Genomic DNA, 72,089 nt, shown 5'->3' on the forward strand with positions numbered 1-72,089 from the left:
GATCACACTGCAAACCTGGCCTGAGGCAGTCATGGTTGGGCGTCTGCAAGGAGTCCCAGAGCTTGGAGCTCACTGACTGGCACATGACCCCTAATGAGGCTCCCATTTGTCTTCCCAACCCAATCTACTGCCTGGGCTGCTCAAGCTGCTTTGTCACGCGCTATCTCCTGACACATGCAAGCACGTCTTTTTATCCTGGGGACTTGTCTTATGTCCCTCGTGCCGCCGTGCCCCTCCTGTGCGGCGCGAGCTGCAACTGCTGGAGACACCCATACATAGATGACAAGCTGGACATCGTCTTGGCAGCCATAGAGAAATCCCGGGTCTCTCTGGAACAAAAGATAGATAACGTGGCAGCGAATCTCACCCTGTTATATGCTGATCACCGCAAACTAGTGGATAAAGTCCAAATTGGAGAACAATAGTGGTAAACCAAGCCACACCATCAAAGTCAGTTCCTTGTTGTTGTAGTATTCAAGTTCCAACTCAACGTGAGTATATAGTAGATATTTTTTATTCCTCAATATGCTTCAAGGAAGTAACAGCCATCATGAGTCCAGAGATACATCAGCCAACACGTGTTTCATCAACAATGACTTTTTCAAGGCTGTAGAATGTATATATACGAAACAATATGTATCCATAAACAGAATACCAAGCAAGTTACAGGGAATGAAGTTCACAAAAGTCTCCCACTAACGAGACCTCTATCAAGCATGTTGAAAAGTGTACAGTCTGTGTACACAGAAGCGTGCCACAATAGTGAATAAAAGCAGTCCCACGTGACTTGAGTTAACAGTATCTCAATTAGCTGGGCCCAATATCTATTTCTATAAAAAGTTATCACCCACAAACATATATCAGAGAAAGCAGTCACTATAGAAAGAGGACTTAAAGCGACAGTTACGATTAGATAAACAAGGAACAGCACCTTTCTAGATCATCGTGGCACTGGAGTCAAATGAGGTTTAAATAAAACAATGACTCACTAATAAATAGCAATGTTAGTGAATAAATAGTGCCATACCTAATGTGGATCTAAAAGGTATTGTGAATATAGTGTCATGCAAAAAGAGAGGGGGGAGGAAGTACTTTCACATTACACATAATAACAAAAATCATATGAACTGGAATAAGGAGAAACTATGATATGTACATTACATATTACAAAAGAGATATTAGGTGTAACATTAGCTAGGAACAGGTAAATATGCAGCATCCCCAAAGGCATATATTAATGATGTAACCGTGATGGTAAATACACACAAAAAACAAATACCTCCAAGATAACGTGAACTGAACACACTTACATATGCATTCCATACTGAAAAGAATATTGCAAATACATACAAGATATCAAACCTGAAACTAATGAAATATCTGTATCAAACGACTCTTTCAGATATAGAAGACTGGAGTTTAAGCATAGTACATATATTGATACATGTAATACACCTGCTTTAAAGAAATACATGTAAATCTTTATCCATATTAAGCACCTCCTCTACAGCTCTTAATTTCAAAATCCATTTACTCTCCATCTGTCTCAGCATTAAGGTCCTGTTCCCACCACGTGGGCAGCTAACCAACATGTCAATGCCATGTACAGTAATCCCCAAAACTTCTCTCTACCCATGCATAGAATTGTAGTGGGCTGCGAAAGGATAATCAATATTGTAGTGCCTAATGGCCCTAATATGCTCTTGAATCCTTTACTTGAAGGTCCTAATTGTACTGCCCACATAAATAAGTTTACAGATACAAACTATGCAGTATACCACATGTTTGGTATTCCTATTCATAAATTTGGAGAGCCTATAAGATCTTCTGGTATGATATTGAAAGGTCAATAGTTTGTCTTGCACATAACAACAAATACTGCAATGGCCACATTTGTGGAAACCAATCGGTGGTTCTGATAACCATGTCTTAGTCATTGTGTGTGGCATAAAACTATGGCACAGCCGGTTTCGTAGTGCACGTCCCCTGCTGTGTATAATATTTGGTCTGTCTGAAATCCCTTTTTTCATAGTATTATCTGCTAGTAAGAAGGAACAATTTTTTTGAAAAACTTTGTAAATTTGTGCACTGAGAATGCTGTAGGGGATGATTGGGGACAATTTGTTGTGTCGTCTGCATCTCCCCTTGGTAGGTGCCATGAGGAGAGCTTGTCGATCAATCTTGGGAACTCTCTTGTTAGTGTTTGTTAGGAGGGTTTTCGTGTAGCCCCGTGTCCGGAGGCGTTGTTCTAATCCATGAAGTTCATGGACAAAAGTATCATCCTGGCTGCAATTACGTCTTATCCTAATGGCTTCACCATAGGGGATAGCCTTAATTTGTAATTGAGGGTACAAACTTGTGGCATATAATATTGAGTTACACGCTTTTGGTTTCCTAAATATCTTAGAGCATATTTTGTTGTTTTCGATGTAGAGGGTGCACACGCGCCTGATCCTTAATAAGTAAACTTACAAGGGGACACGTATAGGCCGATGAACCTTTTGGATCACATAGAGTATCCTAGCCATGTGGTGACTAATGTCATCAATAATCAATAACTACTAAGAGAATCATAAGTCATTAGACAATCTAATAAACAATGCATGAATAACCAAGACTCAATATAGCGTTTAACAATTTGTTATTTCCCTATTAGTTACAATTCTAATGCATAAAGTTAATTCAAACTTTATTCACTCAGCTCAGAATTAGTTTATTAGCGACCACCAATAACCCAATCTAATCAGAACTCAAGAAAACATGTGCTCAAAAGCTTCAGCTTAAGCCAACAAAAATGAATATATCGACATTAATAGCAGAGTTCAGCAATCAGTTCATCAATCGTCACTGTCAGCGACACCCCAAAAAAACCTACCTAACCCAGATTAGCATCAGGATGTGGGACTTCATGCGAAAACAAGTTAGAAAACATGAATTTGGAAAACATCTAGCTAAGAGGAAAACTATAAAACAGCGCAGTTGGTACCTAGAAAGAAAGGCAAAAAAGTTAATCAGTCACATTGACTTAATTCCCTATCCATGGAATGGATCAGCAACAAAGTCAGTCTTCGTCTTCAGGTCATCAATAGATCAGCAACGCATCTGGCTCTCAAGAGCCCAATGACAGAATCTCGAACCACATCTTCCGACATCATCAGTGCTCCCCTTGCATCTCGAATTTTCCCTTACATCTGAAGTTTTAGCCCCTTGTCATGACTTTTTATTAGAGTTTTTCAGTCCATCCCCCTAATTCTTAATTGGTCAATAAGTTCTCTATATGTGACGATATCCAATACTTTTTATTCTACATATCTAAGAGTTCTAATATTTCGTCTTTCTCAGTTCATGGATTGGTACACTGTACGATGTCTTCATCATCCGGCTCTTCAGGTATCGAAAATGTTGCATGTTCCTCTTCAGTCAGTGCTTCTATTGTTCAGGTCCTGGGAAAGTACACACAGCCTACTTTCCACATAATTGTATTAAATTAACTTCATCATCTCCTGTCCGTCGGTACATTGCATAAAATTCTAGCTAAGCACACAGTTCACGGGCAGTTTATATGCACCAGTAACTTCTACATCGTTTGTTTATTAATTCTGCTTCTGCATGAGGCCTGGCAAGTAGGCCACGACTTCCGCTAAGTTAGCTTCTACGATATAATGCAAAACATAGGTTATACATCTCATTATGACACATTACTACATTATTATTACACATTTCTATTATTTCACGCATTTTTACTAATTTGTGTATAAATTCGTATATAAGTGGCTACCACTCCCAGTGGGCACATTTTCAAACGTGCACATTATTTTCTCTACAATTAATTTCTCTACGAACGTTTTGTTAATCAAAACTCATAAACATTCATTAATAATTTCTAATTAGCATATCTGTTTCAACAGTCCCTCCTCTAATGACTAAATATGTCATCACACCTTTCTTTACCATCATTTTCATAATTCTGTTTCAGCTGTATTTTGTCACCTTCTCAAATCTTCCCTATAAATACTTTCCCTGTTTCGTTCTTCCCTCCTCTGATTATTTTTAGATCTTTTCAATCTTATCTTTTGACATAATTTACATGAAACACATAATCCTAATATGCAATCTATCAAAATTAATATTTCCTGTATAACTTTGAATAATACCCCATTCCAAATTTGACTAAGACAATTTCCCACTGAAGCAAATCCCTTGCCAACCTTTTCCCAAACACCTGGTTCGCTCAATTCTTTTAAATCTTTACTTGAGTTAGTCAGATTAGTGAGTAAGTCTCTGATCTCCCTATCATTGTTCGGAATATACTGTACGAACAACAATGCCTAGCATTGATCATCCTACAGACTCTGCCGTCTTTCGCTAAAAGAATGTCTAAAGCAAGCCTATTTTGAAGTGTCATAGCTCTGTCCGTAGCTAATTCAGTATCTATCAGGAGTATTGCCCCTGTAAAATTTGTCAGCATGTTATCCACAATAGTAGACAACTTTCGTATCTTGATCGAATTCAGAATGACTCCCACTGAAGGATTCACTGCACCAAAAGATATCTCCCTCAATTGCAGTAGAGGTTTCCCTCCTCTGTCGCTTATGATGTAATTCAGTCAATTTCAGAAACTTCTTTAAGTCATCTATCTGGTAAATTTTAGGGAAAACTATCCTCAAATAACATGTCCCATACCATCCTCTTGGGAGATGGTAATAAGCATTGAGTCCACAAATATAGTAGATCCCAGGAATAGCAGGGTCCTGACCATTCAGCATAAACGTCCACTTACTCTGAAACAAAAACACATGCCTACATTCACTCGTTCCCACAAATAAAGTGTCAGTGCGTGATTTTGGCCTATATATACAAAGTCTCCCTACATGTAGTGCATCTAATGCTAATTTCCCTTGCGTTTTAATAGCAGTGTGAGCACAATCATTTTTATAAGTCCTTTTCTCTAAACCTTTTTCTAATTTTTCTTTTAATGCTTTTCTGCTGTCATCAGTATGCCCTATGAAGCTCTTTTCTGAAGGCGTAAACAAGCATGTAAGGTTATTGCGATGCACATATGCAGTACCAAATGTTAGTGTTGGCTCAAAGAACCCCCTAACTAGTACTATATCATGTTCTCTAGCTACTTTATTCAGATATCTAATGATGGGAACAAACGAAAACACAACATCATGATTTGACTAAAAATACTGTATATGCTCTTGGTTATAGAATCTTGTTAGTAGCAAGCTACAGCTTATTCCATCAGTTAGCGGAAGACTATGGTACGTAATCCCTTCTTCTACTGACAAAGGAATTTGCATACACACAAGACAATTCCTCGCATCCATTGTCTCAACATACTCACTCAACAAACGATAGAAAACATTAGAAGAAAGCTCTCCTTGTTCATTAGTATAATCATGCAAATATTTCTCATCTAGCTTAAACCTCTCTAAAGCTGTTAGTGTAGTAGTTTCAGGAGCAGAAGTAGTGATAGCTCTTTTAATATCATGAACAGTCAGGCCCACAATCATCACTATAAACATTATTCCACACACAATTGCCAATCCAACACTCATATATCTACAGCACCTAATATTTCTATCTGGATGATTTAGCTCAGCCATGATCTGTAAAGAATCAGAAAGCAGAAGAAACTCTTATATAAAGTGCAGTAAAAATCAAAAAATCAAAAATTCTTCTCTCATAGTTCAGATTCACAACCCTTTTCCGTTGTCAAAATCGATTAGCAGCTTGTCGCATCCGGTTTTATGTCAAATCAGGTTATCAATGTCTCTTCCACTATTATTTTCAACAGTCTCTTTTAAGATTTTTTTTCAGATTAGCTCAACAATTCAGCTTCCTTGATCACCTTCAGGTTACATCAAAGTACTGACTCAGAACTTTTCTATCAAAACAAAAAGACATAAACTTGTTGTTAGAAATGGGGTCTTTGGTTGACAGTCAGGTTACCCCCTGTTCAAGCAAGGACCCTCACTCTAGTCAGGGTAAAAGAGAATCACCCTCAGCTAACCCCTGCTTACCCCCTTGGTAGCTTGGCAGAGCAGTAGGCTTAACCTCAGAGCGCTAGGTGTAAAGTATTTGTACCAACACACACAGTAACTCAATGAAAACACTACAAAATGACAACACCGGTTTAGAAAAATAGGAAATATTTATCTAAACAGAACAAGACCAAAACGACAAAAATCCGACATACACAAGTCAAGTTATGAATTTTTAAAGATTAAACTCAAAAATAGCGCTTAGAAACAAAAAATGCTTCAATGAGATGTTAACACAGCGTCGTGACGGAGTCGTTCCCAACAAGCCAACACCAGCGGCGCCGGACACGGAGTCGTGTAGACCCCCAAGTACAGTACCTTTGGTGAAGAGTGAAAACAAGCCGAGGCGCGAAGTCAGGAATCGCGGCGTCTGTGCGAAATGTTGAATCCGTGCACTTCAAGCGGCGTCGGTCACGATGTGGTGCGGCGACTTCCACGGAGTCGCGAACTTCAGCGGGGCTGCTGCGGCGTCGGGCCTGCGAAGAGCGTTGCGTTCCAGCGAAGGTCACGGCGTCAGGTGCAGGCGGCGTTACCGGATTCAGCAGCGGCGTCGGTCCGAAGTCGATTTCCTTGGATGTCCACCAGCTTTCCTTTCAAGGGCCCAGGGACTGGGTAGGGCACCACTTGTCAGAGCAGGAGTCTCTCCAGAGACTCCCGGTGCTGGCAGAGAGAAGTCTTTGCTGTCCCTGAGACTTCAAACAACAGGAGGCAAGCTCTAACTCAAGCCCTTGGAGATTTCTTCACAAGATGGAAGGCACACAAAGTCCAGTCTTTGCCCTCTTACTCTGGCAGAAGCAGCACTGCAGGAAAGCTCCACAAAGCACAGTCACAGGCAGGGCAGCACGTCTTCCTCAGCTATCAGCTCTTCTCCAGGCAGAGGTTCCTCTTGGTTCCAGAAGTGTTTCTAAAGTCTGTAGATTTGGGTGCCCTTCTTATACCCATTTTAGTCTTTGAAGTCACCTTTCTTCAAAGGCGACTCACACCTACTTGTGAAATCCTGCCTTGCCCAGGCAAGGCATCAGACACACAGCAGGGGGTTGGAGCTGGCATTGTCAGAGGCAGGCACAGTCCTTTCAGATGAGAGTGACCACTCCACCCCTCCCTCCTAGCAGAGATGGCTAATCAGGAAATGCAGGTTACACCCCAGCCCCCTTTGTGTCACTGTCTAGTGCGAGGTGAAAAACAACCCAACTGTCAAACTGACCCAGACGGGGAATCCACAAACAAGGCAGAGTCACAGAATGGTTTAAGCAAGAAAATGCTCCCTTTCTAAAAGTGGCATTTTCAAACGCACAATCTTAAAATCAACCTTACTAAAAGATGTATTTTTTTAATTGTGAGTTCAGGGACCCCAAACTCCACATGTCCATCTACTCTCTAGGGGAATCTACACTTTAATCATATTTAAAGGTAGCCCCCGTGTTATCCTATGAGAGAGACAGGCCTTGCAATCGTGAAAAACGAAATTGGCAGTATTTCACTGTGAGGACATATAAACCACATTACTATATGTCCTACCTTATCCATACACTGCACCCTGCCCTTGGGGCTACCTAGGGCCTACCTTAGGGGTGCCTTACATGTAAGAAAAGGCAAGGTTTAGGCTTGGCAAGTGGGTACACTTGCCAAGTCGAATTTACAGTGTAAAAATACACACACAGACACTGCAGTGGCAGGTCTGAGACATGATTACAGAGCTACTTATGTGGGTGGCACAACCAGTGCTGCAGGCCCACTAGTAGCATTTGATTTACAGGCCCTGGCACCTCTAGTGCACCTTACTAGGGACTTACTAGTAAATCAAATATGCCAATCATGGATAAACCAATTACATACAATTTACACAGAGAGCATATGCACTTTAGCACTGGTTAGCAGTGGGAAAGTGCTCAGAGTTGAAAAGCCAACAGCAACAGGTCAGAAAAAAATGGGAGGCAGGAGGCAAGAAGACTGGGGATGACCCTGCATAAGCAAAAGTCCAACACGACCCCCTACCAGCCTAAAGCCAGGGGAGAACAATCAATACCTTGATGTACTTCCCTGATTGGGGCGATAGAACAAGGACCCAGGCCCACAACAGCAGGGGCATGTTCCAGTTCTACGCCTTCCTGACTCCAGTTGGATCCCTCTGTCCATACTCTCAGGGCCCACTAAGCTAACTAATGGGGAACCCTTCTCCACATCTACAGACACCATCTGTGCAGCATCTAACTTTACTTTGCTCACAGATGTATTGCAATGGGCAGATAGTACCACCAGGGCCAACACAGTGGTGTTGCCCACTCCACCCCCGGGGTGTGACTCTCGTCCCCCCCCCAGGGGCAACTCTGTCCACCAGGACAGCAAGCCACGGTGGCCCCGGACAACTGTCAGGGATGAGAGCCCGACCTCAGGCCTCTCCAACCACTGGGACTGCGGAGAGTGGGGGGCGGTAGCCCCAGGTGCCTGGCACCCTTTGACCACTCTCTCTTCCACCAGGTCAGGGATGACAACCTGACCCTGGTCCTCCCCTCTGGGGCTCTGTATCCTACCTGCAGAAGCGGCACCCCCAGAGTCAAAAACTGTCAGGGTGCTTGTAGAAGCAGTCCTGCACAATTCTTCCACCAGTGCAGGACTGTTAACCTGCAACTGGTCCGCCAACCTGGGGTCTGTACCTTCAGGTTGGACCAGGGCCAGGGGTGAGGCTTCCCTCCCCCTGTCCTCCCTTCTGGGGTCCTGCACCCCCCAACTAGGAGTGGCCCCCTCAGAAGACAACATGGGATGGGCACTGTTAGCAGTAGCCCCTTCCTCCAGGTCAGGGGGGACACCCTGAACCTGGCCTTCCAATCCAGGGTCTGTACCCTTAGATTGCACTGGGGCCAGGGGTGAGGCTCTTTCTCCCCTGTCCCTACTCTCAGGGTTCTGCACCCCCCCCTCAGGGAGAGTACCCCTTGAAATCACACCAGGGGGGGTGATTGGGCAAACCGCCCACCCCTTCAGGTCAGGGTTTACCCCCTGCACCTGATCCTCCAGTCCAGGGTCTGTACCCACAGACTGGACCACTGCCTGGCAACCCAGGACTTCCTGGGGGGCATACCTACCCCCCACCAGGTCAGAGTTTACCCTCTGAACCTGGTCATCCAACCCAGGGTCACCACCCTGCAGTTGAACCACTGCCTGGCACACCAGGACTTCCAGGGGGGCACACTTACCCCCCTCAAGGGACACACTGTCCCCAAGGGCCACACAAGAGTCTGGCTGGCGCAGGTCTCCTGACCTCTGCCCATCTGACAGAGTCTGGATTCCCCCCAACCCAGAAATGGTCTCACCAAGGTCATTCCTGGGGGGCTCTGCTCTCAGAGCTGACCCCTGACCCTCCAGGTTCTCCACTGGGGTCCGCAACCCCCTCTCAACCCTCTGTCTGGACTTCTGCACCCCCTCACTAGGAGTGGTACTGCCAAACACCAGAACTGGTGGGACGCTGGCTACAGCCGCCCCCCCAAGTTCTCCTGACACTGTGGGGTCTCCCTCAACAGATGGCCCTATGGTACAGGCTAGGCTCCCCTCCTGGTGTTCCCTCGTGGAACCCTCCAGGACCTGGGACCGGATCTTGGGCACCTTGGGCCTCAACCCATCCCCATTCCCTCTCCTCTGAGACTGGACATGGGGTCCCTCACCCATCCCACTACACTGGGACCTACCTGGGACACTACAATCCTTCCCTACCTCACCTGGTTGGGAACTACCTAGACCACTCCTCTCAGGAGCACCCCCAAATGCCTTTTCAGACTCTCTGGTACTCACCCAGAAGTCTGCCTCCATTGCAAGCTCCCTGGGGTCAGAGAACTCACACTCCACCTGGTGTTGGCATAGCTCTGAAAAATAAGGACTAGACATATGCTCTCCAGCAATTACATCACTCAGCCCCTTACATGAATTAACCAAAGTACCCTTCACCCAACCATCCAGTGACTCTGCTTTGGAAAAGCACCCCACATCACCCTCCTGAGACTGGTGAGACAGTACCTGACTGTCCCTGACACTCAACCCACACTCTTCTGGGATGTCTTCACACTCCATAACCAGGACTTCTACCTGGGGGAACCCCTCTCCCTGTCACTCTCACCTAGAGTCATTAGAGTGTCCCTCCCACCAGTAGGAATATGACTCCCCATGCCAGTTCCCCAATCCACCTCAGGGACCCTGTGCATCACTGGAGCTACCTCATACCCCTGAACCTCCTGGTGTGTGTTAACTTCCTCCTTCAAGTAGGGCACCACATCTCTGGGCATGTGCACTTCTTCAGCAGCACTAGATAAAAAATTGTTGCTGCCACCATTCCAGCTGGATTCAGCCCTCATGACTTACAGCTCCTTCATTTTGAGCTCATAAGCCCAAATCCTCTTTTTGATCTCTAAGTCCCTCCTCCTTTCTTCCAAATCCTTCTCCCTTTGCATCCTCAACTCCTTGAACCTGCGAGCCCTCTCTGCCTGTCTGTCCTGTAACTCTTCAGGAGTCAGACCCTTGGATGACACCCTGCTACCCCTCCTGGGGACCCTCCCCCCAGGCGTAACAGGTACCTCCACTACACCACTGTGTATCCTCTGCACTTCCCCACCCACATTCTCCTCCTCTGTGTGCCCTCCAGCCTTCTTGATTGTCACCCAGGCCCTCTGTGCCTTTTGCAGCTCCCCCTCCCTGGTGGAGCTCTCAGTGGGACAGTCAAGATCTTTAAGGAACTGTTTCAATTGAGCAACTGAGTACTCCTTCAGTTTCTCCATTTCAAACACAGCTCCAGCTGTTGCATCTCCAGATTGAGACATGATGGTCACAAGTGCAAAGTTCCAAAGGCAGAAAATAAGTTCCCAATGAAGTAAAAAGAATCAGTCAAGGGATCAGCAAAATCATGGAAGTAGAACAAAAATGAGTCCTTAAGAGAAAAAGCAAAAGATCACCAAACAAGTAGTATGTGGTCACGTAGTGGTCTGAACTCAAACAGTAGTGTACACTTAATCACTGTATGTCAAGTACAAATACAAGTCCAAATCCCAACCGCTGATCACCAATGTTAGAAATGGGGTCTTTGGTTGACAGTCAGGTTACCCCCTGTTCAAGCAAGGACCCTCACTCTAGTCAGGGTAAAAGAGAATCACCCTCAGCTAACCCCTGCTTACCCCCTTGGTAGCTTGGCAGAGCAGTAGGCTTAACCTCAGAGTGCTAGGTGTAAAGTATTTGTACCAACACACACAGTAACTCAATGAAAACACTACAAAATGACAACACTGGTTTAGAAGAATAGGAAATATTTATCTAAACAAAACAAGACCAAAACGACAAAAATCCGACATACACAAGTCAAGTTATGAATTTTTAAAGATTAAACTCAAAAATAGCGCTAGAAACAAAAAATGCTTCAATGAGATGTTAACACAGCGTCGTGACGGAGTCGTTCCCAACAAGCCGACACCAGCGGCGCCGGACACGGAGTCATGTAGACCCCCAAGTACAGTACCTTTGGTGAAGAGTGAAAACAAGCCGAGGCGCGAAGTCAGGAATCGCGGCGTCTGTGCGAAATGTTGAATCCGTGCACTTCAAGCGGCGTCGGTCACGACGTGGTGCGGCGACTTCCACGGAGTCGCGAACTTCAGCGGGGCTGCTGCGGCGTCGGGCCTGCGAAGAGCGTTGCGTTCCAGCGAAGGTCACGGCGTCAGGTGCAGGCGGCGTTACCGGATTCAGCAGCGGCGTCGGTCCGAAGTCGATTTCCTTGGATGTCCACCAGCTTTCCTTTCAAGGGCCCAGGGACTGGATAGGGCACCACTTGTCAGAGCAGGAGTCTCTCCAGAGACTCCCGGTGCTGGCAGAGAGAAGTCTTTGCTGTCCCTGAGACTTCAAACAACAGGAGGCAAGCTCTAACTCAAGCCCTTGAAGATTTCTTCACAAGATGGAAGGCACACAAAGTCCAGTCTTTGCCCTCTTACTCTGGCAGAAGCAGCACTGCAGGAAAGCTCCACAAAGCACAGTCACAGGCAGGGCAGCACATCTTCCTCAGCTATCAGCTCTTCTCCAGGCAGAGGTTCCTCTTGGTTCCAGAAGTGTTTCTAAAGTCTGTAGATTTGGGTGCCCTTCTTATACCCATTTTAGTCTTTGAAGTCACCTTTCTTCAAAGGCGACTCACACCTACTTGTGAAATCCTGCCTTGCCCAGGCAAGGCATCAGACACACAGCAGGGGGTTGGAGCCGGCATTGTCAGAGGCAGGCACAGTCCTTTCAGATGAGAGTGACCACCCCACCCCTCCCTCCTAGCAGAGATGGCTAATCAGGAAATGCAGGTTACACCCCAGCCCCCTTTGTGTCACTGTCTAGTGCGAGGTGAAAAACAACCCAACTGTCAAACTGACCCAGACGGGGAATTCACAAACAAGGCAGAGTCACAGAATGGTTTAAGCAAGAAAATGCTCCCTTTCTAAAAGTGGCATTTTCAAACGCACAATCTTAAAATCAACTTTACTAAAAGATGTATTTTTTTAATTGTGAGTTCAGGGACCCCAAACTCCACATGTCCATCTACTCTCTAGGGGAATCTACACTTTAATCATATTTAAAGGTAGCCCCCGTGTTATCCTATGAGAGAGACAGGCCTTGCAATAGTGAAAAACGAAATTGGCAGTATTTCACTGTGAGGACATATAAACCACATTACTATATGTCCTACCTTATCCATACACTGCACCCTGCCCTTGGGGCTACCTAGGGCCTACCTTAGGGGTGCCTTACATGTAAGAAAAGGCAAGGTTTAGGCTTGGCAAGTGGGTACACTTGCCAAGTCGAATTTACAGTGTAAAAATACACACACAGACACTGCAGTGGCAGGTCTGAGACATGATTACAGAGCTACTTATGTGGGTGGCACAACCAGTGCTGCAGGCCCACTAGTAGCATTTGATTTACAGGCCCTGGCACCTCTAGTGCACCTTACTAGGAACTTACTAGTAAATCAAATATGCCAATCATGGATAAACCAATTACATACAATTTACACGGAGAGCATATGCACTTTAGCACTGGTTAGCAGTGGGAAAGTGCTCAGAGTTGAAAAGCCAACAGCAACAGGTCAGAAAAAAATAGGAGGCAGGAGGCAAAAAGACTGGGGATGACCCTGCATAAGCAAAAGTCCAACACTTGTGTTGCCCATCATTGGTAGTTGCATACACCTATTCAAGACCTGCGTACCGTCGACTTGCTATTCTCTTTCTTTTCAACCTTTGATCTCCACTTAATTCCCCTTCACTCAATTCTTCTTTTCTCGTAGTATCCACTTCTTCCTCTGTTGTTTCATTTATGACCAGTTCCTTTTTCTTCCCTATCTGCGATTCAGGCCAATTATCTCCTTTTCTTGTTCCTTCTGTTAATATTCTTCTCAAGATTGGACTTTTCTCCTTCTCTTTTTCTATGGTGTTTTCTCTTGATGGACCTGCAACGGGCTCAGGAGGAGTCGGATCCCTTGACTTTGATCCGTCTAAACTTTTTTCACCGTCTTGGTCTGGCGCTTCCTGTGTCTGCTTTTCAGCACAGTCTACTTCTGGGAGAACCTCTGCTGAGCTAGCCTCTCCTGCTGTATCCGTTGAGATTGGTTCTTGCTCACCCTCCTGTAATTCTTCACCTTTGTCTCTGACAGGGGTAATAGAACCATCTTCCACTAGTTCTGGTTCAACTTCAGGCTCTATTGGCTCCTTTTCTGGCTCAGGTGTGGCGACCAGTTTCGCTGTTGTTGGTGCTTTCAACAACGCTTCCTCATGATCTGGTGGACATACCACTCTCTTTGCATGGCTCGCGTGTATCCAGTTTGGAAGTTCCGCACACTTCACAGCTGTCGTAGTTGTTAACACCACCTGATCAGGACTCCTCCAACGCAGTTCCAAACAGGTCTTGTGAACAGTCATCGGCTCTCAGGGTGTGCCCTGGATTGTGGATGGGTGGCAGGGTGGTGGCCTGCACCTGCTGAGAGATAGAGCGAACCACATCAACCAGACCCTTGCAGTAGTTCAACACAACATCATCTGTAATGTTTACAAGTGCATTGGCTGGCACTGCTGGTAATCTCATTGCTCTGCCCATGAGGATTTCATGGAGCGACAGCCCTGTCTTCCTGTCAGGTGTATTTCTCATCAACATTAACACCAAAGGCAATGCATCTGGCCATTTCAGATTTGTGGCTGCACACATTTTTACAATTCTTGATTTCAAGGTACCATTCATCTGTTCCACCAGTCCTGATGCTTCAGGGCAGTAACGACAATGCAACTTTTGCTCAATGTTTAGTGCTGCACTTAAGAGTTTAATCACCTCGTTATTGAATTGAGTTCCCCTATCTGATTCTATACAGATCGGAAACCTGAAACGTGGTATCAACTCTCTAAGTAACAACTTTGCTACTGTGGGGCTGTCATTTCTTCTTGTAGGGTATGCTTCAATCCAGTGACTAAAGACACACACAATCACCAACACGTACTTCAAACCTCCACACACAGGCATTTCAATGAAATCCAGTTTCATTCTGCTGAATGCTCCTCCTGCTCTTCCAATGTCGCTCAAATTCACTACTGTCCCTTTTCCCATGTTTACTTGCTGACAAGCTATACAGCGGTGACACACTGCCTCTGCTGCCTGCCTGAACTTAGGGTTAAACCAGTCAATTTTGAACAATCTAACCATGGCATCCCTCCCAATATGTGCTTGGCCATGATAATAACCTGCCATTTGGGACAATAAACTATTTGGCAGGACCATCTGACCCTCCTCAGAAACCCAAATTTCATCAGGTCGTTGAACACATTTCAATTTAGCCCAAAGACATGTTTCTTCTTGTCAACATTACTTTGCAATGTTTTCAACTCTTCCAGAGTATCGATCACTTTCAATGTAAAACTTGTACATGTACTATCTTCTTCTGACATCAGTTTCCACTTGTCTTTAAACAATATACAGTTCAATGCGCAAAACCTTGCAACTTGATCTGCATATCCATTTCCCAGTGAGATGTAATCTTGTGCCTTTTGAAGTGCACTGCATTTCACCACGGCATTTTCTTCAGGTAACTGTATCGCATACAACAACTCCTTTATCTTGTCACCATTTCTTACTGGTATACCAGTAGAAGTCAGGAAACTTCTTTGCGACCACAATTGACCAAAATCATGATCAATTCCGAACCCATATTGGCTGTCAGTATAGATTGTGACTCTCAGTCTCACAGAAACACGGCATGCTCTAGTAAGAGCTACCAATTCTGCTACCTGTGCAGAATATCCACCTCAAAGCCAGGAAGCATCTAATGTACCTGTGATTGTGCATACAGTATATCCTGCTCTCAATGTCCCTGTACCATCTCTGAGACATGAGCCATCAACAAAGACAATTTGATCATTTTCTTCCAATCGAGTATCTCTGATTTCAGGCCTTGGTTTTGTACACAGTTCAGTTACCTCAAGACAATCATGCTCGATATCTTCCTCTTTTTCAATTTCAACAGTATCACTTGGAAGTAATGTTGCCGGGTTCAATACTGTACAACTTTTCAATGTTACATTTGGAGCACCTAGTATGCTCGTCTCATACCTTGTCAGTCTTGCACCAGCCAAGTACTGTGTTTTCGTCCTTGTCAGTAAAATCTCGACAGAATGTGGAACCATTACCGTCATAGGGTATCCCATCATTACTCCCTCACATTGTAAAAGGCTTTGACCAACTGCGGAAACTGTCCGCAAACAACCTGGTAAAGCTGCTGCGACTCGGTCTAAGATAGCTGAAAAATAGGCTGCTGGGCTATAAGCACCTCCATGGACCTGTGTCAAAACAGACAAAGAACAAGCATCACGTTCATGACAAAACAATGTGAATGGCTTCGTATAGTCAGGCATTCCCAACACTGGAGCTCTGCACAAACTCTCTCTCAACTCAGTGAATGCTTTCATCTGATCCTCATCTAAAGTTATGGGATCTGTAACATCTTTGTGTGTCAGCTGCTGCAATGGTTTGGCAATCTCATCAAAATTTGGAATCCACTGGCGACAATAACCTACCATTCCCAGAAACATCCTGACATCCTGATCTCTCTTTGAAGTCAGAGGACTTCTCTGCAGTATCATTGTAATTCTCTCTCTGGAGATTCTCCTTGACCCTTTCTCAATCTGGTGTCCCAAGTATTTCACTGACTTCTGACAGTACTGCAATTTCAAAGGTGACACTTTATGTCCAAATTTTCCCAAATGATTTAACAGGGCAATCGAGTCATACTTACACTCGTCCCTTGTTCTGGATGCAATCAATAAATAATCAATGTACTGCACTAGAGTCGATTGGTATGGTAGTTCCAATGACTCCAAATTCTTTTTCAGGATCTGATTGAACAAAGACGGTGACTCCGTATATCCTTTATAACTGTAATCCTTGAACGCTTTCAGCAATCTCTCATAATAGGTATGTATTGACTCTTTCGCCTCCTGCACTGTCCTGTCAATCCTCTGCCAGTCAATATTTTTAGGTGAGATTCTCGTCTTCAGGAACTCAATCACCTTATAATAATGTTTCATCACTTCAGGTGATGGTGCACCTGTAACTCTATCCCTTCCGGTTCTCTCGTCGATCAATCCACTGCTCTTTTGCACTCAACCCACAAGTCAGCTGGAACCACTATCTCCAACAGAGTATTCAGGTCTTCCCATAAACAATTAGAACGCATCACAAATCTATCTGTCTGCTGGTATCACTCAACCGGTTTCTCTCTCAATTTTGGATAATCATTTGTGAATGACAGAATATCACTCCTGTGCCATGGAACATGAACAAACTCCCTCCTGGAATTTTCCTCATCTGTACAATTTTTACTGGATCCTTTTTTTTCTGAGCACTTTCAGACCCTTCTTGTGAATCTCGTTTTCGCTTTTGTTATTTTTTATTCTATTAATTGATTATTGCATAATACAGAACAACGAGCAACAAGAATGGCCCCACATTCATAGAAACAATTTGTAAGAATCTCGTTTTCACTTATCACTCTTTTTTGCCCATCTGCCTTCCCACTTTTCTAATGCTCCCCAAATCTGAGCACTCTGCAATAACACATTTCGATGCGCCTTCATCCCTGCTGACCTCATGTGCTTGAAATCTTTTGCCTCAAAATCTAACCTGTAACTTCTTTACAAATGCTTTGTCCTCTCAATTTCTATGTTATGTTTGTCCGCCAGATCTGCCAATTTCTGATGTATCTTGATCACTTCCCTTGTAATCCTTGGACACAAGTATCTCAGCTCTTTTTCTGTGTAGGATTCTAACCTATCCGCTCCCATCATTCCCTCAACTAGCTCAGTTATTTCTATGGCTAATCTTACACGATGTATCTGCTCTTCACCCTTGGATGTATTTCGAGGAGTATTCAAACTATCCAACCATTCTCTCAATTGCTGTGATGTAAAACCCTGTAACGAGATGTTACTTGCATTTGGCAGTGGCACCTGCTGTACCACAGCACCTGGAGTTGGCAGTGTCAAAAGCTGTAAGCTCTGACTTGCACTTGGGCCATTTACCGCATCTGGAAGCGCAACAAATGGACTAAGATTAATTAACGGTCTAGATCCATCAAAGGTCTGACCCATTGACAATATCACCTGCACATGATTGCTCACTCCCCTCCTCACGAGACTCTGTGATATTTCACCCTGTTCTCCTGCAATCGTTTTCCTTTGCGCAAACAATGGTACTGCTGGACCAACAGTAATCGGCAGCGATATTGCATCTGATGCTGCCCTGATGCTCGTATTTTGTGGAAGGACTACTCCCATAGTCTGATTCATCACTGGTGTCACATCTGACTGTGTCCCTGTCATTAGTGTGAACTTCGGCAAACCCTGTGGCTGTGCCTGAGGTAACAACATTGGAGTGGGTTCAGTCTGAACTAGCATTGGCCTAGGAACCACTTGCTCCGATGGCACCACTAAGTTCGAAGTTGTCTCAAGAACTGCTACATCTGGATCAATTCTCTGTATCAATTGTGGGAGCATCTGAGCTTGGACCACCGAGGTAGTCACTGCATTAGGAGTACTCTGCACTACCCCTTGTATCTGTCCATTATCTGCCTGCACTGGTCCCACTGTTCCTGTCACTTGTGCTGGAGTAGTCAGAACAGAACTAGTAATTGGACCCCCAACATGCGCTGCATGTGACGGAGGTCGATCCCTCAATATCTGTGTGATAAGATCCTCAACATCTGAATCTTCTTCATCTACATAAGTCTTTTTCTTCTTCGTATCTCTTGATCCCTTTTCACTCTTGTCATTCTCCTCTTTTTCATCTGACTCATCTTCCTCTGCAATAGCAGGAAACAACCTAACACCCTGTAATGCTGTCATTCTCCACTTCTGTTCCCAATTCCACCTTGCTTCTGCCAAGGACTTTTCTACCTTACTTACTCTTCTCTGGATTCTCTTCTCTTGCTGCTGTCTGGCTACAAGCTCCCAAACCACTGAAGCCTCAAACTGTGCTGGTCTCAGGCGTGGCTTCGGCTCATATAATGTTATTTGCAACTGATCCAAAATTCTCAAATTGAACGTTCCATGCTCCGGAAACGCCAAAGCTCCCTGATTCTCTGTCAACTTGCACCACTGCTTTAACCAAAGACATGGCGCAACATCTCACTCTTCCATCACAATAAATGCCGGAGAATTTTCTGGTGGGGTAGGCCCCCCAACTGTCACCTTAATATAAGAATCACCCTTCATAGCACTTCTGAACACTTTGACAAACGTAATTTTTTCGCTATCTTTTGTGTATTCTATTCAATGAGGAAATGACTTTTACTCCCAAGATTCCTTTCACCCGCTTACTCAATCAATTGCCTCTTATGGACGGCTGCCAATCCGCTCGCAGCTCTTCTAACTAACCAAGGTATCGCAGCGCAGCCCAATCTGACGTCACACTCACGCACTGCGGTTGACAAAGTCTTGCGGCTTGACCTCCTAAACTCCAATTCACACAGAACTAATGCAGAATTATTGTGAGCACTAACCAAAACCAATATGCAAAAACAAACCTGCTGGTTTACTACAGGAAGGTACACAATCGCTTCAGAAACCTTACGGATTTTCTCTGATGGCACTTTTGCTCATGCAGCTTTTCCTCTTTCTCAGTCTCCCACATTCGCAAGAAAAATTCGACCAGCAAATTTCACTCTCAACTGATCAATGGGTCTGTCCCGGTGCACGTAGGACTCACCAAATCTCAGTCAAAACATTTCTCCTACTCGCTTAACTTACACACTGACTTGTTGACCACGCCCGATCAACCTACTAAACCAGGCATATTACAACATACAACCAAGTGTCTCCAACACTTGTCAATATACTCTGGAGTCTTAGACCACGCAGGGTCCATACATCACCAACAACCACTTGGACATTTTTTTAGCACAAAGCGCCACACACATATGAAGTTCGACGACTTCCCTACTCTCATACAGCGGAGTACGCAAACTCCTATTAAACCTCAACTGGAGTACGCAAACTCCCTACTTTAACTCTCATACTTCACAATTCACCTGCGATTTGCTTAAGCCTTTGCAAGTGCAACCCACCACTTTCATACTGTCACAAGATGCTGAGAACATACCCATCTTTACGACCGGGATCCAGGATCTGGGAAAGTCATTTCTGGGCTTAAGGGGACATCCTCTTTGCTACAATTGCCATTACAGAAAAACATAAATTCAAACCTCATAAAATGAACAACTGACCCTAACTTAAACTACCACCATAATCCCTTATCACCACATAACTAGTTCTCCAAGGAAACTAACCCTCAAGCTGCTACCAAAACTGCAGACGCGCCTGATCCTTAATAAGTAAACTTATAAAGGGGACGCATATAGGCCGATGAACCTTTTGGATCGCATGTAGTATCCTAGCCATGTAGTGACTAAAGTCATCAATAATCAATATAATCAATCAGTACCCACTAAGAGAATCATTAGTCATTAGACCATATAATAACCAATTCATGAATGACCAAGACACAATATAGCGTTTAACAATTTTTATTCCCCTATTAGTTACAATTCTAATGCATAAGGTTAATTCAAACTTTATTCAATCAGCTCAGAATTAGTTTATTAACGACCACCAATAACACAATCTAATCAGAACTTGAGAAAACATGTGCTCAAAAGCTTCAGCATAAGCCAACAAAAATGAATATATCGACATTAATAGCAGAGTTCAGCAATCAGTTTGTCAATCAATTGTCACTGTCAACGTAAACCCCAAAAGAACCTACCTAACCCAGATTAGCATCAGCATGTGGGACTTCATGCAAAAACAATTTAGAAAACATGAATTTAGAAAACATCTAGCTAAGAGGAAAACTATAAAACAGCGCAGTTGGTACCTTGAAAGAAAGGCATAAAAGTTAACCAGTCACATTGACATAGCTACCTATCCACAGAATGGATCAGCAACAAAGTCAGTCTTCGTCTTCTGGTCATCAATATATCAGCAACGCATCAGGCTCTCAAGAGCAGGAGCCCAATGACAGAATCTCGAACCACGTCTTCCGACATCATCAGTTCTCCCCTTGCATCTCAAATTTGCCCTCACATCTGAAGTTTTAGCCCCTTGTCATGACTTTTTATTAGAGTTTTTGAGTCCATCCCCCTAAATCCTAATTGGTCAATTAGTTCTCTATATGTGACATTATCCAATACTTTTTTATTCTACATGTCTAAGAGTTCTAATATTTCGTCTTTCTCAGTTCATGGATTGGTCCACTGTACAATGTCTTCATCATCCGGCTCTTCAGGTATCGATAATGTTGCATGTTCCTCTTCAGTCAGTGCTTCTATTGTTCAGGTCCTGGGAAAGTACATTCAGCGTACGCTACACATAATTGTATCAAATTGACTTCATCATCTTCTGTCCGTCTGTACATTGCAGAAAATTCTAGGTAAGCACACAGTTCACGGTCAGTTTATATGCACCAGTAACTTCTACATTGTTCGTTTATTATTTCTGCTTCTGCATGAGGCCTGGCAAGTAGGCCACGACTTCGGCTAAGTTAGCTTCTACGATATAATGCAAAACATAGGTTATACATCTCATTATGGCATATTACTACATTATTATTACACATTTCTATTATTTCACACATTTTTTCTCATTTTAGTATAAATTTGTACATAAGTGGCTACCAACAAGGGTAACATCCAGAAAGTCAACAGATGTTCGCCACCATCCAGCCTCAGGCTCGCAAGACCAAGACAAACCTACATGCGCTACAAGACTGGGGCCATATTTTAGAGGAGGGGGCAGAAATAATATAAGCATGGTGAGCCTCCCCAAAAATATGGAGGGCCAAGATGCAGTCCCTTACCTTGAACAATTATACCCCAGGCTGCCCTCTCACCCTTCTTTTGTGTTAAAGGAGTGCTTCAGGCACTGGCAAGGAGGCCTCCCCGGAAGCTAATCCCAGACTGATGGTTGTCCATCTGCTGCACTATCGGGACTGTAATTTAATCCTGAAAAAGGCCTGCAAATTTACAGAGCTGGTGGTTGACAATGTAGGTGTCATGATTGTAGGAGGCTGGCCTGGTTTGTAGTGGGTACTTAAGGTACTCACACCTTATACCAGATCCAGTTATCCCTTATTAGTGAAATGAAGGCAGTGTTCTAGCAGTTTAGGCTGTCTAGGGGTAGCTGTAGCAGAGCATCTTAGGCTGAACTAGGGGACATGCAAAGCTCCAGCAATAGCACTATAGTTACACAGTACTTATTCACAATAAAAGACAATACTCAGTGTTACCAAAAATAAAGGCACTTTATTTTAGTGACACAAGGCCAAAAATATCTTAGAGGCAATACTCCTTCTGGAGGTAAGTATTATACACAATATGTACACTAGTAACCAAAATCAGGTAAGTAAACAGTCATAGAATAATGCAAACAGTAGAAAATACAATAGAATGCAACAGGCCTAGGGTCAACACAAACCATATACTAAGAAAGTGGAATGCGAATCACAAATTCCCCCCTAGGCAAGTGTAGTGTGTAGAGGGGTGCTGGGTGTATAAGAAAACACCAATGGTAAGTAAAGTACCCCACACCAGAGCCCAGGAAAGTAGGAGTAAAGTGCTGCAAGTTTCCTCAGGACACACTACAAGTCGTGATAAGAGATATTGCAAGAACCAAGCAAGACTGCAATCAACAACCAGTGGATTCCGGGACCTGAAGACCTGTGAGAGAGGAGACCAAGTCCAGAAGTCGCAGAAGATTCCACGAAGGACAGGAGCCCCTGCCAACCTAAAAGATGGTGCAAAAGTGGATCCTAGGGTTAGAAGAAGTGTGCAGAAGAGCAACAAAGAAGATGGCTGCGGGTTCCTGCATAGTGAAGAAGATGTCCCACGTCACGTTGCTGGATGCAGGTTGTTTGCGTCGCTGGATTCGTCCAACAAGCTTTGGTTCAAGCAATTTCGGGGTTTGTATCAAAATGGCGCTGCCTGGACCAAGGAGGGACCTGGGGGTCTCAACTCAGACTGAGGAGACAGAGGGGGCTCTCAACACTGGAGAGAGCCCACAGAAGACCAGGTAGCACCCACAGGAATCCCAGGACACGAGGACAAAGAAGATGCAAAGTACGGTTGGTGCAGCACAACAAAGGAAATTCCCACATCGCCGGAGAAAAACTCAGTAAGTGGTGCGCCACAGGATGGAGTGCTGGGGACCTGGGCTACAGTGTGCACGAAGGATTCTTTGAAGAAGTGCATAGAAGACCACGGAGCTGGAGATGACGCAGTGCACAGGGGTACTGTCGCAAACCGGGAAGGCAAGCTCTTACCTCCTCCAAATTTTGACAGCTGGACCTTAGAACAGTCTTGGTCATGCGGTCCACCACCTGTGTTCCAGGGAGCATGCTCGTGGTCAGGAGAGGAGTCCCAGAGAAGCAATTGTTGTTGCAGAGAGGTGCCTGCAGGAGCAGGAAAGTGACCCCTTCACTCCACAGGAGATTCCTTCGGTTCTTCTGGTGCAGGGTGAAGACAGGGAGTCCTAGGAGCGTGCACACCTTGGAAACTGTTGCAAATGCTGGCTGGAGCTGAAGTTGCAGGTCACAGGAGTCGTCCTGGATACTTTGTTGGAGTTACCGTGTTTCCTGGAGTAGTCTGTGGTTGATCCAATGGTCAGAAGTTGAAGCATAGGATGCAGAGGATCTCTAGAGAAGTCTTGCAAACTGAATCTGAGGAACTACCTATAGGAGAGACCCTTAATAGCCCTGAGAGGGGGACTGGCTACCTACCCAGGTATGCACCTATCAGGAGGGGTCTCTGACGTCACCTGCTGGCACTGGCCACTCAGAAGTCTCCAGAGTGTCCCCACACCTTGGAATCCAAGATGGCTAACGCTAGGGACACACTGGAGGAGCTCTGGGCACCACCCCTGGAGTGGTGATGGACAGGGGAGTGGTCACTCCCCTTTACTTTGTCCAGTTGCACGCCAGAGCGGGGAATGGCAGTCCCTGAACCAGTGTAGACTGGCTTATGCAAGGAGGGCACCATCTGTGCCCTTCAAAGCATTCCCAGAGGCTCTGAGAGGCTACCCCTCCCCAGCCTGTAACACCTATTTCCAAAGGGAGAGGGTGTAACACCCTCCTCCCAAAGGAAATGCATTGTTCTGCCTTCCTGGGATTGAGCTGCTCAGTCCCTAGGAGGCCGGAAACCTGTGTGTGAGGTGGCAGCAGCTGGGGCTGCAGTGGAAACCTCAGAGAGCTGGTTTGGAAGTATTGGGGGTCCATGGTGGAATCTTCAGGGTGCATGTGATTGGCCCCCCAATACCAGCTTTGGAATGGGGGGACAATTCCATGATCTTAGACACCTCACATGTCCATAATCGGAGTTACCATTGTGAAGCTACATATATGTATTGACATATATGTAGTGTACGTGTGTAATAGTATCCCTGCACTCACGAAGTCCGGGGAATTGGCCCTGGACAACGTGGGGGCACCTTTGCTAGTGCAAGGGTGCCCTCACACTTAGTAACTTTGCACCTAGCCTTCAGTAAATGAAGGTTAGACATATAGGTGACTTAAGTTACTTAAGTGCAGTGAAAATGGTCGTGAAATAGTGTGTGCACTGTTTCACTCAGGCTGCAGTGGCAGTCCTGAAGAAAGGTTTGTCTGAGCTACCTATGCGTGACAAAAGAAATGCTGCAGCCCATAAGAATCTCCTGGAACCCCAATGCCCTGGGTAGGTACCATATACTAGGGACTTATAAGGGGGGTCCAGTGTGCCAATTGGAATTGGAATATGGAGTCACTAGACTATAGTGACTAATTTGGAAAGTAGAGAGAACATAAGCACTGGAGTTCTGGTTAGCAGAACTTCAGTGACAATGTTAAATATACAGACAAAACACACATTAGGCCACAAACTATGAGCACTGGCGTCCTGGCTAGCAGGATCCCAGTGAGACAGGCAAAACACACTGACAAACAGGCAGAAATTGGGGGTAAAATGCGAAGAAAGATGGTACTTTCCTACAATGATATTCCCGGATTATATGTTGGCCGTGCAGTACAAGTGGAACCCATTCTTTGCGGTTAAGTGCAGGGTGCATGATATGGATGTGAGCTACTCCCCCCTACTTCCCACATGGCTACATGTTATGATGGAAGGCAAGACCCATTTTTCCACTGGTGCTGGATTGAAAATTCTGGGATTGCACCCCAGACCGGCTCTGCTGGAGAAGATGGCCTTGGTGGCTTCAGGGGTTGTGGCAGCATTGCTACCTGAGCCACAGACAGGACTGTTCCCCGCAGTTGCCCTCCAGAGCAACTCCTCAGACTGCTGATGAACTCAGATGATCCTCAACAGGGGTATTGACGTTACACCCAAATGAATATTCATTGTGCTTTACAGCTCTTGTCCACCCTGGTTTTCATATCTTTGTTGTTGTCCTACTGTCTTCGCCCCTTACTGTTAATCAATTATACCTTCCTTCTTATTTAGTGATGATGCGCACATTTAGGACCTGCACCACTTACAATGCAGGCACTAAACTGTGAGTCATAGTCGCACCATAACTGTTTCTCACATGTGTATACATGTCCTTATTTCTCACATGCTGACCAACCCTACTTGGATAGTTTGACATCTTAAGCTCATATGGTTGCACAGTTTGCGCTGATTCACATTGACCCTCTGCCCTAATGGTATTCTTAGTATTTTTCTTTGCTCTTACTCTCCCTCACTTTGGTTTCAGTTTTGCTGCCTGCATCAATCCCAGCTGTGCACTGCTAGTCAGCTGGCCATTGCCTACCCTGCAGTGCCAGGACACTTTACTCCAGCTATGACCAACAAACTTACCTGGAATGTGAGGGGAAAGCACACACCCTCTCGTAGAAATGCTGTTTACTCCTATTCATGTCTGAACTCCAAGCAATTAGTGTTGTTACAAGAATTCCACCTAATGTGAACAGAGGCTGAGAGATTGCAGAGGCGCTGGAGCGGACAGATATACTCCACAAAGTATTCCATTTCTGCGTGAGGCATACTGGTGTGGATCAGAGCTGGCATTCCCTTCACGGCAAACACAATTATTGACCCAGAGGGTCACTATGTCTTCTTTTAGGGCCGAGTGGAGCACTGCATAATCATTGGTGCCATATACTCCTGCAACTCCGACCAAATGGGGTTCCTAGTCAAACTATCCAGGGTGCTTTTGCGATGGAGTGCGGTCCATGACTCTTTGGGGAGGATTTTAATAGTGTTCTGAAGTTCAACTTAGATCCCTCATTTCCCCCTTCTCTTGGAAATGTGCTACGTCTAAGGCCCATGTGCTGACTGACTATCATAGACATTGGCACCTATCAGACATATGCCACTTGTGTAACGAACACACTAGGGTCTGTTCGTCCTACTCACACCCACACGTACTTTATATCAGTATAGAATGACTGGTTGGCAGTTGACACCCTGGACGTCATCCCACACATAACCCATATCGAATACTTGGTTTGCACCTGTTCTGATCACAACTCCCCCATTCCTACGGTTGAATTGGAATCCGGGGCTTTCCCCTAACCACACGTGGACGCTGCAGCCGGCAGCACTAGAAGATTCCCCATTTCTCACTTCTCTCAATACCACCACTATTGCAGAACACTTTAACATAAATGCTAATACAGCTATGACTCGGCTGATCAAGTAGGATGCTTGTAAGGTGGCTATTAGGGGTCAATACCTGAGTTACAGATGGAATGTGCACCTTCAGCTCGACAGAGATATTGCTCAGATCCAGTAGGAATTGTTCAGTTGAGAATCACCGACTCTGTTAGTCCCCAAGTTCACGGACTGCCTTGTGCAGGCACAGTGGAAAGAATATGCTGCCTTAACTATGCAGCCCACTTGGCCAGAGTGCACACTGAGGCTGATAACTCGGGATCATTGTTGGCATGGCTTATCCTCCAGGAAAGGCCAAGGCAACTCATAATGGTACTTCAGGCGGCCTCTGGAGCACTCATGCAAACACACAGCCTTTCATGCTGAGCTGGCACGCCATTATATCTTATTGTATGCATGAGTGGGGGTTGACTTCTTAGCTAGCATGCCTTTGCCACAAGTGTCCCCTGAGCAGGGAGCTGAAGTTGACGGGGACATTCCAGGGACTGAAATTCATGAGGCCATTAATGGGCTTGTAACTGACAAAGCCCCGGGTCCAGATGGTCTCCTGACTGAATGTTATAAAGCGTATGCCCCACTTTTAGCCCCTCACTTGAAAGTATTATATGATGAGGCCTTGCTGGTCGCCTGCCTCGCGGCCATGCTCCTTGAAGCGCTGCTCATCTCCCTCTCTAAACATGACAGAGATCCCACTGCAGTGGGGTCATACAAGCCATTGGCACTCCTTAACACAGATTATAAAAAATTGGCTAAGATCCTTGCCGACCGATTGGCGCCTTCGGTCCCAGCATTGGTACACTCTGATCAAAATGGGTTTGTCTTATCCGGCAGTACCTCTCTTAATCTGCAGAGATTTTTTCAGATCCTGGAGCATGCTGCCCCACTCTTGGCCACAGGCAGGCTGCATAGTGCTGGATTGCGAGATTCATTGGAGTGGGCCTTCCTGTTCAAGGGGCTGCCACGCTATGGCCTGTGGAACTGCTTCATTTGATTAGTCAAACTGCTTTGTACCCAGCTGCTAGCCAGAGTGAAAATGGTGCTCTCATTTCTGACCCAATCCAGATCCACCCATCAGAGTTGCCCAATGTTCCCTTCGCTTTTTTTGTCTAGCTGTGGAACTGCTGACACTTGCCCTCTGAGAACATGGACAGAACTAGGTTAAACGCTAGGAGATGCTCTGCACTCAGTCTCTTTGTATGCAGATGACCTACTCCTGTACTTTAGAAATAAACATGCAATCCCTAGTGATATAGCACAATCTTTTGACATGTTTGCAGAACTTTCTGGACTAACGGTTAACTAGGCCAAGTCATGCCTTTTTCCACTCAGTGACATGACAGCTGACTCTGCCTTTTGTCTTAATGGGGCATGTTTTTTGTGGCAACCCTTGGCATTCCGCTATCTGGGCATTCGCATCTATCACATGCCAGCTGATCTATTTGACAGCAATCTTACCCGGATGGTGTCCTCATTGTGGAGGAAGATGGGATTCTAGAGGTCATTGCCACCCTCTGTGGTGGGATGCATAGTGCTTACCAAGATGGTGATGCTGCTTCTCGCACCGTATTATTTTTCCAATCTCTCCCTTACGTTCCAAAGTCATTTTTTCAGTTGCTTAAAAAGCTAATAAGGAATTTTCTCTGGCAGAACAGACACTGTAGGGTGATGCTGCATAAGCTCTACCTCAGTATGAATGGGGGCAGGGAGGCTTGCGGTCTCAAACTTTGAGCAGTACCACCTGGCCTTCCAGCTGCAGTAGGTGGCCTGGTGGTTAGTGGGCCTCCAGACCTCTGATACCACCACTACCTCCCTGCCTTGGAGTTTGCATCGCATACTGCACTTGTTTCATCCTTGCTCGAGGGTGATGATGCCCAGTTTCACTCTTTTATGGGTGGCATACTGCTGCTATAGACAGATTTTTTTTAGATTTCTTTGTGCCATTTTTGGAGCCCCCCTAATGGGGGAACATCCCCTTTGCATACAGTATGCCTGGGGAATGTATAATGTAAAGTAAAGGGTTACAAAGCCACTTTCTAAATTTAGCGATGTGATTTTGGCCTCGTTGGTCCACATTAGTATAAAAAAGATGATGCCAATGTGGTGCAAATCAGCCCCTTAATCTTTAGTTCTAGCAAACTGCTCCTGTTCATTAAGGTTCTTCTTTCTAAGTGTCATGATATTCAGCTCTAAGACATATTTTTATGGTGTCCCATCTGATCAATCCGAAGTATTGCCTGGTTTGTTATCTACTAGGAAATGGCATATAGCCCTGGTAATCTTGGACACGGAGGAGCCATCCTTCAGAAGTGCATCATTGAGACGCCATACTTTCTGGGGCCCGAGCTGTCTAATGTAATGCATGCATTATAGCTAATTATGATAAGTTAAATTTTTGAGTTTTGTGAGAAGGGGAAGAGTGCTTTGTCGACTAGAATATAGTCAATCCTCATAAAGGTGTGATGCGGGGAGAAGGAAAGGGGGTAGTCACTGCCTGAAGGGTGGATTAACCTCCAGATTTCAACTTGACTGTTATTTTTGCAAAATAGGTTCATCTGGATGTGTGATCTGCTGCCATGAAATTTGTCAGAAGAAATCCTATTGTAATTCCCGTCCATTGAGAGATTGAAGTCACCCCCTACTACAATGCTAATCTCCTCAGGGATTTTGGAGATACCTTTGTATAAATCGTTCCAAAAGTCTACTGAATTATCATTTGGTGAATATATTTTTACAACGGCCAATTCTTTATTTTTTCTTGAGATTCTGGTGATCAGCCAGCAGCCTTGGTGATCATCCGTGTGTGATAGTGTCTTGGATTTTGAGCTTCTGGAGAATAGGATGATGATTTATTTCTTCTTGTCTAGTGCTGGGTAGAGTAAGGTATTAACTAGCCAGGGGGAATAGAATATGGCATCCTTAATAGACTCTATATCGGTCTCCTTCAGTTTTTTACAGTCAGCAATCTTTTTCCGTTTGACTGGGTGTGATAGACCTTTGGTATTTAAGGACATTATTCTAAGGTCAGCCATTTGTTGGGAATGTCTTTATGGGCTTTAGGTGGGTTTGTAAGTAACTAGTGCAGTATGTGGAGGATATATAAGGGGTTGTGGTGTGTTAGCGTTTTGTGCTGCAATAGGAAGGGTACGCACTGAGTGTGGCTTATAAACATGGCACTGTGTTTTGGCATTGGACGCTGTAGGAGTATAGGAAGCAAAATATTGCTGAGCGATGGGGCACCTCAATCTCTCGTGTGAGGTGGTGATGGTAGATATACTATAACCTGTATGGCTGCCCTGGATAGGGCATGGGAAGGGAGAAGGAAAAAAGGGGAAAAGGAAAATACAGAAGCGTAACAACAAAAAACCTTTATCAACAACCCACCCACTCCCCAACCAGTAACGTGGGAAGACCACATTACCCAACCCCAATTTAGAATGTGAGAGAGGAAGGCCACAAGACGGCCAGACCTCAGAAGCAGATGTCACAACTCCATCTGTAATTAGGAACAAAAAACAATGCCAACGTTTTATAGATGATTGCATGCAGGATGTTCGATTAGATGAAGTGCAACATAAGGCCATAACCAATATAAGTTGAATGAAGCAACAGCTACTACTACGGAGACCCTGATGAGGACTGAGGTATCCTATATGGACATTCTTGGGACGACGAACGTTTGAGGAGAAGATATATTGTCAATTGGTGATCAGCCCAGTGGACCCCTTCAGGTGGATTGAAAGTTCTCCAGCTACTGATGATCACCAAGTTTCCATAGTGAAATAGGAATGTTGAGTAGAGTTATGGAGTCAGGATTCCATTCCGATTTGGGTGGAGCTATCCATGAATGCTTGGAGGTCCACCGGGGAGGTGAAGAACGGTGCTTTGCCCCTATAGAAGATGTGGAACTAGGCTGGGCTTATGAAGGAGAGTGGTATATTTCTGTCTCTCAGTGCTTGACTAAGTGCTAAAAAGGTTTTCCTTGTAGACGGTCTCTTTGCAGTAATCCTGAGATCTAATATAGAGATTTGCGACCCATTCCGCACAATGTGTTGCTCTTTCCGCAAGTGGGTGAGGATTTTTTCATTGTTGGGGGTACCACAGTGGGTGAAAGATCATTGTGCGAGGGCGAGTAGTGTTGTCCTTTGAAGAGCTAGGGCCTTACTGGATGCGATCCTGTGGGCTCATTCGATTTCAATGTCTTTTTTCAAAGATAAGGCCCAGAGTGCGTGAAATCAATGCTTCCATAAACTCAGCACAAGAGTTTGGGTCAGTTTCAACATTTTCGGGGAGGCCAAATATGCATGGGTTCCCTCTGCGGCTGCGGTCTTCAAGTTCTGAGATCTCTCTTCTCATTTGCTTCATTGATTGGTATGGGTAGTCCAAACGTTTCTGGGTGTAAGAGTTAGAGTCTTCTAGTGAGCTGATTGTGAATTCTGCTTATCTGATTCTAGCAAAGAGGCCTTTGAGGTCTTTACGTACTGCTTGAATGTCCTGTTGCTAGATCTTGGTGTTAGCTTTAGTGACTTGGACTAGGTCGTGCAGTGACCCAAGTTATTGTATGATGATTTCAATGTTGGACAAGACATCACCTTTTGATTTTATCTGGGAGTCGGCATTGGAGACTCTGGTTTGGATCTCTTAAGTGAGGCTTTATTTTCCTTATGGTCTTTATGTTCTTTGTTTCCTTTATGGTCGGCTATGATGAAGCGCAGGGGTCTAAGTGTCATCGGGGAAGCTGGTGGTAATGGCAGGTCAATGACTGGTGTTATGATGATGTTGCACTGCGTGAACAGATGTGGATATTGATGAGATAGAATGCGTCACTAGAGGTTCGAGATCATAGGTGAACAGAAACACAGGGTGGTAGAGCTCTTTGAGCAGTGATGTGTGGATACCTGAGCGACAGAAAAGAGTGCCCAGTGTTGTGCCAGTGGGTCCTGGAGTTCAAACATCAGGCCAAGTATGCGTACAGTCTCTGTATTCCTTTGTTTCTTATTTCCATGGTTAGGCAGAGGCCACTCTTGAAAGTTGCGTCATGAATTAGAACGCAACACTAATGACGAGGGGACATTTAGTTTTGCTCACCTCAGAGGGGAAGAGCTGGAGAAGTTCCCACAGCGATGTGCATTGGGATGGAATAGATTTAATTTGTGTTGCAGTTGGTATCTGTTAAGTGAATTTAAATTGTATTCCTACTTGTTGAGCCAGTGCTTTTGATGCAGGCGAGCCCTCTGAGGGATTCTATGGACCTTGGTGAGGTTAACAAAATCAGGCACCCAGACATGAAAAGACATGCCGGCAAACTCATAAACATGTTTTGGAGGAGAATGGTGGAGCAGTTGCGCCTGCCATCTTAAGGTCAGGTATCTGGATTATGATAATCAGTGGTGAAGTCTGTAGAAAGATGAAGCAAAAGATATATTTACATAGACAGTCAGCTTAAGGGAGCAGGTGAGTTTATACTGGCTGTGGAGGGAATGTTGTGTTGTAAATTTGGCTTGGTGTCAAACAGCCCACATGATTTTGGTGAGAAGCGTAGGTTATAGGCATCGCGGAGCCGCAGAGGCCGCTTACACAGGCTTGAAGTCACGCCTGGCTGAAGGCTCAAGAGATAGGTGTTATCCAGGAAGGATCCTCAGTAAGGCACGCATAGGGGGATTGCAAGCCCCAATAGAGTGCAGGCAGTGAATGGTGTGTGGTCAGAGGATCAGATCCTGTTGGAGTGACTGGAGCTCATGCTGAGGGTTAGCTCATAACAGTACCTTTATCGGTCCGACAATCGGATCTGTGGGACTCCGCTGTAGTAAGAGGAGGGAGCAGAGCATTCAGCTGAAGTCCTGGAGTTTGGGTAAGATGGGGTTCAGCTACTGGGGAGCAGCATGTGAGAGGTGGTGATGAGGCGGAGAGCTCCAAGCATGTGAGCACCATTTTTAGATGCCAGTGATCCAGCAGGCCAGAGGGGAGAACAGTGCATGTGGGGCAGCTCACTTCTTTTGGTTACCTGGCGGTGCCTCACGAAAGTTTGGGGAAATGTAATCTATGGTGGATCACATCCTTGAGTGGGTTTTGGCACTAAGAGATGAGGATTGGGCCAGATGGAGCTTGGAGCGACCTGCTAAGGCGGCCCTTACTCTCGGGTGCTAGCCACGCCCCTACTGCCGAATGTGTTCTTCATTGGTGCGTCTTCCATGAAATATCAACGCACACAAACTGGACCAGTCTCCCACTGACTTTCAGCACTCATTCTACATCACCCCTAGAGACTCGGGAACCCTCAGCACGAGTTGTTGTATCTTTCTTGTCATGAGCCCGTACCACCAACAAACCACACCTGCAGGGATTCTGTGAAATTCATATATAGGTGGGAATTTACAGCACTGTTTTGGCAATCTAGGTTAAGACACTGCCTCGGATTACCACCTCTTTAATATCCTTTATATAAGAGAAACGTCAACTGTGAATGCTATCAACCGATCTAAAAGAACCTGGACAGTGACAATGCCTGCACACCTCTCCTCTCAGACCCCACAGGAGCAACAGAAAATATCAGTCCCATGCTGTGACATGGAAGAAAGTCTGACTGCATTTGATGGAGGAGGCCATGTTGTGGAGTAGAAGGTGCCCACTCCCACACTAAAATGAATGCTGAAAAGGGAAGGAGAGAAAGAGGGTGGTAGGTGCACCAGTCTATGTTACAAAGGGTTGGCTTCTTTTATTTAACTTTTTTCTTTTCCTATCTCTTTTACTCATTCCCACCTCTCTTTCCCTTTTTCCTTCCACTTTCTTAACCACATCTTCACTTCTTTGTCTCTTTTATTTTCAGCATTTATACTCCTGTCTCAACCTGTCCTCTGCAGCCCTGCTCTTGGTAGTCATTTTGCATTGTCAAGTCAGTTCCCCACTCAGACTTACGCTTCAGTGCATAGTTAAAAGTAGGTTTCTCAAATTCTTGCAACAGGATGCAAAGGCAGCAACAAGTAAGTTTTCCCTTATAGTGTGCAGGGTGGCACAAGCAACAACATTGTATACTTAACTCACATGCAGTACGGGTACTGCACAGATATCTCCATTGAAGGCCTCGTGCACACAAAACAGGTAGAACATGGGCTAGAAGAATAGATGTCATCACAAGCACTGCAAGCTTCACTGACATAAGTACTAGAGGAAAAGCACAAACATAGCTATGCAAGCATTATTCACACAAAGAAATATAGATGCAGTGCAAGCTTTCCTCACACTTACAAAAAAGGCACACTAGACAGCAAATATAAAAATCACTCTCAGGCAAAGCAGCTGACATGGACATTAGCTGGGCAGACATCTCTCACGCAACATGGTGCATCACAGTGAACAATTAGGCATGCTTCCTTCACATAGTTACAGAAAGTAGCAGCAGTAGAAATCTCCCCCACAAAGTAGGTAGAGGATGGTAAGTGATGCGTGCAAAGCTCTTTCACACAGAAGCTGAAAAGCATCCGCAGCAGCCCTTGAAGCGGGTGAAGTACTGAGAGCAACCATGAATGAAACTCGCCTTCACGAAACATTCAGCATGGACAAAAGCTGGCGAACCTCACTCACACAAAACTACAATATATTCAGCGGCAGAGCACATCTACCTCACAAAATAGATGCAGGACAGGAAGCAATCAGCACTCCAAGCCTCTGTCGCAAACTATGTACACATTGCTAGCAGCAATGAAGTGGCAGGTTTAAAAAGCTAGCAAGAGGCATCATGTCATGTGCAAACTTTAAATCAGTCGCTGATTTTAATCTAACAGTACTATACATGCTGTGGTCATTTCAGGCATGCCTATTGCGGTAAAACAAAATGCAAACTGCTACTGGATAACAAATTAGACTAGATAATGAAGTTCCACACCAAGGGTCCAACTAGCAGTGATACCTGTTCTGCAACAATTCTGAAGTGTGCGGGTCCTATATTGACTACCCTTCAAAATAAACCAGAACACCAAGCAGAGTTATCCTGACAGTGCAGTCTGATTACTGTTGTTAAAATGCACATTAAAGCTCAGAGCTACAACATAGAGGATTCTAGCGATCTGGCTTGCAGTACTAACTTTGGAGTTCAAACGTGTTTTGTTGTATTGATCTTTGCAATGTATCTAATCAAGGAAAGTTGTATAGTGGCTTCATTTCTGCTAGGCTACATAAGTGAGGGAAATGCAAAACTTACCCTCACCATAGTTTTCAGGGAACATTGTGGTCTGAGGAAAGTTAAGCTCACCAGTGCCATTCCACAAGTCAGAGGTCTACAGGCTACACACGCATGTAGAAAGACTCTGTAAGTCTCTAGAACTGTCTACTCTTTTCCTCTAGTCCCGGATCAGAAACCTGGCCCAGACACTTATAGAACTCAGCAGAGACAAATATAATGCTGGCGACTTTACTCTTCAGGCAGTCCGTCTATTCTGTTCTCTCCATGAAGGGTCATATCCAGGCCAAGGCATCCCCACCTTCTTCTGCAGACTTGCTGTCAACAGCATTTGGCTTTTTTGCATAGTAATGTTTTTCCTTCAGTGTGCATTTCGTGGCTGAATGTGTTTGTGTTTTTGGAATTAAAGCCTTTGACATTGGAAGCTACAGAAAATAAAAAGGGTTCACCTGGACCCTATGAACCTTTTGTCCTTTGTTCTGCCTTTGAAACTATTAAAGGCAGGGATTGCTTGTGCAATGCCAGAGGCTACAAGGAACAAGCCAGGTGTCGCTGATATGACCCTTGGCAACACGTAAATGATGTCCATGAAATACAGCGCTTAATTTATAAAAAACAGAAGCGTAGGGCCCAAAGTTTTATTAGAAACCTACTGGTGGTTCTGCCAAATGCCAGGGATGCCCAGTAAAAAGGGTGTCTAGGCTTGGTTGCATCTTACGCTACTTTCTCTGATCACTCTACACTTCCCGTCTCTTTATCTCGGTCCTGATGCTCGTATTGTTTACTAGTAATCTTCATTACTCTGTGTCCTAGCCTCCCTCATCACAGACCTGCTGTCATGAGCTCTGGGAGTCAAGGGTACAACTTTCACCAACACCATTAAAAATAAAATACCTTAAACATAATGCACTTACACGGATCCTGGTGGCTACTCCTTTTCTAGTTGCCATATAGAATGGACTATTCAGTAATTCTTCCTGATATCCCAGCAAAAAACACATTTGCCTTTAACATTTTTTTTACTTCCAACATAAAATACTCATGCAACATTTTCCGACTGAGAGGGAGGAGAGGAAGGGCAGGACTCTGACAAGGAAGATTAAGACTCGTTAGTAATCCAAGAATTGCCTTCTTCACCATCTTCCTTAGCCCAGTCCTTACATCATGAAGAAAATATGAGCATCTCTAGCATTAGCAAAAACCTTGCGTTTTCCTTTACAGGGCACATTAAGTTTAGCTTGCTGATAAATCTAATTTGCCAAATCTTGTTCCTGAACTATTTTCACCTACGAGCTGACTCAATTGTCATATCAAAGAAAGCTTGAAACTCAAACTCATTTTCTGTTTTGAAGGATTAGCACATGATATCTTTAGACAAAATGTTTTCATTTCTCCTAAAGTCTAAAAAGTTTACTAATATTGTACAGGGACATTTTGCCTGGGAGGACAAGGGCTGTACTGAAACTTGGTGTGCTCACATTATGGTTATATCCTGAGGGAAGTCGGGCAACATTGAGCTCTTTATTAATTTTTCAATAAGTGCAGTGGTGCCTATTTCATCTTCCTTGCGTTTTGGAATTCCCAAGATTAGAGCATTGAGAATTATTTTCTATCTCCCCCTGCTTATGTTTTAGCTGGACTATGTCTTTTTGTCATAGAATAAGCACTATTCTTGCTCTTTGACCTGCCGATTCTCCAGTTCAGATGCGCCCTGTTCCACCTTCTCTACTCTGAATTGCATTAAGTATAAAAAATATAAAAGTAAGCATACAACATCTTACTCAATAGTGATCTTTATTATGCTTGACAATTAACATCTTGCAAACAATTAACGCGCTGAAGATCAACTTGATGAACAAATAAGGAAATGAGACCACTTCCCTCATACGTGTTATAGTGAGAACTGAAAATATGTAGAGAGGCCCAAGTAGCTGCCACAATTGTCTTGAAAAGAGGCCCCTACAAAAGCTGCTTCTGAAGAAGAAATATTTCTATTAGAACATCCTGAATGTTGCATGGCAGTAGCACCTCTGCTGTCTTATATGCTAAAGAAATTATCCACCTATTCTACCTGCTTAGGGTGGTTGCGTTTGGGAAGGCTGATGACCTTTATTAATAAATCTAAAAGTAACAAACAATACATCTACCTGGTGGAGTGAAGAAATCTTGGCCAGCTAAAGTGATAACACTCTGTGGGGGTCAAAAGAATGTTATAGAGACCCCTGCTTCGAAGAAGAAGAAGGAAAATCCTTGAACAATTAGATGTTGGGAAAGGTGGAAAGCTGGAGTAACCTTCGAAAAAAAGAGGAATCTGATTACAACACTACTTTGTCAAAAAAAAAACTAATAAAAGAATCATGAGAGTAAAGCTCCAGTTTCACCCAGCTTTAGACCTGAGGAGATTGATACCAAAGAGAAAACCTTCAAAGTAAGCAACTTCAAAGGAACAGACTGGACAGGTTTGAATTTGGATGATAGTCAAAACTAAAGGTAAATGCCAACTTGGATGTGGAGTGTGTACCATGGGGTCTCTAAAACAAACTTTTTAGGAGATGGGAAGCCAAAACATCAAATGAAGAAAGACTAGACCCCCTATTAGAACTGGTGGCTGCCCACTGACTGCTTACGATAGGTACATAAGATATATACAGTGTGACCCAACAGAAAATGATGTCTTAGGAATTCCAGCATGTTTCCACGAAGTAGCTTGGAAACCACCAGAAAAACACCTGTAGTCAAAGTGCTTTCAGTGTCTAGGATGCACCTTGAGAGTACTCTTCCTTCCGTGTTCCACAGAACATCCCAAAGATTAAAATCTTGCTCTTTCCACTTCCAGATCCCCAAGGCTAACCTCTGCAGAGATGTGTCCTGGCCACTTGAACGTGAGAATAGATGAACTAACTGGGAAGTCAAGTGAAGTTGAATTACTGAATGTCACAGGAGTGGAAACCATGGCTTTTGATGCCAATCTTGAGTAACAAGCAGCAGGTCTTGATCATCTCTGATCTTCTGAGAACTTTTGCTCAGCAAAAGACTGTGTTAACATACAAGAGATTTCTGGGATTTCATTGCACCTATCCTCTATGCCTCAAGAGATGGAAAAAGAGAGCCAAAGCTGGGCAGAAGAGATTTCTCAAGGGACACAAACAGATCGAGCCGTGGATGCCAGCACCGTTGCTAGATGGTTAGAAAGAGGCACGGACAAAGGCACAGATTCACTAAGAACGGTAAGATCCACATCTTTTCAATCTGTCTCTATGTTCATTCCCCATCCCTTGTAGATAAATTGCTGATAAAGAATTGCGTGTTCATATAGGCAAAGAACTTGGTACTGAAGCTGGAGTGGCAGTCAGAAGAGCTTTGTATACTGCTCTCAGCTCATTCTAAATGGAGGAGATTCTTACCTCTTTTTCTGTCCTTCCTCATTCAGCAGTTGGCTTCCCTGTAGCGGCACCCCAATGTATGCTGCTGGCATCCATAGTCAAGACAAGAAGCTGTGGGAAGAGCAAGCCGAGTCCCTTTGGGGAAATGGGCAGGATCTAACCATTGTTATACTCTTTGAGAAACTGTTACTGAGACATGGGCCATCAAATCATAGTTTTCTGACTTCTTACCTTTTCCTTGCCATCACTGCTTATCGAGTGTTTGACCATATTGAGATGTAAAAATAGATCCCAGAGAAGAATGGCTTAGGGTTGGTGGCTGGATAGACTGGGTGTAGGGCATTTAATCCTAATTAGCCCAGGAAGCGCAGTTGTGGTGGGCCCAGGAACTTCATTTAATTGAAATTATTTTGGTACGGCGTTCCGTTTTGTAGTGTAAGGAGAGGCAATGAGAAGGGAAAGAGTTTGTCCCCAATGCCCACACAAGCCAGGCTGTGCCTGAATCCAGTGGAAGGGAAGTTATCCCCAGAATTGGTTTGGAGTGGACACAGGGAAGGGTACTACTCATTTCCCTGACCATATCTCTGGGTTGACACAGGAGCTTTGCAGGAGGGAGGGAGGGTTCTCCTATCTTGGAGTTTTGGTGTGAGGTGCAATGTGGGATGGTTTGCAGTAAGACAAAGAGTATCTGCTGTGAAGTGGGGAGGTTTGACCCTGGGAACTTTTTTTCCCATTGGTTAGGGGATGTAAAGAAGTCACCCTCACCCAATGGCTAGTACAACCATAAATGTGGTATTCAAAGAACCCTCCTCAGAAACCTTTCTGGACCTGTGGAAGATTAGACCCACTGACTGTGACATGAGAGGAGCCCTTAAGGACTGGACCTGCTTTCTCTTAAGTGGAATCCAACGGTCAGTTGGTTGACCTCCTCTGTGCTATGGGGACACAACCAGCTGCAAGAGTCCTTTTTCCTGAAGTGATCAGTTGACTAGCAACAACTGGACCTGCACTGAACCTTGCTGGTGGCCTCTGCTGGAAGGAGCCCAGGTCCCTGAGTGCTGCCCCTGAGGTCTTGGGAGCCTTAGGGGTGTCCCAGAGAAGCTGCTCCAGAAAGTCTGCAAAATGGGGACTTAGAACATTTTTGGACTTCCAAGATCTCTAGAGCTGTGAGGGTGAACTTGTGGCAAAGGTGCCTGATGATACCTTCCTAGCATACAGCTTCAGGCTTGCCCAACTAGAGGATTTTGAGCTCCATAAGAAAAACAGAAGGTACAATATTTGTCCAGGATGAACCAACATGGTGTATCCGGCACTCCATCGTGGTTGGCCTATAATAGTACCAAGGTCCCACGCTACCGACTTAATGGAATATCGTTGGCTCGTGGTGCTTTTTGGTGCCATGTTTAGTTAAAAGTTTCAAAATCATATCTCTGGTCCCCCTTATTGGATGTTTTTGTTTTGGTGTCATATTGTTTATCTCATTTTACTCTAATTTTCAACATTGGAGTAGGATTTCTATTGTGTTCTGTTATTGACCTTTTCTATTTCTAAATACTTTACACATTTTTAAGTTAAGCCTATCTGCTCTGTTCCATAGTTCAGAAGGTTGAGTTCTAGTCCAATTACTTATTGCTTTTACTACACCTAATGGGTAAGTGACTTTATTGCTTGTGGTGGACTTCCATTCACCCTATTTAAATCACGGTCCATTTTCACTAATGTTTCACACAGAGCAGGACTGAAAGCAACGTTGTTCATTGGTACTGATCCTATTGCCTCCTTGAGTATCACATCCTGAATGTCCTTGATTAATCCCTGAAGATGTAATGGGTATTTAGGCAAGAGAGTTGATAGGAAGAATTTCTGGTGTTTCCTGGAACCTGATGAAATAGCCTGACTTGACTAGGTTTGAAGAAGCCATGCATTTTAAATTGTGGTTTGCTTGCCTCAAACATGTTTAGTAGCCTTCATTCCACCTTTTAGGTCATGATTTTGAAGACTCTGGTGCTGATGGAGAGATGACATACTGGAGCTGGGGCCTTTTCAAAGTAAGAGTCTCCCGGACCATGACTCCTGCTTTGAAATGGCTGACTCATAACGTGTACTGCCTGAGAAGGAGGACCTAAGGGTCATTGACAACTAAGACCTTTGCCCCTAAAAGGGGCCCAAATTGGGGGCCAGTAATTTATGGGCCTTTACTGGCATATTAAACTTATGCCACAGTTGTGAGCCCAAAAGCTTGAAAACAGTAAAGGGAAGATAACTCTTAGAGAAGCTTGTGAATTGTCTGCCTTCCAGGCCGTCGATCAGATGTGCCTTATAGCATCAATGGCAAATGTGGCACACCGTCCATCTAAGAGCCATCAGATCAAAATCTGAGCTGCTCATTCAACATAGAATGATAGGCAGTATAGTTCAACCCGGCTGCATTTCTTTTGTCAAAAATGGCAAATCTTGTAACAGGAATTTTACAGCAGAGGTAGCCTAAATTCCAGCTGTTACTGAAAGGTTTGATGTTGTATATGCTCTTTGTTACAAACATCCTCAATCTTTTTATCCACTGCATTAGAAAGCTCTTTGTCTTTGGAAATAATTGTTCCTTGTTATGATATACCAGTTATCAGTAAGTCAACTTTCACAGATGCTTGGAATTCCTCCTGAAACCCATCTAAAGGTAATCCTGAGTATACCTTGTTGAAAGGAATGTGGGGAAGCTAGTATTTCCACATCTATCCATTCCCTGAAAATACCATTCCATGCTTTATGGGTGTTTTTCTAAAGCAATAAAGACTAATCAATCTTCTGATCATATGATTCTTCAATTAGAGGTTGAGCTGGAGTCAAAGCATGATCCCATACCTTGATGTTTTTTCCATAAGAAGCTGCTATAGGACTCGACTAGTACTTTTATTAATGAATAATTGTGAGCAAAATATAGGCACAGAAGATCTTTGTAGCATATCAGATACTTTAAAGACTGCTTTAAGGGAACAAGTGATTGCCTTTACCTTGGGGAAAACAAAGAAAGAAAGATCAATAAAATTATCAGTAATACAAGAGTCACCAGAAAATACATCCTCCAAAATCATAATTTCCAGCGCAAGAGAAAATATTGAGAATTGGGAACAGGGAAGCCAGATTTTAAAATATTTTTTATCTCTCTGAAGAAGTGATAAATAATAAAGCTATGGGACACTTCTCTAATGAGAAAACCAAATATACAGGCAGAACATTAGCAAGGGCCTGTCAGGCTAAAACTAATTAGAACGGAATTCCATGAATTTTAGATCCTTCCACAAAGCAACTTACCAAACAAGAATATCTGATATTGCATTTTTCTTGAGCACTTAAGGGTTATCTACCAATCAGTAGCAGATGCTACAGATCGTTTGATTAAGCAGTACTTGGAAAATACCCAAATTAACGGATGAAAAAGCTCATGATATTACTTTAAATTTTTCGGAGGCAGAAATAAGGTTGACATTTTATTGCTTAACTAATGGTAAAGCTATCGGAAATGACCAGATCTCCTTAGAAGTTTGTGACAAATGTTTTTACAACTTTAGGGGATCTAGAAGAACTTATTTAAATCAATTCAGGTGAGCAGATAAATTCCTAATTGTTTCTATGAAGTTATAGTAGTTAGTTTTCTGAAGAAAGATATGTGACCTAAATTCCTATTGACCAATTAGTTTACCATTTACCATTTATTTAATTGTTGTCAGCCTATCCGGCCATAACAATAATACACAATAAGTATCAATCCATCACACGCAATAAAATCACATTAAATAAAACATTGTAAAAAAGAAAAACTATACTTGAGTTTTTGATTTTACGTGGCCCTAGGTGAATCCAATATGCCCTGCAATATCATAAAACTTGATTATTAGCCATAATTGGCATAAGACTCTTTACTTATTCTAAAAACATTATAGATCTAAAATTTAAATATCCTATTCTTGCACTAATCATTTGGGTTCTTGCGATACCTGCCAGCAGTATAATAATAACCCAGGACCTTGCCTGGTTTAATCAGCAACCTTCAGCGATGTCTCATACTAATGATAGCTAGGATAACACAAGTAATTATACTTAGGCCAACTGTGAGTACATTGATGAACGTAACTTCCACGCTTCCAATATATAAGTTGAAACCTTCACCACAATATGTTTCTCATCTGATCGCATACAAAGCACTTCCGCCTCATTACATTTCCTGATCCCGTATGATCTAAAAAGCGGACGTAAGTACAATTTGCGGAGTTTAAGCGTAAAATGACATAATAAAAGGAAGTGGGATAATGTTTCTTGGCCACCATGAAGGCAAGGACAGCATTCTGATCCGCACTGTGAGACGGCTTGCCATCTGTTAGTCACCGCCATCACTGGTAATGTACCCATACGAAATTTAAAATAGAGAGCCCTTTTTTCTTCCGGATAGATGCAGTCTATGAAAATTGCTGGTTTAAGCTCTTGGTTGAGCAAAATGTACCTCTTGAGTAAAGGGCTAAGTGTCTCACACATACTCTGAGTCTTTTGGTCCCAGTATGCCTTTTTAATGACAGATAAACTGGGCTTTCTGATTTTCCCTGGATGAAGCCAGAGGTCTTCTTGGCCAATAGCAACCAGGGTAGTTGAGATGTGTTTAAACCAAGGCAATTTTCGGTAATTTTGTAGCTTCATGATGTCCATGAGTGTTTCTCTGTATGGTTTGAGTTCCTCTTTTGCCCAGATACGGATCCAATATCTTATCGGGGCCAGTGCAATGTAATCCTCGACCTTTCTCATTTGTAAATCAGTTCTCAACGCATTCATTGGTGCGGCAGTGCCTAAACAAAGTAATCGGCGTAGGAAATTATTCTCAGTTACTTGTATTAATGGGGTCTTTCTAAATCCCCAAATCTCTGCGCTGTAAAGTGCTGCCGTCCTTGCTTTGGTTTTATAAGCAAGCAGTGCAGAACTCACAGAATGGTTGCCTGTGGCTTTAGCAAATCTAAGTACCGCTCCGGCGTGCTGGGCCAAGGAGATGTTACTTTTGTAGATTTGTGATTTCCATGTCTGTTTTTCGTCCAGTCTGCAACCCAGGTAGTCATAGGTGGTCACTCGAGCCAAGGGCTTGTTGTTTACCCTGAAGGTCGAATGCATCGTTTGTTTTGGGTTGAGAATCATAAACTTTGTTTTCTCCTCATTAATTACCATGCTCCTTGAGGTGCAAAATGATTCGAAACCCCTAAGTAGACGATGCATTGCTATCTCTGTTCTTGCCAGTAATACAGCGTCGTCAGCAAAAAGCAGGATAGGTATACTTTCATTGGCTAGTTTTGGCACATCCAGATTTAATTCCCTCAGATCTTGGCTTACTTTATTTATATAACAGTTAAACAAGGTTGGGGCCAAAACACATCCTTGTTTTACGCCACGCTGGATTGGAATTTCTGCTGTATAATCATTTCTCGTGGAATATCTAACCCTAGCAGTATTCCCTGTGTGCAGTAGAATTAACAGCCTTAGAATTTTCCCCTGTATGCCCATTTCTGACAATAACTGCCATAATATTTGGCGATTGACGCTGTCAAAAGCTGTTTGAAGATCCACAAAGACCAGATATAATGCACAATCTTTTAGGGTGGCGTATTTCGCGCAGATCATATTCAGCTTAAGAAGTTGATCTATTGTGCTTTGGCCTCTCCTAAAACCAGCTTGGTGTGTCGATATTAAATCTCCATCCTCCAGCCATTGATCTAAACGCAGCTGGATCAATTTGGCGAAGATTTTTCCAACACTGTCAAGCAGTGAGATAGGCCTATAGTTGCACACCAAGTCCCGAGGTCCTTTTTTGTGAATTGGGACAATTATTGATTTCTTCCAAGAGGTCGGAATTACCTCGTGGTGCCAAATACTGTTGAATATGCGTGTTAGAGCAGGCAGCCATAACGTTAACTGATTACGATAAACGTCTGAAGGTATGCCGTCTGGGCCTGCAGCCTTATACGGTTTTTGAAGGAGAATAACTTGTTTAATCTCTTTCTCGCTGAATTCCGGTGTCAGCTCCATTGCACGAGGGATAGAATGGGTTGCTTGCGTGGCATTTGTGCCAAGGAGTTCGTTTGGGACTAATTCATTCTGGGTTCCATTTGACGATCTAATAAAACTTTTTGATGATGCTACATAGGTCGTTTGAAGTGGAACTCCCTTGTTTGATCTTTGGTTACTACCTTCCAGTCCTTGGATGAGGCTGGTTGAGTTATTCATACTCCGGGATGCCGTCTTGGCCTCTTCCTGGTACAAGGCGGTAAAATGCTCTACCCAGAGTTGTGGGTTGATATTCAATTCTAGGTTCTTCGAAGGGCCTTCGCATCCCCATCTGACTATCTCCCAAAACTTTTTGCAGTTTCCTGCCGATATTGCCTGCAGGAGTGATTTCCAGAGCTTATGTGGAAATGTCTTCCTTTTATATCTTAGTAATTTTTTGTACTGTTGCCTGCATTCATAAAAGTATTGCTCATTATGGTTGTTCAGATGGCGATTCTTTAGTGCTTGCGATAGTGTCTTTTTTAGTTTCAAACACTCTTCATCGAACCAGCCCTCCATCGTATTAGGGTTAGTTTGGGGATGCTTAGTTCTTTCCTTTGTTGTTTGTAGTAGCAAGTTGTTAAAATTATCCAGTAGGGGTAAAGCTTCATTAACTGGTAGGTTTAATAATGTACTAAGTGATAGGAACCAGGTTTGACTAGGTACACTCAAATAGGGTTCGTCCACGTTCGACCTTAGTATGTTTTTCCTATTTGGTCTCATGGTTATTGCTAAGCAATTTCCGTTAAGTGGAAACTCAACCTTCCCCAGGCTTGCGTCCGGATGGATTATCTCCATTAGCAATGGGTCGTGGTCACTCTCGATCCTGTCCCTTATTTCCATATCGATAACATAATGCCAGGCTTCGATGTTTATTGCCATATAGTCAATTATACTGTGTCTTTTTCCAGTTCGAAAGGTAGATTTAAAAGTTCTGTCTGAGTTGGTTCTTCCGTTTACTGTGCGAATTCCGCCTTCTATTAGTACTTCAAAGATTAGTTCCCCTTTTTTGGAATCTTGGCAATGTTGGATGAGGGGCGTTGGAATATTCCAAGCGTGATCTTCCTCTACTACTTGTTCATCCCAAAGAATAGAATGGGGTTTAGTGTTAAAATCGCCGCATATTAGAAGAAGGGTTTTACAAAACTGAGGGGGACGGTTATTCGCATGACCTAGTGTTGGGTTCCTCCAACCCTTAGATCTTTTATTTGAGATATGATTTTCGAGGAGCCGCACACCAGGCATGACTTGGGCCCGGCTAACGGGAGGGAGGTACACGTTTACTATTTCAAGTGACCACTCCTCATGTTTTACTGCAAGCGTCTGGATTTCCTTGCTTAATATGGCATGGGTTACAGCTGAGTTTCCCAATAGTGAAGTTCTGATCCAAATGGTCAGACCTCCCGATGGTCTTCCTTTTTTTTGTTTGATAGCAGGTATGTAAAAAGTGGAAAACCCGTCTAGGTCAATGACGTTGGTAGACCAAGTTTCTTGGAAGCAGCTGATGTCTTGCTGTTTAATAAATTCAACCCAATCCTTATCTTCCATTTTGCTTTTTAGGCCTGCAATGTTCCAGCTTAAGATTTTTAATGTGGGACTAGTTCTATTTTTTATATTTGAGCTACCCATTTGTTGCTACAAATTTCTAGATGGTTGCTCTTCATCATTCTGCAACTGTGGGGGATTGCCCCTGCTGTTTCTAGGGGAGTTAACAGACAGGCAGAACCTCATATTACTCAGGTTTATTCGTTCAGGGAGTTGTTGTTTGGAACTAATTGCTCCCTGTAGTATCGAACCAGAATTGCCTTCTGCCTCTTGCCTGCCCGACACATTTTGCTTTGGAGCTTTTTCAAGAAATATTGTTGGATATGGTTCCTTTTGTGGAATAGCAGTAGATATTCCCCATGTCTTCATCATGTTAGAACATTTTAGAATCTGTTCTACTATCCAAGGTGAAGCCCAGACTGTTTCTGTTGATTCCCCGTTCTCCGATTCTTTCCTTTGCATAAATCTTACTGAGAGGAGGTCTTTAGTTGTTACGTTCTGCAGAGCTGGCAAAGAATTGACCAAATGTAGGATGTTAGTCCTATTTAGAATGTCGTGACTTCCTCTTGAGGAGTACTCGGGAATAAATGTAATTGTGGCGTCAGGCTCTTTAATTATTTCAGTGCGAATCTTGGTTTGCCCGACACCTCCCTGTGACCATCTTCCTTGAGGTTGATTATCTTCCTTTGCTTTATTGTAAATAGTAGCTGCCCAACTAGTCAATGTTCGTTCTACCTGGCCTTTTTCCCTCCCGAGTTGCAACTCTTTGTTCCTAAGTTCATCGTAAGGTTGCCTTTGTGGAGGCCAATTATCCTTTTTTCCTTTAGTTTCCAAGTCAAGCACTGGACGCGGTGGAGCAGGTGGATCAGTAACCCACCCTGGCTGGCTACTAAAGTTGTGGTTTCCAGAGCTAGCCTGAGAGCAGTATTTTACTTTTGACCGAGGTGCGGGAACCGGGGCTATTGTATTATCCACGCACATGGTTTTTCTTGTACTTTGTTCGCTTCTTGTGCATTCTGGGCTCTCTGCCCTTCCGTTTTCACTTTTGCTATTTTCTTGTTCTACCCCCTCGATGATAAAGTTCAGAGACTGCTGACGTTTTCCATTATGGACTCCTACTGTATTTGGATAATGCGCCTGAATTGAGTGATCTCTTTTTATGGCTGGGAGGTGCTTATCAATGCCGGTACTTGATTTTGTTGTCTCTGGGCTCCATTTATGTTGTCCATTGACTAAGGGATCGTTTGCCTCATTGATCCCGTGATTTGAACCTGAGTCTTTTTCTGGTCTATTTCCTTTGTCTAAGTCGTACCCAGATGCTTGGTAGCCCCTAGGGCCAATGGGGATTCGGTTTATATGAGAATGGTGGGTGCAGCTTTTATCGCACAATAATCCAGGATTTTTATTTATAAAACTAATATCTTTGTCAGTTGGTTTCTCGAGACTCTCGGGCTTGATGCACTGATCTTTAGGCTGCTGTTGAGTAAACTCATCGCCTGTGTTCCTGATCTGCCCTGTTGGGCTTGCCTGTTTCGGCATATTTAAAGCCTTTTTTGCTGATACTTTGTTGTTTCCTCTAGCTTTTTTCCATGTGTATTTCCGTCTACCTGTTTGTTGATGCCCTTTACTCAGAGTCCTTTTTTCTACTGTATTTGAGATTTCGATTGCAGATACAGGACTTTTGTTGATTCTCTCCGTCTTGTCTATGTGGGTTTTTGCGTCTGGGCACTCGTCTCGTCCCGTGCCAAAGGGCCCTTCTTTGTCTTCACTATCTATTGGTCTTTCAGTTACTCTAGATTCTGTTTTTGCTGACTCGTGATTACACGCCTGTGTGTTATTGAGACTAGATTTGCAATCTTCGATTATGTCTTTGATTACTTTCGGAACTTCCAGTAATTTTTCCAGCAGTGGGCCACAAACTTGCCTGTCCATCATGTCCATTTTTTCAGCCACTGCCTGGTGCAACAGATGTTCCCTTATTACACCCTCTACTAAGGCCATCCTATGATCTATGGTCTGTAATGAGTTAGTAAATTGTTTAGTTAGCTCAAGTTGATCATCAAATTTTTGAGACTGGACCATGATCGTTGTTGCAATTGAGTCCAATGTTGTGCATATAACTTTCATGATGCTTAAAATTGGTTGATCTAATGAGGTATCGTCTCTATTTCCCCAGGTTTGCTCACTTTGCTCATTATTTGTCTGGCCTTCTGAGTTCTTATCGTCCTCTCCTCTATGACCTAGCATTATGCTGCCTTCCAAGAGGTTTAAATCTTCCAATGTTATACTGTTTAATTGGGGCTCTATACTACCAATTACGAAGTTGTCAGGCGAGGAGAGCTCCAGACTAAAAGAACTATGATCAAATCTGCTCAACGTTAGGTTCGTTTTTACAGTTTGGCTCCCATGATGAAGCTGTGGTGTTGAGAGCTTATGTGAATATTTCTGCAATGATTGTTCTGTTTCAGGCCCCTTTGCATTTTGAAGGACTGTAGGTTCTAGTTTTAGATGAAGTAAAGGGAATATCAGTGGAGAGCTCCCAGAATGTAGTGGTCCCATTTGGGCTTCCGGATGAGGTGATTCATTACTTTTTCTTTTTCTTTGTCTTTGTTCTTCCGAGAAACTGCCCCTTTCTGGGGAACTAATTGACCCCACTTTGCTACCCACAAAAGAGTTGTTCGTTCCACAGGGTAGTCGTGATGATCGGGCAGATCGCTGCTGGGATGAACAGGAATCCTGATGCCCAGTCTCTAAGAGCTCCAGCTCGCCCTCCACATTATTGTCACCTTTTTCCCCTGATGGCTGTGATGGGAGGTCGCAAGCTTTAAAGGTTTGCTTCTGCAGCCAATCAGAATTTAGATTTATATGGTTGTAATAGTTGGTAATAGTGTTTATCTTTGATTTAATTTCCCTTGCTCCCCTGGCCCCACCTGAGCCCAGGTGCGCCGGTATGTACTGCTGTTTCCTATGCAGAGGACTAACAAGGCCCCCCACCGTTTCACCTGCATTCAGTGATACATGCCCCATATCATCAGAGTCGGTATGGACTAGACGCATAGACAGCATAGACCCTGGTGCCGTTTCGGGTGTCCCTCCTGGTTTGCTTTCATCATTGGGAATCCCATTATGGGCGTCCTCTGCTGCTGCGGCCTCTGCTGTGACCACTCCTTGGGTTATAAATTCCCCCTGGGATAATTTAGTGGCTCTAGGGCCCAGGTCTTGCCCCAGATCTTGTAAGCTGTTGGGTTCCTGCTCTGGTCTTTGGGATTTTACTGGATAACTGAGTGCCTCGTTGGCCTCTCTGGCTTTCTTTGTTTTCCCTCTTGTTCCAACCATTTTTGAAGTCTTACTGTTTGAATGGATCAGCAACTTCAACAATTTCCGGGATCTGTAGGACGTTTCTCTAGAATGTAGAGCTTGACTTTGCTTGCTTTTGCTTGCTTTGCTGTGTGGTGACGCACAGTATGCACAGTATGCCGTACAAAAAGCGTGATGTTCGAATGATATCTATCCCTCTAGCGCAGTTTAATATGTCAATTAATGGCCTCCTCTGGTTCTCTGGTTCTCTCTATCTGGCCCCTTCTGATCCTCTCTGTCTCTGTTGTAAAGGCGACTACTTACGCCTACTTGCGCTACTTATGCGTTGCTTATGCACTGCATTACTTTATGCGCTACTTTATGTGGCCCATTCTCGATCCACTCACGGCCACGACACTGGCCACAGGAGCCACTTAGGTCACTTAGGTCGCTTAAGTCACTTAGGTCAGGTAATTTTCCTTAGGTCAGGTCAGGTCAGAGAAACTAAATATGGCTAGGTGCCGCTGTGGTGGCTACGGTGGCTGAAAACAACGGATACCCTCCTTGGCTCACCTCCTTGGCTCACCTCCTTGGCTCACCTAGTCCATATGGTAGCAGGGTAGGGCGGCAACCCCAAACTCTCCTCTGGTGCCCCTCTGGTGCCCCTCTGGTACTCCTCTGGTGCTCCTCTGGTGCTCTGGTGCTCTGGTGCTCTGGGACTCAGGGACTCTGGGACTCCGGTACTCCTCTGGTGCTCTTTCTGGCTTCTGGCTTCTGGCTTTTCCTTGTGCCCAGACCACGCCGTAGTCCGCACCGTTACAGCGAACCGGCGCAACTGAGGGCCCCCAGAGGCGCTGGTGAAGAAACAGGCAGCAGTCCTGGTCACGCCTGCCTGCTCACGGAAGCTCACGGAAACTGCTCTCCCCGAGCCAGCAGCTACAGCCCCCGGACCATGCACCTCGGAGCGGAGCAGCAGCCCCCGACTGCGCCCGCCACAGAAGCAGCTCACCCGGCTTTTCCGGCTTCCCGAGCTGTTTTCCGCTGCTGTTTGCAGACACCGGCTAGCGGCGGCGGCAGCAAACCGTGTGCCGGACGCGCACCTCGCACTCGTGGTGAGCAGCCGCGACGCGAGCCACCCGGCACCAGCGTCGACCAGCGTCGTGTGTCGAACTCCTCTCTCCTCCTCTCTCGTCTCGTCTCTGCTGTTCACCCGATACGAACGGCTCTGTCGTTAGTTTATTGAACTCAGATTATAAATTGTTAGCAAACATTTAAGCGAACTATATCATATATGCCTCCAAAGAACTGATCCATTTTGACCAATTGTTTTTTACCTGGAATACTATTACAGATATAGCTGTGTTCTTCCTGTTTGCGCCATGTTGCACCTTTAAGCAGGTGCACCGGGTGCAAACAGAGTAAGTGAGCCCTATTATGTTGAATGCTTTTCCCTCAGGGCAGCATTGAACTCGTACTGCTCCAAGGGCAGCACATTCAAGAGAAATACAGAGCAGCTGTTTAAAAGATGCTATTTTTCACTGTGCAGGTGGCACCCTGTCTGCACTTTCAAGAGGCATTAGAGATCTCCTTGCAGGTGGGTGCAGTGACTGCACCCATCCGCACAGGAATGCCTAGGGGGTCCATAGGACCCCCTTTCTCCCTTCAGAGGGCTGCCACCAGGGGACAACCTGACAGTGCACTACCTTTTTGACAAATGTGGGAACACCCTCTAATAATAGCATTGGCTCTACACGTGCGCCACAGCTATCTGTATTACAGAAGGGAATGCAGTACCCTTTGTGGCCCCTTCTGTAATACCAAAGTGCCCTGAGGGTGCACAAAGCGGGCGCAAATGCCCATTGTGCCCCCAGGGCCCTTCTGTAATACAGCTCCTGGTTCAATATTATCAGCCAACACAAACTATCTTACTGAAGTGCCTCAATTATCTTACCTAAAGTCCACATATAGCTGCTATAATTATAGTTGATACAGAAAAGGCATGAAGCCTTGTTAATTGGCAGGCATTGTTTCCATGTTGCAGAAATTGACGTTTTCAGTCTAATATATTCATATTCTAAAAAAATCTCTGTTCTAATTCCTCAGCAACAATTATAATACATCAAGCACAGGTTGGTTAGGTCAAAGCTACCTGAGGCACTAGACAGCGACTTACTATATAATGGGTGCGCTTTGCACTTTTCATTGAGCCATTAGTCATCTCAGTTCGCTGAAACTCCAAAATTCAACCCGCCCTCGTTCCATTGCTGGCCAAGTTAAAACTGTATACTGATGAGATGATTTTGTAGTTAAAAGCAGAAACCAATATAATTCATGCATTCAACCAAATTCAAGCTTTTACTAGGAGGAGTGGATATGAAATTAATCATGCTAAAACTTAAATATTCTATTTAATATAATACTACTGTTGATAATCTCCCAGCCAATTTTAACAATAGCTGTACCCTAAATTGAACTATAAGATATTCGGACATCTACCTATCTGCCAATTACTCAGATCGTTTTGGTCTAAATTGTCTTCTTATTCTGGCTTTTGTGCCATTATCTATCATTGACAGAATACCATTAATTAATCTGTTGATCCTCCTTTTTTTGATCTTCTGTTTCTAAAAGTTTCCTGTAAAGTTTGACAAAATCTTTCAATCAAGTGGGTCGATTGTTCTCTAGTTGTGTTTGGAAGGCCAAATACCCAGGTGTAAAATTATCAAGCATTCGGATAGATAAAGAATTTAGAGGACTATCATTACCATAACAGTGTAGGCAATGCATATACACTACTATTTGACAGAACAAAAAACAGGAAGAGGCAGTGATTAGTGACTCCTGCAAGGCAGCAGGAAGAGGAGGAGTCACCAAGATCCCTCGAAGTGTGTTATGTTTAAGGCTCCCAGTTTTCAGTTTTTACAGATTTTTGCATATAAATACTGACATAAAACATTGTGTTTCCTGCTGGTTTTATTTTTCAAAAGTGGAAAAATACAAAAATTGTGCTTCTTGTGGGTGTCTCTCCATGCTGTTCTTCGTGAATTTCAGGCCAACAGATAAACAGCTGTAAATGGGAAATTAAAAAATAGGATGAGATTTCCTTAACTACAGGCATATGTTAACCTAACTTTGTATATAATGCTAATATTTACCTATGGGTGGAGTGTTTTGTTATATTTGCTTAATTTTCTAAAACGTGTGACATCAAAGCCGAGAGCATGTAAATAAATAAGGAAATATACCTTTTTACAACTCCATTTATTTTCAAATTTCAAAATTAACATGGATGAATACGAAGAAGATGGCTAAAAAATAAATATGGATAAATACAGACAGAAATGTTAAAAAAATAAATACCACAATACAGGGAGCCTTAGATATGTTTAAGGTGTTTTTCTTTTTTAATAGTATAAGTGAAGGCAGTACTCATGATGTATGGACTGGGGCGAAGAAGATGGACGCTGAAAGTAAAGAACATTCTTCACCAGTGCTTTCCCTTTTTGTCACATTTTTCCTCTGTTTCTCTTCTTCTTTATTTCTGCCCTTCTTTCTCTCGCTCCAAGTCCAAGTCTGATGATTCAAAATAAGTGCCTTCCCCACTACCTGCAATCACGGGCACGAATCAAACACTGATAAAAGTTCCTGAAGTGTAAACAAAGCGCCATTCAATCACGGCACCCGAATCAGAGAGAGAAGCTGCATAGCCAGCCAGACATACAGAAGATCAAAGCAAGTGTTTGAGTGTTCTGTTCATGAGAGGCATCTGTAAAGTATGCGACTATTACTAGAGTTGTCTCTAGGTGCCGAAAATTATGAAAGATTTGATCTAGCCCCTTCCGCAGGGAAACTGGATTCATAACGAATGTGGTTGCACGATCATTTACAGCCAGGACATCCTGTGCGATGGTCACCAGTAGTGGACAGTCTAAAGCGGTTTCTAGGAAAAGTCCAGATTAGGTGAAAGTTGGAAAGTTTGGTAAGTGACAAATCGTATCACTGTGGGGCTTTGGGCAAAGCTGTATTAGTTCTTCTACAGTTTGTAGTAATACGTTCTCCTGCCCATTTCGGTGGCTATTTCAAGGCTTTCTAACTTGCACTAATGAGGTCCCATTTGCTCAAACTTTGGCCAATCCCATGCCAGCATTGTGCACTCTCAGTAGTGATAACGCGTCCCAACTTTGACAATTTATTTACAAGGGGACTCGTTTTAGGCCAATGAACCTTTTGACCCTGATTGGAGACTCCTCAGGATGAGGTATCTATTTAACATCTGACAGATCAATAGTCTAATCAATATTCACAATAACTAATCAATCAAACGGATCAACAACATTTATTAAGAATGAAACACACCATGACCTTTCAGCCATGAATAACCACACAAATCTAGTGTGATTTAGGAGATTTATTCCCTATTAGTTACAATCTACCAGCATATTCATACGTCTCAATACCAGTAGGCACATCAACAAAACAACAATATGGCAACTCGAATAAGACGTTATCAAAGCAAAGATCATGAACATTAGAACAAAGCACGACGTCAACATGAATCAACTTTAGCAGAGTATCATTAGTACATTATTCAACAAAGCAAAGATTCAGTCATTTGTCTATTTGCACCCGATATTAGTGTTCTTGGGGGACTCATCTGCAATATGGCAGTCACTCTCTCCTTGGATATTTTGCTCGACCCTTTCTCGATTAGATGACCTAAGTATTTCCCCTCTTTCTGACAATACTGCAGCTTATTTGGGGACACCTTATGCCCATTCTTTCCTAAGTGGTTTAGTAAGACAATGGTATCATACCTGCAATCATCTCTTGTTTTGGATGCAATCAACAAATCGTCAATGTACTGTACTAGAGTCGATTGAAAAGGCAATTCCAATGACTCCAAATCTTTCTTCAATATCTGATTGAAGATGGAAGGTGATTCCGAAAACCCTTGAGGAGTTCAACACCAACTGTAAACCTTGTCCAAGAATTTGAAACTGAAGAGAAATTGGCTGTTCTCATGAAGAGGCACAGAGAAGAATGCTTGGGACAAATCAACGACTGAGAACCATTCTGCATCACATAGAACCTGGAACATGATCATAGCTGGATTTGGCACTACTGGGCAACACTTCACCACTATGTCATTGATTTTCCTCAATTCCTGCACAATTCGAACTTTCCCACAGGGCTTTCTCAGTCCCATTATAGGTGAATTACATGGACTGCTCATCACTTCTTTCAGGACCCCTTGCTTCACAAAGTATGCGATTATCAGTGTTACCTGTATAAGGACATCTTGCGCCATGAGGTACTGCGGCACCTGGGGAAACACAGCATTTGGCTTCACATTGACCTTAACTGGTTCTACTCCTTTCATCAGTCCCACTTCCTTTCCTGTCACATCCCACACTTTCTCCTTTACTGTCCCCTGCAAATCTGCTGGCAGATCAGTCACTGTGAACATTGGGAAGAAGCTTATCAGGGGGTACTCCTCAGCAGTGGTCTCCGTCGCAGGATCTGAAATCTGACCGTCATCCCTTTCATCATCACTGTTTGTCTGCACCTCAATCCCTTCATTGGAACAGGTGATAGAACACCTCGTCTTGCACAGTAAGTCTCTTCCCAGTAGGGACACAGGACTTGAGTCACAAACCACAAATCTGTGCAATCCCTGAAAGGTGCCAATCTTAACCTGGACCGGATCTGTGATCGGGTTAGCCAAAAGCTGATTTGCTACTCCTACCACCTTTATTGTACGTCCCGAAAGAGGCAATTTCGGAACCTCTGCACTTCTGACTGTAGAGCGTGTAGCCCCTGTGTCAACCAGGAATTAAACTTTGTGACCCATTACCTTCCCTTGCACATAGGGCCCTCTCTGATCTACTTCTAGGGATGCTGCAAGCCTGCACTCCTCACTATCTGAACTCTCATCCGACCATTCATCGTTTATTCCATTCTCACCACGCAATGGGAACTGTTGTACGGCATTGTTTTGACTCATTCCTTGACCTGTAACCTGTTGAGGAAGCATCACCTGTTGCTGTCCCATTGGTGCTAAGGACAACTGCATTTGCTGTTTAGGTACCATGGTAATCTGCTGTTGCACTTGCTGCATCCGTAATGGTTGTACACGTGACATCTGCACTTGTTGCATGGGTTGGAGACCCTGCATCTGAACCATGTTATTCTGAAAGTTCGAATTTGGACCCCTCATTCTTGGTCCTTTAACATTTTGGAATGCATTGACATCATTGCTTTGCTGGACAACACCCTCCTGCACCATCATCGGGCACTCCCGCTTCCAGTGTCCAACACCCCCGCAAACATGACATGGTAACACCTTCTTCATCCCCTGTACCTCATTTTGAACCACTACAGTATTCAAATCTGAACCACGGTTCACAAAACCTCCTCGACCTCTGCCTCTCACTTGCGCCTGAAACATCCCGTTTCCTTGCGGCTGTTGCAGCAACTGTTGTAAACCATTTCCCTGCATCCCTGTTTGCGCTGCCTTAATTTGCATCACCATCACTTTCTCCTTCAACTTTCTCTGCTTCAACCCAATTTCGTCACTACTCTTTGGCTTCCTGGGCCGTGCAATCAATCTTTTGCCAATCAATATTTTGCGGCGACAACTTCTGCTTCAAAAACTCGATCACCTTATAGTAGTAACTCATCACCTCAGGAGACGGTGCTCCTGTAGCTCTGTCCCTTGCCGGTTCCGCAGTTGGGCAATCCACACTCCTCTTGCACTCAATCCACAAATCAGCTGGAACTGTGATCTCAAATAGGGTATTCAGGTCTTCCCAAAGACACTTTGCAAGCTTCACAAACCTGTCTGCCTGCTGATACCACTCTATTGGCTTCTCCCTCAGCCTGGGAAAGTCATTTGTAAATGACAGAATGTCACCTCTAGACCATGGTACATGGACAAGAACCCCTACAGCTGCCTCTCTCATGGGTAGCATTTTTATTGTACCAGTATCAGGTGCTGATTTCGCCTGCTGCTGCTCCGAGCAGTCACTTTTCCTTTTATCTCTTTTCTTTGCCCATTTACCTTCCCACATCTCTAAGGCTCCCCAGACCTGCGCGCTCTGCAGAATTTTTTAAGGTGTGCCTTCATCCCAGTAGACCTCATGTGATCAAAATCCTTATGCTCAAAGTCTAACCTGTAACTCCTCTTCAGATGTTTAGTATTGTCTAGGTCTATGCCATATTTATCTGCTAAGTTCGCCAATCTCTGGTGCACCTTGCTCACTTCTTTAGGTATCTTCGGGCACAGATACCTCAACTCTGCTTCTGTATATGATTCTAGTCTGTTCACTCCCATACTCCCTTCAACTAGTTCAGCTGCTTCAATGCCCAAACACACAAAATTCAGATATTCCTCTCTTTCCGACCGCTCTGCTGTCTCAGGAGTAGTCTGTGGTGAATTTAAGTTGTCCAACCATTCATTCAGTTGCTGCACTGTCAACCCTTGCAACGAGGTATTACCAGCCTGCATCATCGGTGTCTGCAGTACATTTGCACTTGACATCTGTGGAGTCAGCAGTCCCAAACCTGATTGTCTCATGGTATCTGGAGGAACCCCTATCAGACTGAAGTCCAAAAGTGATCTAGATCTGTCTATTGTCTGTTCCGCTGGAGTTATTACTTGAGGGCTTCCTATGAACCCTCCTCTTGTCACCTCTTGTGTCATGACTCCCTGATCGCATACACCAGACTTCGCCTGTGCAAACGATGGTACTGGTGGACCAACTGTAATAGGTAAGGGTATAGCGGCTGGTGACTGCCCGCTTCCCAAACCCTGTGGAGCATTAGCACCCATATTCTGATTCATCATCAGTTCTGTAGCTAACTGCGGTCCCATGCCTGAGGCATAATTTGGAACCATCTGTTGCTGTGCTTGAGGCAGTAAAATTGGAGTTGGCTCAATCTGCACTAACTTTAGTCTGGTATATGCCGGATCGGACGGCACCATCAAGCTCGTAGTAGTCTCTAATAATTGAACATCAGGGTAGAGCCTCTGAACGGGTGGTGGGTGCAACTATGTCTGCATCTCTGGAGCAGTAGACCCACTGACACTATTCTGTACCGGAGCTGGTGTCGGAACTGTATTTACCTGTGCTGTATTTCTTTCTCCCTGGTTCTGTGTCGAATTTACAGGACCTGCACTAGTACTTGGTCTGTTATCATCTAAGGCATATGGCGGTGGTAGATCATGTAGTAACTAATTAAGGAACTCATCCTCATCTGCGTCATCTGCCTCTGCCCAGGACTTTTTAAGTCTCCTTTTCTTTGCTAGAACCCTAATCTGTTTTACAAGTGGCTTTTCTTCCTTGCGTGCTGGTTTCCTGAGTTATTGCCAGAAACATCCTAACTCCATCTATTATCTCCCTTCTCCACATCCTGTGCTCACTATCCCACCTAGCCTCCGCTAGTGTCTTTTCGGCTTTTCTCATTCTCCTCTCAAATTTCTGTTGCCGCTGTTGTATGGCCATCAATTCCCAAATTGCTAACGCCTCAAACTGTGCTGGCCTCGGAGGCGGCTTTTGCTCATTTAATGCCTTCCGCAAACTCTCCAAAATCATTATATTGACTGATCCGTGTTCTGAAAACGCCAAGCACCCATCTTTCTCTGTTAATTTGCACAATTGCCTTAGCCAAAGACATTTGTGACTCCCCTCTCCTCCATTACGGCATAAGCTGGACTATCCTCTGGCGGTGTAGGCTCCCCCACACTCGCGGTAATGTACACATCTCCCCTCAATGCGCTCCTTAGAGCCTTGAAAAACTTCATTTTTGCGTCTTTTATTTTGTTTACAATTGAAACAGGAAGTGTCTTTAATTCCCAGAACCCTCTTCGCCTACCTTCTCATCCAATTGCCTCTCACGGACGGGTGCCAATCCGTGCGCGACCCTTCTCACCAACCGACCTATCCCAGTGCGGCTCCAATGACATCACACTCACACAAACTGCGGCTGACAAAGTCTTGCGGCTGGTCTTCCTCACTCTCGATCCGCACAAAACTAATGCAATATATTGCGAGCACTAACAAAACTTAAATTTGCTGGTTTACTACAGGAAGGGTAACACAATTGCTTAGAACTTTACAGAGATTTTGCTTTAAGCCTCGGCCGCTACTCTCTCCTCAGCTCCCGCACTCGCAAGCAAAATTTACCCCGCAAATTCTACTCTCGACTTGTCAATGGTTCGTCCTAGTGCACTTTAGAACTCCCCAAATCTCCATCAAAGTTTTCATTCACTCACTATGACTCAAAATTGACTCGTCAACCATGCCCGATTGACATATTAAACCGCACAAATTACAACACAAACCATCAATATACTCCGGAGTCTTAGACCACGCAGGGTCCGTACATCACCAACAACCACGTGGACAATTTTTGAGCACAAAGTGCCACACTCACATGAAGTTCGCCGACTTCCCTACTCTCATACTGCAGAGTACGCACACTCCTACTAAAAACATCACCTGGCCTAAAATTCTCACAAACCTCACGATTCACCTGCGGTATGCATAAGCTGTGCAAACGCAAACCCTACGTCACTCACACTATCACTAGAACGCCGAGAACATACCCTACTCACCTCAGCAAGCTCCGAGATTCTGGGAAAGTCATTTGGGACTTAGGGGCACATCATCTTTCCAATTTGCATTATCTCAAAATCAATTTTCAAACAATGGTCCCTCGTCCTAGGGCCCCAAAGGGCCGAAACCGTCCTCTACTACCAGAACTGATAACGCGTCCCAACTTTGACAATTTATTTACAAGGGGACTCGTTTTAGGCCAATGAACCTTTTGACCCTGATTGGAGACTCCTCAGGACGAGGTATCTATTTAACATCTCAAATGACAGATCAATAGTCTAATTAATATTCACAATAAATAATCAATCAAACGGATCAACAACATTTATTAAGAATGAAACATACCATGACCTTTCAGCCATGAAATAATGTTATATTTGTGCCCGACTTTTTGGCCTTGTTATAGCGTGTTTTCGCCCCTTGTGCGCTCCCCCTCGCTCTCCGCTCCCAGCCGCTGCCTCCCTGCGGCCCCGCCCCCCTCGCGCCCCCATTCGCCGCTCCCTCCCGCCTCCCAGCTGCTCCCCCCTCCCTTCTTAATGGCTGGCGCTGCGCGTCCGCGCCGCTGGCGTGCCGGAGGCGCACCAGAGGCAAGCCCGTCTGCGCCCATCCGCGCCTGGACCGCGCTCAGCGTCACCCCCCCTGGTCCTCACGACCCCCGCAACCCCTGCCTCCGATACTCTACCAACGAACTCCGCGCACTCAACCCTGGCCCCTCCACAGAGTGCTTCCTGGCCACCCCGAAGCACACCAAAGGACCTTTCTCCTGCCGCACCTGCAACTTCTCCTGCAACAGAACAACGAAGCCAGCAGCAACCAGCACAAACCACCTGCACTGCATCCTCCTCAACACACGCTCCGCACGAAAACACGCCATCGAACTCTGGGACTTGCTCGACACCACCGCCCCAGACGTGGCCTTCCTGACCGAAACCTGGTGGAACGACTCTTCGGCCCCTGACATCGCCATCGCCATACCGGACGGATACAAGATCACCAGAAGAGATCGAACCAACGGAGTCAGCGGAGGAATAGCCATCGCCCACAAGTCTACCCTCAAGATTCACACCCACACGGACGACGCTCTCACGACAGCCGAACACCTCCACTTCCAGATCCACACGGACCCCAACACGACCCTCAGAGGAACCCTCATATACCGCCCTCCAGGACCAAGAGCCCCCTTCAGCGACACCATCTCCGACCTCGTAAGCACCCACGCCCTCGCATCTCCAGACTACATCCTCCTGGGAGACCTAAACTTCCACCTGGAAAACAACAACGACGCCAACACCGTTTCGCTGACCACCAACCTCCTCAACTTCGGACTCCGCCAACTGGTCAACACTCCCACCCACATCGCCGGTCACACGCTTGACCCCCTCTTCACCTCAAGCAACCACATCTCCTTCAGCCACACCTCCGAACTCCACTGGACCGACCATCACTGCGTCCAGTTTTCCTTCAAGAGAAACACCGAACACCACCGCATCCCTCTACCGCCTCACCGCCGCTGGAGAAAAGTCACCGAAGACCAACTAACCAGCTCCCTCGCCAAAAACCCTCCACTCGACTCCTCCGACCCGAGCGCCGCCACCACCAACCTCCATCAATGGATCCTCGACTGCGCCAACACCTTAGCTCCACTCATGAAACCCACCATCAACCAAGGAAAGAAAAAACCAGCCTGGTTCACGGAAGAACTGACCACCTCCAAACGCACCTGCCAGAAGCTCAAGAAGAAATGGATCCTCGAGCGCACACCCGACAACCTCGCCACCCTCAAAGACGCCAACCGTGATCACCACCAACGAATCCGACTCGCCAAGCGCGCTCACTTCACTGAACGCCTCAACAACAACGCCAACGATTGCAAAGAACTCTTCAGCATCGTGAAGGAACTCTCCAACCCGAACGCCAACATCAACGACGTCCCACCCTCCCAGAAACTCTGCGACGACCTCTCCACCTTCTTCCATCAGAAAATCGCAGCCATCCACGACAGCTTCAACACCGCACCTCCGCCAGACCCCACCCCTGATGACTCCGCCCACGACCGCCGCCTAACCACCTGGACCCAAGTGGACGACGCCGAAACCCTAACAACCATGAATTCAATCCACTCAGGCTCTCCCACGGACCCATGCCCACATCACGTTTTCAACAAAGCCAATTGGAAGTCCTCATCCTCGGACGCACCCCCTCGGCCTGGAACGACTCCTGGTGGCCCACTGCCCTCGGACCACCACCCACCCCAGCCAACCACGCAAGAAACCTCGGATTCATCCTCGACTCCGCTCTCACCATGTCCAAACAGGTCAACGCCGTCTCCTCTTCCTGTTTCATCACCCTCCGAATGCTCCGTAGAATCTTCAAGTGGATTCCAACAGGAACCAGAAAGACGGTAACCCAAGCCCTCGTCATTAGCAGACTTGACTACGGCAACGCACTCTACACAGGCATCCCAACAAAAGACATCAAACGACTCCAGCGCATCCAGAACGCATCCGCCCGCCTGATCCTCGACATACCCCGCCGATGCCACATCTCCCCGCACCTGAAGGACCTCCACTGGCTCCCCGTGGAAAAAAGGATCACTTTCAAACTCCTCACCCACGCTCACAGGGCTCTACACGACACCGGACCCACCTACCTCAACAACAGACTCAGCTTCTACGTCCCCACACGTCAACTCCGCTCTGCCCACCTCGCCCTCGCCATCGTCCCCCGAATCCAGCGCAAGACCTCTGGTGGCAGATCCTTCTCCTTCCTCGCCGCCAAGACCTGGAACTCTCTCCCCACCTCGCTACGTCAGACCCAGGACCTCCTCACCTTCAGGAGACTCCTCAAGACTTGGCTCTACGAACGCTAGCAGCACCTCTCCTCCCCTCCCCAGCGCCTCGAAACCCTGACGGGTACATAGTGCGCTTTATAAATGTTATGATTGATTGATTGATTGATGTAGGTGTCATGCACTGAGCCAGGGAACTTGGCATTCACATGGCAGATGTACTAGTCTGCCAAACATATCATCTGTACATTCATAGAATGATAATTCTTCCGGTTTCTGTACACCTGTTCACTCCTGTGGGGGGGGGTACCAAAGCCACATGTGTCCCATCAATGGCACCTATAATGTTGGGGATGTGTCCCAGGGCATAGAAATCCCCTTTCACTGTAGGCAAATCCTCCACCTGAGGGAAAACAATGTAGCTCCGCAGGTGTTTCAGAAGGGCAGACAACACTCTGGACAATACGTTGGAAAACATAGGCTGGGACATCCCTGATGCCATGGCCACTGTTGTCCGAAATTAACCACTTGCAAGGAAATGGAGCACTGACAGCACCTGCACTTGAGGGGAGATTCCTGTGGGATGGCGGATTGCTGACATCAGGTCTGGCTCCAACTGGGTACACAGTTCCTGGATTGTGGCACGGTCAGGCCTGTGTGTGATAATCAAATGTCGCTCCTCCATTGTCGACAGGTCCACCAACGGTCGGTACACCAGAGGATGCCGCCATCTCCTCACATGTCCCAGCGGACGGTGCCTATGAAGGACAACAGCGAGCACAGAGTCAAACAACTCAGAGGTACGTACCCACAGTTTACACAGAACACCTATCATACACAAAAGGTGGCCTGTATGTGTGTTGAGTCTAGGTCTAGGTATGAGTGACGCAGTTGGAAATGAAGCCATGTGGGCCCCTGAAATGGCGGCTGCCTGACCTGTAAAGTGGGACAATGGGATGTGAGGTAACTGCACTGGCGTTGTACACCGTCGCGGTAGGCGGTCGAAGACCGCGGCTGAATGCTGCATTGGTTAACATTGGACCCTATGGGTCCCAGGAGCCAATGGCGAAGTACGCCGGTTGTGACGGTACACACCGCCGCGGACGTGACCGCCATTTTCTATCACTTCAATCACTCGATACCTGATCTTCGACAGGAGAGGACCTACACTGTAAGTGCTGCTGTGACCTCGGTCTGGAAGAGACAATGGCTCGAGTGTCTGGGGAAAGGGCCCCTGCCTTCACATCGGAGGAGTTGGAGAAACTCATGGATGGGGTCCTCCCCCAGTACACGCTACTCTACAGTCCTCCAGACAAACAGCTAAGTACACTGGGCGCATGCTGTATGGGCTATGCCTGTGTGGAGAGGGCTGGATGTAAGAAGGAAGGGGGGAGAGTGCTGCGTGCATGAAAGACGGTGAATGCATGTGCCACATGGCAAGGGTAGGGATGGGGGCCAATCACTTAGACGGTGCAGTTGGTAATAACTTCTCTTTTTCCCCTGTACATTTCATATAGGTCAGCGCCCACCAGAATAAAGATATTTGGCGTGCCATCGCCAAGGACGTCCGGACCCTGGGGGTCTACCACAGAAGGAGCACCCACTGCCGGAAAAGATGGGAGGACATTCGCCGCTGGAGCAAGAAGACGGCCGAGGCTCAGATGGGGATGGCCTCCCAACGTGGGAGGGGTGCCCCTCGCACCATGACCCCCCTGATGTTCAGGATCCTGGCGGTGGCCTACCCGGAGTTGGATGGGCGCTTGAGGGCATCACAGCAGCCACAAGGGGGTGAGTACACTCTCATTCTGCTGACTTTGCGTGCAGTGGAGGTGTCTGGGTGGGGTAGGAGGGCTGTGGGTTTCCCTAGGCCAGGGCGAGTTCCGTAGGCAAGGCCCCTCGGTATGTCAGGCCATGTGGCACCCCAGCCCACCTCTGTAGAGTGCCAAGTACAGCTAGTCATGCCCCTGTGTCATCTATGTGTGCAGATGTCGTCCATAGCCTTGTAGGCCATTTCCCATAAATTGAACAGTGGAGCCCAAGAGCACGGCGTAGTGCAGGGGGCTTCTGTGTCTGTCGTGTCCGCCAACTGTAGCGGTAATGCATGCACTCAACATGTCTTTCTTCTGTCATCCCCCCCCCTTTTTGTGGTCTCCCTGTTCTTGTGTGCATTAGCATCATCAGGCGGAGGAGCAGTGGCAACGGAGCACAAGGGAGCTGCATCCCACATGGCCCTGGAGGGCGACACTACGGAGTCTGAATTCACCAGTGGGACGGAGGGCGAGGGGAGCTCCACGGCGGGGACAGGAGCTGACACCAGCGACATGGACTCGTCCTCTGATGGGAGCTCCCTTGTGGTGGCGGCAACATCTGTGCCCCCGCATCTACAGGTACAGCCGCCACCCCCCTACCAGCAACACCCTCCCAGCAGCCCCTCAGCCTTTGCCCCGTGCCCGCTCACCCAGGAGGGTGGGCATCACCTTCGCCCCCGGCACCTCAGCCCCTGCCCCAGCCACCCCTGCTGCCCTCAGTGAGGAGGCCATTGATCTCCTCAGGTCCCTCACTGTTGGGCAGTCTACCATTTTGAATGCCATCCAGGGTGTAGAGAGGCAGTTGCAACAAACCAATGCATTCCTGGAGGGCATTCATTCTGGTCAGGCGGCCCTTCACCGAGCTTTTCAGACTCTGGCCTCAGCACTGATGGCAGCCATTGTCCCTGTCTCTAGCCTCCCCCCTCCAACTTCCTCAACCCTGACCCAATCCCCTGTACGTCAGCCTATCCCAAGCACACCTACAGACCAACAGGCACACACCTCAACACCCAAGGGAAGCTCAGGCAAACATAAGCACCACACATCCCACAGGCACTCACGCAAGCATCACACACATGCAGACACACCAACATCCACTGCCTCCACTGTGTCCCCCTCTTCCTCGTCTCCCTCCTCCCTCCCAGTCTTGTCTACACTCACACCTGCATGCACTACCTCTACAGCCACTACGTCCCTCTCCAGCACACCCACCACCACACCCTGCTCACATGCAGTCACCACCTCCACTACCATTCACACGTCCCCTGTGTCCTCTCCCAGTGTGTCTGTGACACCCCCTCCCAAGATACACAAACGCAGGCACACACCCACCCAACAGTCATCCACCTCACGACAGCCTCCAGCGCATGCACCTTCACCCAAAGTCACCAAACGTACACCTCCTACAACCACCACCTCTTCCTCCACTCCCAAACCCCCTCCAGCTACCCGTCCCAGTGTGTCCCAAAAACTTTTCCTGTCCAACCTTGACCTCTTTCCCACACCTCCCCCACCCCGTCCGTCTCATAGGTCCCAAACTAGCACCTCAGTCACAACATCTCCGGGACCAGTGGTGCCTATAGTCACCGGAATCTGGAGTGCACCGGCCACCAGGGCAGCCAGTGTGGCACGGAGCCACAGCACAGACAGTCCCCCACCTGTGAAGCATCAGAAGTTGCCCAGTGCCCTGCGGGAGAGGGTGAAGACTCCAGCCACCAAAGCCGCACCCAGGGGTCCCGTTGGGAGTGTGGAGTCAGCTGTGAGACCTTCCAATGTGGGGAAGGGCCACAAGAAACCCGGCAAGTCTGGGAAGAGCTGCACGGCGGAGAAGACCGCCATCATCCCGCTGCCCAGGAGGCCACCGCCAGCACCAGCCCAGCTGCCCTGGAGGCCACCGCCAGCACAAGCCCAGCTGCCCAGGAGGCCACCGCCAGCTCCAGCCCAGCTGCCTAGGAGGCCACCGCCAGCACCAGCCCAGCTGGCCAGGAGGCCAGCACAAGCCCAGGAGGCCACCGCCAGCACAAGCCCAGCTGCCCAGGAGGCCACCGCCAGCACAAGCCCAGCTGGGCCATGAAGGACCGCCAGCAGCTGAGACCCTGCAATGAAGACCGCCATCTGAAGCACCGCAGAACAGGGCACCGCCATCTCAAGCACTGCTGAACAGGGCACCGCCATCTGAAGCACCGCTGAACAGGGCACCGCCATCTGAAGCACCGCTAGCCCATGAGCGGCAGGGGCACTGACGCAACTGAGTCCGTCACGGGGTGAATGATGCACTCTGGGCACCATGCCTCCTCCAGAACCAGTGGAGACTGTCATCCACTACCTCTGTCCTTAACAGGATGAAGCACTCTGGGCACCATGCCCCCTCCAGAACCAGTGGAGACTGACATCCACTTGAGAGACTGTGGCTTTGCACTCCCCAGGATTGAACAGTGGGCAGACCACCCACTGTAGAGACTTGAGAGGCTGTGGCTTTGCACTCCCCAGGATTGAACAGTGGGCAGACCACCCACTGTAGAGACTTGAGAGACTGTGGCTTTGCACTCCCCAGGATTGAACAGTGGGCAGTCCACCCACTGTAGAGACTTGAGAGACTGTGGCTTTGCACTCCCCAGGATGGAACAGTGGGCATGTGGCCCTCTCGTGGATTTGGCATTGTGCACTCAAGCGGCTTAGGTGCCCCCCCTTTCCCTCCCCCTGAGGTGCCTGTTTTCTTGGTATCTGATGCCCCTGCAGTGTTCTCTCCATCATGGTCGGGGATCTTGTGTGGGCCTCGCCCATACTGTGTGGTCCCAGTGTTCCACAGACTATCTTAGTGCACTACCTGGACTACTATGCTTGGTATTTACTTTGTACATGGTGTATATATATATTTCTGCCTACTTGTTTTTAATATATTACAATGGTTACATTAATTTTCTATTGTCTTTGCATTCTTCCGGGGGGTTTGGGGGGTGTTACTGTGATATATTGATATGCATTTGTGTGTGTTGTAGTGGGTGAGGGTGGGGGTGTTGCGTGTGTGTGTCCCTGTTTTTTCCCTCCTCCCTCCCCCCTCCCCTGTGTCGTAGGTGCAGTACTCACCGTGGTCTTCGCCGCCGGCGTTCGTGCTCCTGGTAGAGGAGAAGGAAGACTATCGCAGGGAGAATTTGGAGTTCCGGGTCCATGGTGTCCTCGTTCCTCGTGGGGTGTGTAGAGGGGAGCGTATTCCCTTCGAAATTCCTGTTTCCACCTTGTTTTTATCCGCGGTGAATCCGCCCCGGAAAAGGTGGCGGATTGGCCTTTCATAATAGTGTGGGCGGTACATTGTCTCCCGCCTGTCTGTTGGCGGTGACCGCCGCGCTGTTTGTTTGTACCGCCGCGGCGGTCGGAGTGTTAAAGTGGCAGTCTTTGTTGGCGGTTTCCGCCACGGTCGTAATTGCAATTTTTTTACCGCCGGCCTGTTGGCGGTTTTACCGCCGCTTTAACACCGTCCGCCAGGGTTGTAATGACCACCAAAGTCTCTCAGACAGGCTAAGGAGAATGTCTGAATAATGGCAGGATAAGAATGGCAGGATAATGGCTCAGTAATTGCCAAGAACGGCAGAGTAATATCTGGTTTCTCCTTGTGTCACGTTGTTATATCAAAGTTGTCGGACAAGTCCCTAATTTCCCATTCGGCAATACTTGGTGCATCGTTATCTCTGTCCAATAATCCATCGCACACCTTACTTGAATTTTCACCTAAGACAGTTCTCATGCAGTTTATTGGCTCCTGTGATTGACGTCTTCAACGGGTAGAATGTCAGGTAAGAAAAGTTACACTTGTCGCTCCAGTCAGTAGTTCCATTGTCTTTTACCAGTTTAGGCGACCTTGTACCTGTTGCAAATTACACTGTTGCATTCGGCAAAAATGTCTCCTTGAACAAGTCGGGTCCCATGAGAAAGGATTTACTACTGTTACACACATATCTCTAGCTTCTGGAAAAATACAGCATTATGTCCTTCAGGGAAGCAGCACATTGCTCGTTAGAAAACACAGTTAATATGAGACCAGGCAGCTAGGCCCAGACCCTTGCTAACTAAGGCCTAGTGAGTAATTTAGCAAAACCTTAATACATAACTCTTAGCACTAATATAAAATCATACATGAATACATTATTAATTCATTTATTAGTCAGTTTCATTAGTTGTCGTATACATTGATGGCCACTCCCCGTGGGCACATTTCAAACGCGTACATTAGTATTACATTTATGCGGTTTCATTAGACATTACATTGCAAGCTTTTTCATTGTTAATATTAATTATAAAAGTCACACTCCAACAGTAGCTGGGCAATTCTTCCTTTAAGCAATCCAAGGTAGAGTCTGTTACAAAAGGCAAGCCATGAATTTATTATGAAACGGATGTGTTAGCTCTAACCGTAAAGGGTCAGGATTCATTTACCTTTCTGAAGCACACAAAGTAAAACAGGATGTGTTTGATAACATAGAAAATAAGAACCAAGGTCTCCTAAAATCATCAAGAAATTGAACCCATACTTGAAATATATTATTTCATCCAATTGATTACTAAGTGCAGCTCCTCTGTCGGTAATATGTCATTTTTATTTGCAATGAAATTTATTAATATTCAAGTATCCAGTTCTTTGCACAACTTTGTCATTTCCTGAGCACTTAGGCAACCTAATTTATGGTTCCTTCACTACTTCTTGCCGCCATCTTGCGTAAGAAGACACCCAGTTAATGATGCTTGGTTTAAGTAGAGGAAGTAAGCAGAAATAACTTGAGGGAAAAATAAAGGAAGAGGATTGCTGAGCCTGGCTACAGTCCCAATAATCTGACTCACGCCTGTCCCCAGTACACTTAAGCTAACTGTCAGGCGTCCATACTTCGGCCCATGCTTATTGATGCCTGCGGTGAGCTGGCCTGGGGTCCTGGTACCCATTGATCTTAGTGAATTTATGAGGGTCTTTTGCTTAAGAACGGTAAAGCATTTGCTTCTTTACAGAAATATCCACTCATGTAGATGTTAAAAATCATGAAGAGTGGGAAACCCTAATGTCCATAGAAGTAAAGTAAATCTGAGGGCAGTCCTCGTGACTCCGCCAACTGATAGTGCTCAACTAAATCCATGGCCGCTCAGATATCAAGGAAGGTGAAGAATCCCTGGCCTCGCTTATCAACAGAATGCATCTGATTGTCCATCACATTGATCAAGGTGGTCTCAGTGCCATGGCTAGGATCAAAACCTGATTGGCATTTATCAAGGAGCTGAATTTGATCAGGATAGGCACGGGCTTGTGCAGCAAATTTTTTCGCAAGCAATTTACTCACAAGTGGGAGATCATAAATTACTCTAAATTTGCTCAGCGTAACCTATGTATGTATGGCAATCAGTGCATTGTAAGTAATACATTATGATCATACAGTCCCAATGGGATCAACAGAGTTTTTTTGATTACATGTGAAATCTTGTGATCTCAGTATTGAGGATCATGAATTTTAAATTGTTATGTTGTGCCAGCTGTATTATGAATGGAGAACGTGGCGATGAGCAGGTACCCTTTTGATGGGTGGTGAACTTTTTTGCAACACAAATGCTGTGGGCAAAGGGACTGGTGGAGATTGCTATTCTATGAAGGAGACTGAGAAAGATGCGCTGAGGGTAGGTGAAGCAGCTTGTTAATCTGTCGTTGGTAAAACAAGCTCACTGTGAAACTGTGCTGCTGCCTGTGAGCACATGTGCAGCCATGCTGTAGAGCAGTTAGTGAGCAGGCACGATCACGAAATGTATTGCAGAGATGGGCTGCAAGCTACTGAGCTAGCAGCCCACTCCTCGATGACTCTGACTTTTGGATGCAGTCCCTCCGCATCCCAGGCCTTCACCCTAATTTCCAGTACTGTGCCTGCAGCAGCAGGTTGCAGTTGGGAGGAGACAGTCAGTGCGACCCAGGAAGAGCCCCAGCATTGAAGGACCAGCAGTGGGAGGGTGGAAGCATAACAAATGGAATTTACATTCCTCAAGCAGTGAAGATTGCCAGCACAGAAGTGGTAATTTACATTCTGAGGCTGTGTGCATGTTGCAATTGAAATTGTTTTGATACTCTGCGGTGCTATTCTTTACATTTTGAAGGGTAATGAGTAATATTGTCATAACACGACTGTACGATGAAACAACGACTGCAAAAAAAACTACTGCCTTAACAACGAGGTCGGAACACCGACCTCGTTGCTACTACTAATGATTTTACCACGAATGCCTTAACAACGATATTTCGTTGTAAAGGCATTCCTGATAAAATCATTAGCAATAGGCACCATTCACCCTACATCCCTCAACCCACCCCCCCAACCCCACCCCAAAACCTAAAACCCCCTGACCCCCCACCCACTCCCCAAAACCAAAAATGCCCCACCCCCCCAACCCCACCCTAAAACCTAAAACCCCCTGACCCCCCACCCACTCCCCAAAACCAAAAACTTCCCACCCCCCCAACCCCACCCCAAAACCTAAAACCCCCTGACCCCCCACCCACTCCCCAAAACCAAAAACGCCCCGCCCCCCCCAACCCCACCCCAAAACCTAAAACCCCCTGACCCCCCACCCCCTCCCCAAAGCCTAAACCCACACTTACCTTCGCCAAGTCCCTTCTTTGTACCTTAACCACGCATGTTCGTTGTTCAGAACATACGTAGTTAAGGCACAAAAAACTGAAGTCGTGGTTAAAAAAAGCGTTGTTGCGCTTTCGTTAACCACGACCTTCGGAAAAAAAAAGTCGTCAAAAAGGATGTTTCCCTCATAACACATATATCGAGGCTCTGGGACGCTGTAGTTGGTGGTTTGACCGCAGCTCTTTACATGTGCGGAGCATTAGGGTTACTCCAAAGGGCATTAGTTCTCCCAGTGCCAGTGTAGACCACTGGCCTGGGAAGGATGATTTACATGCTGCAGGAGACATTCATACCGTTTACGCTGTGGTGTTGTATTGACATTAGCGTGACAGTGTGTGCTTTAATTATGTTGGTACTGGGATTTTAGCAATGCATGTAAATGTCTTATTAAACATTTTTATTGTTTTCAATAACATAAACATGTCAAAGCAGTTTGCAATATTTGGCAGGCTGAATTTTAACAGCACCATGAGCTTAATTTTCAAGCTTATTATTTTAAAGAGATGCAGGCTCTCTACCTACAAGAGTATAAGTCCGAAGAATGCGTACAATCTGGTTGTTCACAGCATGTTCCAACAGCGTACGTAAATTATCTCAATTTAAGCTCCCCCCACACGTCTACAGACAGATGCCACTCGAGGATCCTCTAAGATCAAGTAAGAACCACGTCAGAGAATACCTTCATAAATATACCCTTACTCATTATGGTAGGACCACATACCCAGAGATGCATGCCATCCACATCTCCATCTCAGACTAATACATTAAAGGATAATTAAGTGCAAATTCTAGAGTTCGCCCAATCCTTCAAATTTCACCCGTAAAAATATAAAGGACCGGCTATTAGGTCATATCATATAATCACCATACCTAGAAATCCATAAAATCACCATACCTAGATATTTAGATCACTATTTGTCTACATGGCATACTCAAAAAGTTATCTAAATATTTGTCTACATGGTGTAATCAAAAACTGTTGATAGACTGTGTGAACAGCATCAATCTGGCAAACAAAACAACCAAGGAAGCAACGACTTATCTCACCTGCACACAAGTAACAACCCTCAAACTTTCTTTATATTCTTTATACATCTTCTTACTGCATCCTATCTCAAATACCTTCTCCCACCATACTACTGATGCCTTGCAGTAAAATTGACCTTGTTTTTATCGGTAGCGATTATTCTCTCTCCATCATTTCTGTTGAATGATCCTCTCCTTACAGTCCGTCCTCTGCCTGCTTTAATCCGTCTCAGAGTGCACTACTCTGTCACATGCCTGCCTGCCCTAGCCTCTATTATATTTCAGCAACTGTTGGAGTGTGACTTTTAAAATTAATATTAACATGAAAAGTTTGCAATATAATGTCTAATGAAACTGCATAGAAATGTGTTAAAGTAGAAATAATGTAACGTTTGAAATGTGCCCAGGGGAGTGGCCACCAATGCATACAATGATTAATGAAACTGACTACTAATCAATTTAACAGTGTACTAATGTATGATTTTGTATTAGCATTAAGAGTTATGTATTAGGGTTATGCTAAATTAATCACTAGGCCTTAGTTAGCAAGGGTCTGGGCCTAGCTGCCCAGTCTCATATTAAATTGTGTTTTCTAACGTGCAATGTGCTGCTTTCCTGAAGGACACGAAGCTGTACTTCTCCAGAAGTTAGAGATATGTGTGTGGCCGTAGTAAATTCTTTCTCATGGGACCCGACTTGCTCTAGGAGACATTCTTGCAGAATGCAACAGTGTAATTCTCAACAGGTGCAAGGTCGCCCGGCCTAGGAGAAGACAATGGAACTACTGACTGGAGCGACAAGTGTAACTTTTCTTAACTGACATTCTACCCGTTGAAGACGTCAATCACAGCAACCAATCAACTGCATGAGAACTGTCTTAGGTGAAGATTCTAGTAAGGTGTGTGACGGATTATTGGACTGAGATAACGATGCACCAAATATTGCCCAATGGGAAATTAGAGACTTGTTCGGCAACTTTGATATAAAGGCGTGACCAGAAGAGAAATCAGCCATTCCTCGCCATTCTTCCTCATCATCCCTTTTGCCATTCTGAGAGACTTTGGGGGTGATTATAAGTCTGGCGGGCGGCGCAGGCCGCCCGCCAGACTTCCCCCTCCAAAATACCGCTCCGCAGTCGGAAGACCGCTAAGGGTATTCTGGGTTTTGCACTGGGCTGGCGGGCGACCGCCAAAAGGCCGCCCGCCAGCCCAGTGCAAAACTACCTTCCCACGAGGACGCCGGCTCCGAATGGAGCCGGCGGAGTGGGAAGGTGCGACGGGTGCAGTGGCACCCGTCGCAAATTTCACTGTCTGCAATGCAGACAGTGAAATTCTTTGTGGGGCCCTCTTACGGGGGCCCCTGCAGTGCCCATGCCATTGGCATGGGCACTGCAGGGGCCCCCAGGGGCCCCACGACAACCCATACCGCCATCCTGTTCCTGGCGGGCGAACCACCAGGAACAGGATGGCGGTAT

The sequence above is a fragment of the Pleurodeles waltl genome, chromosome 9 (genome assembly GCF_031143425.1).
Source record: "Pleurodeles waltl isolate 20211129_DDA chromosome 9, aPleWal1.hap1.20221129, whole genome shotgun sequence".
NCBI lineage: Eukaryota > Metazoa > Chordata > Amphibia > Caudata > Salamandridae > Pleurodeles > Pleurodeles waltl.